Raw genomic sequence first — 71,522 nt, 5'->3', positions numbered from 1 at the left:
AATTCTCCCTCTTCAAAGAAACCTTGCAAAATAAGAGAGAAAAGGCATAAATATGGTACCACATGTAATATAACAGCCCAAAAAGCAATAAATATCAACATGAAAGCATGATGCAAAATGGACGTATCACCTCTCCCTCTCCCTCCATATCAGTTTCTCCTCTAGTTCCTCGCAGCAGCGCTTGGCGAAGCCATGCTCAGACAGCTCCACCACCACCGCCACCACGTCATTGTGTTGCTGGAGAACTCATCTACCTATCCGCCCTTGCTTGTTGTACCAAGGAGGTGGAGACATCATCGAGTTGTATGTGTGCTGAACTCGGAGGTGCCCTCCATTCGGCGCTACATCGGGACAGGTCGTGATTGGATCGCAGAACGGATCGTGATTGGATCGCGAAGACGTTCGACTACATCAACTGTGTTTCTTAATGCTTCCCGCTTAGCGATCTACAAGGGTATGTGGATACACTCTCCTTCTTGTAGCAACATTCCCCAACAGTGGCATCATGAGCTAGGTCTATGCGTAGATAACATGCACGAGTAGAACACAGAAGAGTTTGTGGGCGTTGATGTTCAGATTGCTTACTTCCTTAGTATTATCTTGATTCAGCGGTATTGTGGGATGTAGCGGCATGGACCAACCTTACTCGTCCACGAATGAGAGACCGGTTCCATCGACTAACATGCAACTTGTTGCATAAAGATGCTTGGCGGGTGTGTGTCTCTCCCACTTTAGTTGAATCAGATTCGACAAAGGCAGTCCTTGTAGAAGGTTAAATAGCAACTTGAATATCACTGTTGTGGCTATGCGTAGGTAAGAACGGTTCTTGCTAGTTGCCCATAGCTGCCACGTAAAATTTGCAACAACAAAGTAGAGGACGTTTAACTTGTTTTTGTAGGGCATGTTGTGATGTGACATGGCCAAGAGGTGATCTCACATGTGATGTATGAGATGATCATGTTTTGTATAGATTATCGCGACTTGCATGTCGATGAGTACAACAACCGGCTGGAGCCATAGGGTTGTCTTTAATTAATTTGTACCATATGCTTTACTTTATCGTTATGAGTTAGCAATAGTTGTAATAGCAATAGTTGGTGCGACAACAACATGGCGACACATTGATGGATAGCAAGATTATGGAGATCATGGTGTCACATCGGTGACGATGCAGATCATGTCGGTGCTTTGGAGATGGAGATCAAAAGCACAAGATGATGATGGCCATACCATGTCACTTATATGATTTTGTATGTGATGTTAATCCTTTTATGCATCTTATTTTGCTTAGGACGACGGTAACATTATAAGATGATCTCTCAATAAAATTTCAAGATAAAATTATGTTCTCCCCAAGTGTGCACTGTTGCGAAGGATCGTTGCTTCAAGCTATGAACATCTAGAAAACTCGAGCTAATGACTACTCGAAATTTTAGTGCGCCATGTTGTATGGCTTAGAATCGGGACTTCAAAAGCATTTTGAACGCCATGGAGCATATGAGATGTTCCATGAGTTGAAGTTAATATTTCAAGAAAATGCCTACATCGAGAGGTATGAGACCTCCGCTAAGTTCTTTGCCTGCAAGATGGAAGAGAATAGTTCTGTTAGTGAACACTTACTCAGAATATCTGGGTACAACAATCGTTTGCCTGATTTGGGAGTTGAGCTTCCACTCGAAACAGTCATTGATAGAATTCTCCAGTCACTGCCACCTAGCTACAAAGGCTTTGTGATGAACTATAATATGCAAGGGATGAATAATTCAATCTCCGAGTTATTTGCGATGTTGAAAGTCGCAGAAGTAGAAATCAAAAAGGAGCATCAAGTCTTGATGGTGAATAAAACCACTAGTTTCAAGAAAGTCAAGGTAAAGAAAGGAAACTTCAAGAAGCATGGCAGGCAAGTTGCCTCTCCCGCGAAGAAATGAAGGCTGGACCCAAACCTGAGACTCAGTGCTTCTATTGCAAGGGGACTAGCCACTAGAAGCGGAATTTCCCCCAAGTACCTAACTGATAAGAAGGCTGGCAACGTCAACAAAGGTATATTTGATATACATGTTATTGATGTGTACCTCACTAGCTCTCGTAGTAGTGCCTGGGTATTTTATAACGGTTCGGTTGCTCATATTTGTTACTCAAAACAGGAACTGCAGAATAAACGGAGGCTCACGAGCGATGAAGTGATGATGCGCATCAGGAATGGTTCCAAGGTTGATGTGATCTCCTTCGACACGCTAGATCTTCAATTTCCATCGGGATTAGTTTTAGACCTAAATAATTGTTATTTGGTTCCTGTGTTGAGCATGAACATTATATCTCGATCTTGTTTACTGCGAGACGGTTACTCATTTCAGATAGAGAATAATGGTTTTTCTATTTAAATGAGTAATATCTTTTATGGCCATGCACCCAGTAAATAGTTTATTCTTGTTGAATCTTGATAGTAGTACACACATTTATAACATTGATGCCAAAAGATGCAAAGTTAATAATGATAGTACCACTTTCTTGTGGCACTACCGCCTAGGTCATACTGGTGTAAATGAAAGCACAATTGCTCCCTAAGGTGGTGTTGATAATTGATCACAACATATGCATCATTGGACTAATGATTTTATTCAAGTATATTTCAGAAAAGTTCAAAGATGCTTTGGCTATAGGATTGTGTGGAGATGGCCCTTTGATGCAAGGAAGGAATAGGATTGGCTCAAGCTTCAAGCAAGAAGACTCAACATTTTATATTTGTGAGAAATCACTTTGAGTCCATAGGAAAACCAATAACATTAAAAGGGGTGAGGTATTATGATGAATTGGTTGCTCAAGTGCTCAGAGATAGCCACCAAAAATACTCAACCATCCTCCCACAAAATATCTCTGTCCAAACCCAAAGCAGCAAAATCGGTGCCACCAAGAATTTCCATTCGGCCCTACTGATTTTACACTTGACACAACCTATACCAAACCCTACCATCTCGGTACAACCAACATTCCTATCGGTGCCACCGAGATTGAGTGACCAACTTTCTGTTGAGAAGATTTCAAGTTTTGGAATTTCCGAGTTTGAAATCGGTCTCACCGAGATTTGGAAACTGGTCTTGGTCATTGTATCGGTACCACCGAGATTCATATACTCACCAAGAATTCAAAAGTTTACACATTTAGTGCAACTCGGCACCACCGAGATTCATTTTCGTGTCAGCGAATTGGGAAATAATGCTGTAACGCTTCGATTTTGGGGGATCCCTATATACCCCTCCACCTGCCTCTCATTCGTAGAGGAAGCACTGAGAACACACTTACACTCGCGAGATCCGTTTTTGTGAGAGACAGCCACTAATTCATGTGTTGAGATCAGGAGATTCCAATCCATCCATTTGGAACTTGATCTCTAGCCTCCCCAAGTGGCTTTCCAGAAAATCAATCTCTCCTACCCATACAAAATATGTGAGAGAGTTATTGAGTGTTGAAGAGACTATCTTTTGAAGCACAAGAGCAAGGAGTTCATTGTTCTACCAGATCTATTACCTTTTGGAGGGCGGTGCCTCCTAGATTGGTTAGGTGTCACTTGGGAGCCTCCTACTTCATGTTGTGGAGTTGAACCAAGAAGTTTGTAAGTGCAAGGAGATTGCCTACTTCGTGAAGATCTATCGTGAGTGAGGCTAGTCCTGTGTGGACGAAAGTCGTGGTGGAATAGACAAGTCCGCTTCTTCATGGACCCCTTGTGGGTGGAGCCGTTCGTGGACTCTCGCACTCATTACCCTCCATGGGTTGAAGTCTCCACTAACCCGGACGTACGATAGCTCCACCTATCGGAACCATGCCAAAAATCGTCGTGTCAACCTTTGCGTTTGATCTCCCTACCTTACACTGTACTTTACATTTGCATGTCTTAATTTCCGCTGCTACACTCCTAGATATGCATGTGTAGGGTGTACTTGACTAGTCGTAATTGCTAAAAGTGACCCGCACTTCAAATTGGGAAAAGGCTAAGTTTTTATCTTGTCAAGGAGTCTAATCACCCCCCCCCCCTATAGACATACTTTCGATCCTAGAAGTGGTATCAAAGCTTTGGTCTCCATTGTATTGGCTTCACAACCTACGAGAGTATGGCGTCTAGTGAGAGAAATTATTACCTTAGAAATCCATACTTCGATGGCACTAATTTTGCTAGTTGGAAGCATAAGATGAAAATGCATATTCTTGGTCATAATCCTCCCGTTTGGGTTGTTGTTCGTGTTGATGTGCAAGTTGATTTCTTCAGAGAAGGAAGAGAACCATATCATGATGCCATGGCAAAAGAGCTGAAGATGTTGTAATACAATGCTCAAGCCTGTGACATCATGTTCAACTGCTTGTGCCTCGAAGAATTCAACAAAAGCAGTCGTCTTGAGAATGCAAAGTAAATTTGGGACACTTTGATTGATATGCACGAAGGTACCGATTCCATCAAAGAATCTAAGTTGGATGTGCTTCAAAGTCAGCTTGACAAGTTCAATGTCAAGGATGGTGAAGGAGTCGCTGAGATGTATTCTAGGCTAGCTCTCATTACAAATGAGATTGTCGGCTTAGGAAGTGAAGACATGACCCGCAAATTCATCATCAAGAAGATACTTAGAGCCTTGGATGGAAGATACGACACCGTGTGCACATTAATCCAAATGATGCCAAACTACAAGGATCATAAGCCAACAAAAGTCATTGGAAGGATTGTTGCTCATGAAATGTCTCTCAAGGACAAAGATAAGTTGCACAACAAATCAAGCGATGCTTACAAAGCTTCAAGCGATGTCCCCGTTACTTCAAGTGACAACCTTGTTACCAATGAAGAGACCAGCCTCATGGTCAGAAAATTCAACAAGTTCTACAAGAATAGAGGCAAAGAAAGAATCTCAATCTGAAGACATGATGAGAAGCGTTTGTCTAGTCGTGACCAAAACTTCTACAGCTCGAGAAAGCCCGTACACTTTTCCAGTGAGTGCTCGGCTCCACACAAACTAAGAGGAGAGTCACCTAGAAGATGAAGCTCAAGAGATGAGTCATCTCGCAGAGAGAGAAGGAGTAGAGAAGATCATTATGAACGAAGACACTCCCGAAGAGGCAAAGAATCAGAGAATAAGGACAAGTACACCAAGAGCAGTTGAAAAAGAAGACATCAAGCTCATGTTGGTGAATGGGTTTCCGGCTCCGAGTCTCACAACCAATCCAAGAGAAGTTATCACTCCAACTCTGACTACAGTCAAGAAGGTGTTGCAAGCATTGCACTCATTTCCTCCAACTCCTACGACTTATTTGATTCACTAAATGAAGGGATTGGAAACTGCTTCATGGCTAAAGGCCCCAAGGTATCACACCCCGAGTACTTTGACTTGATAACTTGTTAGGGGAAGATGACTTGCTCTTTAATAAGACTAGTGATAACATTGAAAATGAACTTAAAAATAATCATGCTAGTTAAGAGAAATTGAATGATGATGATAATAAAACACAGAATGACTAACTAAAGAATTAAAAACTCTTAAGTTAGCTCATGAAACTACTCTAGAAGATCATAGAGAGCTTGCAAGAACTCATGAGAAGCTACGGTTCGAGAAGCTAAATTTAGAGCAAGAGCATGAGTTCCTAAAAGCAATCAATGATGATCTTCAAAAGAAGAGTTCTCATTATCTATCCAAATGATTACTCTTGTCTACTTTTGTTCCACAAGTTAAACCTAAGAACACTAGTAACAAAGGCAAGAAAGTTCATTCATCTAGTAACAACAATGTTAAAGCTAGATCAAATGATGTTATTGCTAGTAGCTCTCTTGATTCCACTAATGATTCTCTTAGCCAAGTTACACTTGAGCAAGAAAACAATTTATTTAAAGGAATTATAGAGAGAGGTTTCTTCAAGAGTCTTGCTGGAAGTAAGCAATTCGAACAAATTGTGCGCAAGCAAGGAGGACATCGAAATAAGCAAGGTGTTGGCTACTTCAACGTCAACGGAGATGTTTGGGAATAAGGTCCATATCCCATTCCCAAGTCTGTTCCTTAAAAGGAGAAGTATGATCCTACTCTCCCCAAGGGAACAAGCTTTCAAGGTGACCTTCTACCACAAGACCACAAGGGCAAGGGCAAGATTCAAGAGGAGATCAACTAATTTGAGTAACAACCCCAAGCCAAGGTCAAGTGGATTTCCAAGGACACTTCTAGCACTACCTCATCTAGTGCTACCTTAACTCCAAGAATCCCCATCAAGTTGATGTGGATCCCCAAGAGGAAGAACAAGAAAGTTCTTGAGGGGTGACTCCGCCAATCAAATTCACTCTTATTCGTTTTGGCAAAGAACTATATGCAATCAACCTCAACCATATCCATTAGTTCAACGAGTCACGCATTCCTTCAATGGTGAGCAAGGGACAAGGTAATTAATGCATCTTAGGACATCACCTCCCACATGTGTTTCATTCCATGTCCATAGATATTCTTGCGTATGTTCCTTGTGCTTTGAGACTAACCCATGTAGGTGAGAAGAGTAAGAAACAACAAGGATTTATCCCAACTCAAGATGATCTTCATCAACAATGAGCATCCACCACTACTTCACCTACTTGAAGTCTTCTACGACAAAACCCAAGGTTAGTTTATCCCTCTTAGGGGGGTGTCATATGAAGGAGGAGCTTCACCCTAAATCTTTAGTACAAGCATCTCCTAAAGATATGAACACATTAATGCTTTATGTAAAAGTGGTAACCCCACTTGTGCTTAAACGATGAGTATGACCTATGATCAAGTATTCTTACTTGGCTCCAATGTTAATATACTCATATATAGATGACTTCATCGTCGCCAAAGTGCTTGATAGATGCTAGAATATCTGTGCATGATCACCATATTTTATTCGACATCTTATCGTGTGAGCATGTTGGTATGCATGATTTGCTCATTCGATGATATCCAATTGTTGTTATTTGGCTTTCTATTTTATTTGGCCAATTGGATATACAAGAATGCCTAAGTACCCTTCTCTAGCTATCTATGTTTTCTCGTCTCAAATTATATTCATGCTACATCACAAAATTTGAGCAAACACTTTAGAGACACTCTGTGTGTGGAGCACTTGGAGATCCGTCTCGACAAGGGCTGAATTCCAAAACCTCCCAAAGTGCATCTCCGTGTGACAAACCTCCAAATTTCGGTCGCATCAAAGCCTAGGGTTGATCAAGTTTTATCATCTCGGTGCAACCGAGTTTGGCTTTTCGGCCTCACCGAGCTTCTTTGTCAGCCGACAGTTGTGAAACTCGGTGGCACCGAAAATCTCAACTCGGGTGTCACCGACAGTGAAGGGATATATATATCAGCGGACCCGACGGTTGGAAATTTCTTGAAACATCGACCTTCCATACCCCTTTGCTGTCGCGCCCTAGTCCCCGGACATTCACCCGTTTTCTCCCGTGCGCCTTCGCCAGGATTCCTCGCCGCCGATGGGATGTTCACCGCCGTTGCTGCTATAGAAGATCCATGCCAAGTTAGGGTATGGATTCGAATTCCCTTTGTGCTCCAATCTGATTCTTGTGCAAAACGTCATGCCATATCTGTCCACAATTACTACAAGTTCCATCGAGCAGAAAATTTTCTTTAGATTAGCAAGCAAAGAATAATTTAGGTTTAGCAGTCCTACAGATTAAATCTCAGTGTCACCGAGTTGCAAAAGTCGGTAGTACCGATTTTGGTTTTAGGTTTCTCACAATGTTCTTGGTGGAACCGAGTTCTCCTTTTTGGTGAAATCGAGAAGGGTGCCAAGTTTCTGTTAAAGAGAACATGTGTCTCGGTGGCTCCAAAAATTTCTGACTCGATGGAACCAAAATCCAATTTTGTTGACAGTTAAAACTAAATTTTTCAGAGTTCAAATTTGAAAAAACTTCTGCAATTTTGTGAGGCTTACCTTTTCAAGCTCTTCTATATATTTTCACAGGGTCAGGCAGTCTACCAGTCTGCTTGTGTGCTTGGTATTGCAAGATGTCAGGTTTTGAGATAGTCAGAACAACTTAAGTCAGCCCCATGCTGAAACTGACTCATGCACTAGTCCTGAGAGGACCCCTTCTCACCCAGGTACTCCCAGCTCTCATAGCTTATCAAGGGCAGCTACCAGGACCAGGAGGAAGATCAATTCAGATGAAGAGGATGCTGATTTTGTTCATGAGGAATCCGCTCCCCACAAGCAGAAGGAGAAGATTGTTGTGAGGAAGGCTTTGAGGAAGGAGTATGCGAAACCTTCTGACATAAAAGCTCCAGAGGCTAGGCTTACTAAGAAGCCAGGTGTGAAGAGAGCCAGGAAGATACCTATTCATGTTGTTGGAAGACCAACCTCGATGTATGAAGATCCAGCATAAGCTGCTGATGATGAGGAGGAAGAAATACCACCTGAGATTCCTCCTACTAAGAAGAAAAAGCTTATGCTTGATGCCATGCCCAAGAAATATGCACCAAAGCCTTCATCTCCTAAGGCTAATAAGCATGTAGCTCCCAAGAGGACTACAAAGGACATACCTACAGCTGAGAAAAACAAAGGTTGTGCATCCAGAGATGTTGCTACAGAGGAAGATGAGGATGCCCTAGTGCTCATGAAGCTGAGAGCTCATGTGCCAATTCACAATGAGGCTCATCCTATTGTTGAAGACATGAAGAAGAGGAGAGATGCATGTCTGAGTAAGTGGAGATCTTCTGATCCATATGTTGTGAGGAGAAGAACTGTTGTTGGTCCCCGCTTTCACACAAGCGAACAACAAGATTTTTATGAGACAGTTTTGCTCGACAAGAGCCCTGCAGTCAGCGACATGATATATGTCTACTAGGAATACATCAAATCCAATGAAGACTATTTTCCTCATGTGAGAGAAAATTTTAGGATGGTTGATATCGAAGATTTTGTTGGCAAAGAGATGACAACATGGAATGACAAACTGGTTATGAAATTCTATTCCACTGCTCACATCTATTCTGATGGAAGAATTGTTTGGATGACTGAGGGTCACTGGTATGAAGCTACTATTGATGAGTGGGTCACTATCATTGGTGCTCCAAAAGCACGCGAAGAAGACTTCGGTGTGTATTCAGATCCTAAGATGAATCACAACTCCATGGATAACATGTACAAGCCACTGTCCCATGATTTTATATCATCTCACAAACTTGCCCCTCTACTTTTTGCAAGCAAGGGTTATTCCATCAACATGTTGCATCATCTAGACACCCATACCTGGTTTAGAGTGATGGATTTGATTTTTGAGACTCTCACGAGGACTGTTGCTATCGGTGAATGCTCACAACATATGCCATAGGTAGGCTAAAGTCAGTGAGAACCGAAGGAACAACGGTGGACGCTGGCAACGAGGTTGGTACACGCATGGGACGCACGATGTACCCAGGTTTAGGGCTCTCCGTAAAGATAATACCCCTAATCCTGCCGGAGTGTTTGATGTGTATGAACAGAGTACAATGTTGCTCCTGGAGCTGTGTTGGGAGGAGGAAGAGGGGAGCAGCCGGCTCGTCTCTACCTCTCTCTCTCTGTGGTTGGTGAGTGTGTTGTGTTGTATGACTCGTAAATGATCGGGCCCCTGCATGGAGGGCGACCGGGGGGTTTTATAGACGAACCCGCTGGCCTACAATATGGATAAAGGGTACAAGTGTGGGACCCGGCTGGCAGCCTTGCCGGCTGGCCAGGGGCCCACAAGAGTCTTGTCTTGTCGCTTGAGGGGCCCGCCGGCTCAATGGTCTCGATTGTCCGTGGGACCCGCCGGCTGGCCAATGAGGCTCTCGCGTAAGGTTGACGTTGTGCACGCGCTGTACATCAAGCGTCGCCCCGCGAGATTCGTCATGGGCAGGTAGTACGGGCGCCTCCACTGTTCCCCACGCCGAGTGCAGTAATGGAGTGGGAGTGTGATGGTCCGACACTATGCTAGGTGATGGATCAGAGCTGGGGTAGGTCAGCGGCGTGGCCGCCGATGCTCATACCTGTCGGGCGCCCCGATCCAGTACCTTTGCTGACGCATAGCTACCTTTAATCGTGAGGTCTTATCCTGACCTACGATCTGATGTGACTTGTTCTCTTCGGTCGGCTAGCCTGCTTGGCTAGCCGGCTTATGTGCAGCCGCCTCCTCCCTAGCCCGGCTGGCGGGGCCAGGACGGCTCGGAAGAGGAGGCCGCCTCGGCTCTAGCCGGCAGGGGTTGCCTGGCCGGCCAGAGGGCTGGCCACCTCGTCCTCTAGCCGGTAGGTGCTGCCTAGCCGGCTAGAAGACTTGGGCCTTGGGAATCTGTATACGTTCATGTCCATTGGGCCGGAAATGAAGGAACAGGCTTGATGAGCCTACCCCGGGGTTATCCCCCCGACAGTAGTCCCCAATGCTAGCAAGGCCTGCCGCCTGCGGGCGGGCGGCCTCACCGGCTTGTCGATTTGTCTTGATATTCTGGCCGCTATTCGCGACGAAGGACGACGGCTTCGAAACCGGGTGGCTTCGAAGCGATGCCTCGGTCTCATCGTAACTCGCTCGGAGAACGCCACGTGTCAGGCCCCGCCTGGCATAATGATGGTGATTACTGATTACGGAACCGGGCCTGGGCCCTGGGTCCCGCCACGGCGCCCCCTCGGCCTCCGCGTGGGAGATCCTGTGCGGATTTACTCCGCGACGGTTGGGCTTAGGGAAGCGCTACCGCCTGTAATACACGGGGTTAATGGGGCCCGATGCACACCGGATCCCCTCCCCACGATGCTTCATGGGGGTTTAAATGGGATGCGAGGGTTCCGAGGAGGCCATTCGCCCCCCCTTCTTGCCCCGCATTCGCGCTCTCTTCCTCCCTGCGCTCTGAGAAGAAGAGTCTGCGCCCATCGTCTTCTTCGTCTTCGTCGTCGCGACATCGCCGACCACTTCAGGCTCTCGTCACCCGCAGCCATGGCCGGCGGTTCTTTCTCGAAGAAAACCTCGGCGCAGAAGGCGTCCTCGCAGGGAGCCTGGTTGGGCAGTGACGTCGACGAGGGGCACATCGAGGCGCTTCGTGACCACCGACTGTTGCCCCCGGCCTCCCAAGTGTTGGTGCGCCTCCCTGGCGCCAAGACCGCTCCCGCACCCGCCGCGGGAGAGGTCGTGGTCTTCGTCGAGCATTTCTACCGGGGCTTCGGGCTCCCGGCTACCTCTTTCTTCACCGAATGGCTCCACTTCTTCGGCCTGCAGCCGCATCATCTGGCGCCGAACGCCATACTACAGCTGGCTGCCTTCATGGTCCTGTGTGAGGGCTTCGTGGGGATCGAACCTCGCGTCGATCTGTGGCGTAGCCTGTTCTTCTTCAAACAGCAATCCATCACCATGGAGAAATCAGAGGTAGAGAAGCTCACGGGGCCACGCCCAATGACTTCGTGCCGGGCCGCGTTGGTGCATCATCGCTCGAAGTCTGGCTTCCCCCAGATGCCTCTGCAAGAATCCATCAAGCATTGGAAGAAGGGTTTCTTCTATGTGAAGAGCGCCGACCCAGCCCAGGATGCCCTCAACATGCCCCCGTTCATCATCGCCCCGCCGACGCGGCGGAACTGGGACGCGAAGACCCCCAAGCCGATTCTTGAGGTGGCGCCTATCTGTGCCCACCTCGACATTTTGGAGAAGAGCGGCCTCCTCGGCCGCGACCTTCTCACCACCATGGTGGTTCGCCAGATCCTGCTCCTGCAGAGGCGGCCGCATCTGGTCTATCAGATGGGCGGCCGGCATTATCCATGCCGGCTATCCACCAAGAGGTTTACCCCCGGCGCTGTAGCGCGAAGGGTGAACCTGATCTCCATCGCCTGCATGGATGAGAGCGGGGAATGGACGTGGGGGATGTCCCCGTTCAACAGGGCTCATCCGCCTCCGATGGTAGGTGGCTTCTTTCTTCTCTGTTGTTTGCCTTCAAGACGGTTGTGTTGCTGAGCCGTTGGTTGAATCCTTTTCCGTAGCTGTTCGAGAGCCTGCAGGGGTCCCTCTGTCCGCCTGCTCCCGATGTGGAGGTGTCCGACTCCTCGGAGATTGAGGATGAGGGTGTGATGGAATCCCGCTCAGACTCCTCCACCGGCTCGGAGAATCCCTTGGAGTTGGAAGGGTCAGAGCCGTCTGGTGAGTACGCACGGCCCGCCGTTGCAGACTGGACGGACGACGACGAGATAGCCTCATTCTGTCTGGTGCAGCCTTCGAGGAGGACTCTGATGAGGTGGAGGAGGTCACCAGCCCGCCACTGACGTGCGGCAGGCGTCAAAGGGACGGAGCGACCACCGCTGACGAGGCAGCCGGGAAGAAGGGCAAGGGTGCCACAGCTTCCCGGCCGGTTTCTAAGCGGTCGGTGCCGGGTCCTCCAGCCGGACAGGGAGCAGGCGGCATCAAGAGACGCCGCGGTGCTGGTCGAAGGCAGGTCCCTATGGTAGCGGGGTAAGATTTCCTCCTCTTTTCCTTCATCCATCTTATGAGGGGTCTCGTTCCTTAGGAGTTTTGCTTGACAGGGAGGCGGAGGATGTGGATGAAGACACTGCCTCCGGAGCCGAGCAGGCTGGCTGGGCAGCAGTTGATGCTGCCCAGAGGGAGCTTGAGACGGAGTCCAAGCGCCGATGGGACACGGCTGCAGGGAAGGCAGCCGTGGGCCAGCCTCGCCCCAGCCGGGTCGAGAGGCCGGTGGAGAAGCGTGCGAAGGCTAGACATGACCCCTCCGCACACGCTCGTGCGGAGGAACCCGCTAGCGAGGCCGCCTCCAGGCTGACCCCAAGGGCTGAGGGGGCCCAGCCATGAGGGCCGGAAGCCTCAGCGCAGGTGGACCTGGAAACGGCCCCTGACTCTCCCAGGGCCGAGGCGGCACCCGACGCGCCGGAGTTGGACCTAGCTGCGCCGGACATGGCCCCTGACGCCCGAGGGGCGACCATGGATGCGTCGGACGCGGCCCATCCGCCTCCCGCGGAGGAGGTAGCGCGAGCCGGGATGGCGCCCGAGCCGGTGCCATCGTCATCCCCGAGCACGGCCCAGTTGCGCCAGGAGCTGAGGGCCGGGCTGGAGGCCGGCCCATGAGAATGTGGCGGGCGCAAACCTGGACCGCCTACGACTACCCGCTGGCACCGTGCTTTCCGGCGTACCGGAGCTGGTGACGTTGTTTGCCAGCAGCCGGTCCAAGGTGGAGCAGTCGGCCCGCGTGGTGTGCCGTGACATGGAGCGCCTGGAGGCCCGCACCCAGGTAGGTCTTTCCTTCTTGGCTTTTTGAACTTTTTCTCTTCCTTTGGCGTTAGTGGGGGCACGATAGCGCACCCACTGGGTGTAGCCCCCGAGAATTGGGCCGGTCGATCATCGACCGGTCCGAATCTCTTGGAGGCTCTTTTCCTGTATGACTTCTTCAGTGGGGGCACGCTAGCGCACCCACTGGGTGTAGCCCCCGAGAATCAGGCTGGTTAATTCTTAACCAGGCCGAATCTTAATCTTGTTTCCTTTTTTGCTCTTCTGGCAGGAGCTTTATGATGCTCAGGCGCAGGCTTATAATGAGCTGCGTACCCAACACCTGGGGGCTGATAGCCGGATCACCGAGCTCGAAGCCCGGCTGGGCGAGGCTGCCACGGAGCGGGATGTCCTGCACAACACCGGCAACCGGCTCCAGGAGCAACTGGACCTTCTTCAGACGGAGAAGAAGGAGCTTGAGGCGGCCGGCCAGGTCGAGCTGGAGCGGTTGAGTGCCACGTTGCAGGAGAAGGAGGCCTCCTATTCCGCTGACGTGGATCGCCTCGCGTCGCTTCATCTCAAGGAGATGGACCTCAAGGACGCCACCTTGAGGGAGAAGGAGGAGGCCCTTGTCCAGAAGCAGACGTAGCTGGCCAAGGCCTTGGAGTCTGCAGCGACTCTCCAGGAGGAGGTTGCCCGCCTTACTCATGCGAGTAAGGTACGGGAGCGCGAGTTCCTCGAGGTCTCCCATGAGACTGATGGCGCTTTCCATCGTGGGTCTCCCTTCCTTGTCTTGTTTTTGGTCTTTTTGGTCGTCTCCTCTTTTTGTTGTGCTCTTACGCCCTGGCTGCCATCATTCTAGGTCTCTTCCCTGAGACCCAGATCGCGGCCGACACCGCCCTCGAGGTGAGCCGCGAGGAGCGCCGCGCGGCCGGGCAAGAGGTAGATACTACCTCCGGCTGGAGCGTGGAGGAGATCGGGGTGGGCCTTCGGGCCCGCCTGCGTGCCCTGGCGAGTCTGTGGCTCAGCTCCAGGTCGCAGGCTCTTCGATGGTGGCGGCCTTGTGGACGGGCGGCGTGGAGCCAGCGTCCATGAGTCGGCTCGCCCGCTGGCTTGCAGCAGGCGGAGAACGCCTGGATGCCTGGCGCGCCTCTGCCGCCCGGGCTGGTGCTTACATGGCCCTACGCTTGGCCAAGTCCTGGTATCGGAACCTGAACTTGGTAAAGCTTGCCGCTCAGCGCGACGGCTCGGAGGCGGAGCTGCAAGGCATGGAGGAGGTGCTTCGTGTGAGGGCCAGCGCCGTCACCGAGTACGCAGCCTGGGACGACTTCGTTTTGGAGAGGGGTGAAGATGGCGGTGTGATCGCTGAAGATCTGCACGGCCTTCAGCCCTATGACGCTGACGGCAGCTCCGACGAGGCGGCCCGGGCTACGGACTCTGTTGCCGCCTCCAGCGGTGCGGCGTATGCCGACTCCGATGCGGACGGAGCCAGGAGCCCTCGCTAGGGAGACGGCGCAACTGCCTCGGGAGCAGCCGGAGATGGTGATGCTACCACATCAGGAGCAGCGGCCGGGGCGACCGATGAGGCCGTAGACCCGTAGTCGGTGTCCTTTTGTGTTTGTTCTACCCCCGGAGGGATGTAATGAACGTGGGCCGTGGGCCAATGCTTTTGTGAATGTATGTATTCAGCATTATATTCGTATGCCAAGCGTGTTGTCTTATGATCTTGTCTTTTTATTCCTGATTGACTCCTTTTTCGAAGCCATCAAGACTTAAAGAACAAGACATAAGCCAATCAGAGGCCAACTTGAATGAGATCGTATATATGATCGAGCCAGCCCAAGCCAGCAACCCTTTGTAGCCGAACTTTGCATGTATCCGACCTGACCTGGCGTCACCTTGCAAACCAGGCGGCCGGAGCTAGCCCACAGGCTCGTACGAGGTGACTAAGGATCAACCAGTTACACTATGTGTTCATTTACAATAGGGAAGGCGTCCGAGCGGCTAGCGAGCCCCCGAGCTTGTTAAAGCCAGCAAGGGGCGTGCGCTGCGTAGCCTCCGAGCTTGATAAAGCCAGCAAGAGGTGTACGCGGTGTAGCCCCCGAGCTTATTGAAGCGAGTCACAGGGCGTACACTGAGTGAAAACTCTCAATAAAAAGAAACATGAAGCATGCTCTTTTTATTGCATTTGTTGTTGTTCCCTGAAGAGGGAGAAAGATACATGGGCATGCTCTTTCCTTTGCTTGATTCTTGCCTTTTAGCAATAGAACGGGCGAAGCGACGCCACGTTCCATGGATGTTCCGTTTCTTGGCCGGAGTCGTCCCTCTTGTGCTTCCTTGGCTTTTGGGCGTCGATCAGGTAGTAAGCATTGTTGTGCAACGCCCTACTAATGATGAAGGGTCCCTCCCATGGGGATGAGAGCTCGTGCTGGCCGGCAGTGCGCTGGATTCTTCTGAGGACCAAGTCTCCCTCCCCGAAAGAGAGAGGCTTGATCTTTTTGCTGTGGTAGTTTCTCAGCTTTTGTTGGTAGATAGTCGTCCGGCTCAAGGCCAAGTCCCTTGCTTCTTTGAGGAGATCCACACCGTCTTCTCTTGCCTCCTTCGCCTCCGTTTCTGTGTACAGGGTGACCCGAGGCGAGTCGAACTCGATATCCGTGGGAATAAAAGCCTCGGACCCATATACCAGAAAGAATGGAGTGAAGCCGGCCGACCGGTTGGGCCAGGTGCGGAGGCTCCATAGCACAACCGGCAGTTCTTCAATCCAGCAGCCGGCTGACCTGACCAGTGGTGCCACCAGCCTTGGCTTGATGCCGGCCAGAATCAGGCCGTTGGCCCTCTGTGCTTGGCCGTTTGACTGAGGATGTGCCACTGAAGCCAAGTCGAGCCGGATGCCTACCTTGGAACAGTAGAGTGCCAGAGCAACCTTGGCGAAGTTGGTGCCATTGTCGGTGATGATGCTGTGGGGAACGCCATATCGGATAGAGATGTCTGTGATGAACCTGACAGCAGTGGGGTCGTCAAGCTTTTTGATAGGTCTGGCTTCGATCCACTTGGTGAACTTGTAGACGGCCACCAAAAGATGTGTCATCCCTCCGCGAGCCGTCTTGAAGGGCCCTACCATGTCCAGTGCCCAGACGGCGAATGGCCATGATAGGGGAATGGTTTTGAGGGCCGAAGGCGGCATGTGGCTCAGCGCGTTGAAGCGTTGGTAACCTTCGCACTTGTCAACCAGATCTACGGCCTCCTTGAGGGTCGTGCGCCAGTAGAATCCATGACGGAATGCTTTGGCCACCAGGGTTCTGGAGGCGGCATGATGCCCACACTCCCCCTGGTGGATGTCTCTGAGGATCTCCTGCCCTTTTTCTGATTCGACGCAGCGTTGGAACACGCCGGTCACGTTGCGTCGTACCAGTTCGCGATTGATGATGGCGTAGGCGGCGGATCTGCGCTGGATCTGTCTCGCCTCCGCCTCGTTCTGAGGAAGTTCGCCGCGAAGAAGGAAGGCCAGAATAGTTTGAGCCCATGATGGAGCTGACATAAGGGTCGCCTCCGCTTCGTCTTGACTGTTGGGGGCTTCTACAGCCCCTGAGCTTGATGGTGTCTCTGGTGCTGCCACGGCAGCCGGCTCACTGTCTACCTCCATGACGTCCACCCACTGGGAGGATTCGAGCCCGGGCAGAGCCAGGGTTGTTGTCGTAGCCGGCGCCGCCATTGGAGTCGGTGGGACCAATGGAGTCGGCATAGGAACCGCAGCCGGCGTAGTTGGTGGAGCCGACGCGCTTGCACCGTGGATTCAGTCGGTGCCGCATTTGGAGTCGGCGCCGTCAGCGCAGCCGACGTGGGGTCCGCAGCTGGCATAGCTGACGGAGCCGACGGCGCTTGCATCGTAGAGTCGGCCGGCACAAAGATCGATGCCGACTCGGGAGACGGCTTAATAGACGGATTATGGAGTTGCTCGAGGGAGATGCCGGCTGGAATGGCCCGTCTCGTGGAGCCGATCTTGGCCAGTGTATCGGCCGCCTCATTTTCCGCCCTGGGAACGTGGTGAAACTCACAGCCCTCGAAAGGACCGCTGAGCTATTGGATGAGGAAGCGGTAGCTCGCCATGTTGGCGTCCCTGGCGTCCCATTCGCCAGAGACCTGTTGCACCACTAAGTCTGAATCGCTGAAGCATATGAGCCGCCGGATGCCGATCTCCTTGGCAAGCCGGAGGCCATGAGCTAGTGCTTCGTACTCGGCGACGTTGTTGGAGGCGGCGAAATGGATCTGGAGAGCGTACTTGAGCTGGTCCCCTTTTGGAGACGTCAGGACGATGCCGACTCCCAGTCCTGTCCGCATCTTCGAGACGTTGAAGTGCATTCACCAATGCGTGGAGTCTGGAGGCGGTGGCTCAAACTGGGTCTCCGCCCAGTCGACTAAGAAGTCCGCCACCACCTGCAATTTGATGGCGGTGCGAGGCTCGTACCGAATATCATGGCCCGCCATGGCGATGGACCATTTGGCAATTCTGCCCGTGGCATCACGGTTGCCCATGATCTCTGAAAGCGGAGCAGTGCTCACCACAGTGATGGCATGGTCTTGGAAGTATTTCTTCAATTTCTTTGCAGCAAGGTAAACACCATAACACATTTTTTGATAATGTGGATAGTTCTGCTTAGAGGCGGACAAGACCTCGCTAAGGTAATAGACAGGGCGCTGCACTCGCAGGGCCTTGCCTTCCTCTTTATGCTAAACTACCAACACTACGCTAGCCATGCGAGTGGTCGCCACGATGTATATGAGTATGGGTTCCCTTTCAGATGGTGCTACCAAGATCGGCAGACTCGAGATTACCCGCTTGAGGTCGCGGAAGGCTTCGTCCGCCTGGTCATTCCACTTGAACTTCGTTGTCTTCTTCATGAGCTGGTAGAGTGGAAGGGCCTTCTCGCCAAGCCGGCTGACGAACCGGCTGAGGGACGCCAAGCAGCCGGCGAACTTCTGGACGTCAAGGATTCGAGCCGGCCGCACCATTCGCTCGATGGTGCCGATCTTCTCGGGGTTCGCCTCGATGCCGCGGGTGGACACGAAGAACCCCAAGAGTTTGCCGCCTGGAACCCCGAAGACACACTTCTCAGGGTTGAGCCGGATCTTGTACTCGCGCAGATTGGCGAACGTCTCCCGCTGGTCATCGAGGAGGCTGAAGTGCTGCTTCGTCTTGACGACGATGTCATCCACATAGACGTGGATGTTTCTCCCAATCTGTGGCAGTAGGCACTGCTGCATGCAGCGTTGGAATGTCGCACCTGCGTTCTTCAGACCGAACGTCATGGTGGTGTAGCAGTAGGCCCCAAAGGGCGTGATGAAGGAGGTCTTCAAGCGATCAGCGGGATCCAGCTTGATTTGATGGTAGCCTGAATAAGCATCCAGAAATGACAACAGTTCGCAGCCTGCAGTGGAGTCGATCACTTGATTTATCCTAGGCAACGCGAAAGGGTCTTTCGGACAGGCCTTATTCAGGCTAGTGTAGTCAATACACATTCGCCATGTGTTGTTCTTCTTCAGCACCAGGACTGGGTTAGCCAGCCAGTCCGGGTGGAAAACCTCCATGATGAAGCCGGCTGCAAGGAGCCGGGTGATTTTTTCTCCGATCGTGCGCCGCTTCCCCTCGGCGAAGCGGCGCAGGGGTTGTTTCACCGGCTTCGCATCCGGTCGCACGTGAAGTTTGTGCTCGGCGTACTTCCTCGGAACACCCGGCATGTCCTTGGCGGACCATGCAAAGATGTCCCGATTCTTACGGAGGAAGTCGACGAGCTCGCCTTCCTACTTGGGGTTGAGGCCAGCCCCGATGGTGACGCACTGCTTCGGGTTGGCAGGGTCGAGTGGGACCTCTTGGTCTCTTTAGCCGGCTTGAAAGAGCCCTTGCTGGCCGATTGGGACGGAGGAGAAGGAATCGCCGGCTGCTCAGTAGCTTGGGCCACGAGCCGGTCGATCTGCCGCTTCTCTTCAGCAATCACCAAGGTGTCAGTGAGGCGGCTGCTATCTTGGGCACACTCGAGCGACTTCTTGTAGTCGCCAACAACAGTGATGATGCCCTTCGGACCAGGCATCTTCATCTTCAGGTAGGCGTGATGCGGAATAGCCATAAACTTGGCCATGAAGTCCTGGATGGCTTGTACCTCATGCACTCCCTCGCAAGAATTACGGAGCCTAGTCCACCGGGTGACATAGTTGCGAAGGGGTTCGTCGGCCTTCTCGACGCACATGGCCAGCTCGCGGGGCCGGCCAGGGCGCTTGTAGGTGCCAGTGAAGTTGCGGACGAACGCCTCCTCGAAGTCCACCCAGGAGTTGACACTGCCGCTCGGGAGGCTGTTAAGCCAAGTCCGGGCCGAGCTGGTCAACATGAGTGGCACGTAGCGGACTGCTACGCACTTGTTGCCCCTAGTAATGCCGACAGCCGTGGTGTAGTCAATCAGCCAGTCCTCTGGCTTGGCCATGCCATTGTACTTTGGCGTGTCCCGAGGTAGGGTGAAACCTCGGGAGAACGGCTCCCCTCGGATCCGGGGGCCGAAGCATGCCGGACCGAAGGGTCCGTCTTCCTCTAGGAGGGCTGACTGGGCTAGGATGATGAGACGCCGGCGGGCTTCCCGCTCATCCTGGGTGGCGTGAGCGCCAGCCCTGCTGGCGAGAGGGGAGGCGCCTCGTGAGCCAGAGACGTGAGTTCTTCGCGGGGGAAGAATCTCACACTCCGAATCGCCCTCGTCGCCTCCGCGACGCAAGCCCGAAGTGTGCTCGCTCTGACGCTGAGAGCACCGGTCGTGGCTTCCCTCGCCCCTCCGGCCGGAAGGGCGATGCGAGGAAGATCCTTCTGCATGATGCTGACCGCTAGGGTTGCGGCGTGCCCCTGAGTTGGGACCCGGGGACTCCGATTGAGCCTGACTGGGGTCAAGCTGAGCGTGTTGCTGGTTGGCAGCGTCAAGGAGGTCCTTGACCCGCTTCTCCTGGAAAGCACGCTCCTCGCCTTCCAGGCTTGCCATCTCCTCCATGGATGCCTGCGCCGCTCGCATGTTGGCTGCAGGAGTCTCATAGGTGGGCAGATCGCCGCCTAGGACCTCGGCGATGAACCGGCCACAGCTACGGACCGATCCAAGCCGGCTAGGGGCCTCGGAAATCGGAGTGAGGCCGTATGCGGAGTTATACTCGCGCTAAGTAGCCTCTAATCGATGTTTTGCCAAAGCTACGGCAACGCCCTCCTCCAAGATACGCATGTGAGCCTCCTCCAGCGAGGCCCGAGCGTCATCAGGGTTTGTGGAAGTGGTGACAGGTGTCTTCAGGCCGGCGATGGCATCCCGAAGAGTATCGGCGGCGGCGGCAGCGGGCTCACCAGTGCATGCGGAGGCCTTGCCGGGAGCCGTGCCGGCGCCGATAACCATCACCTCCATGGTGTTGGAGACGGCAGCAACGTGGTATGGGGTGAAGAACCCCACCGACGGCGGAGGGCCGTCGAAGATGAGGACGTTGCTGGGATATACGTCGTGGGCAGGCATCTCAGCAATAGAGAGCCTGCTGAAGCTAGTGCAGAGCGCCTCAACATTGAAGTCCTCGCCGATGTAGCGCGGACCGTCGTTGAGACGAAGGTCGCTGAAGAGAACGCTGAGGTTCTCCATAGCAGTGACGACGACGCTAGGAGTGCCTCATCATCGGAATCTTCGTCTGAATCCGCATGGCGGACGGGTACGTCGATCATCATGGGTGTTGCCTCGTCAAAAGCGGGCTCCACGGGCGTGCAAACTGATCTGGACGCGATGCATACGGTGGTGTAGGTGCGGGGCCCCGCCCAGCGCGTAAAGCCAGCCGATGTCGCGATCGGCCCCACGGTGGGCGCCAAATGCCGGTGAATGCTCACAACATATGCCATAGGTAGGCTAAAGTCGGTGAGAACCGAAGGGACAACGGTGGACACTGGGAACGAGGTTGGTACACGCATGGGACGCACGATGTACCCAGGTTCAGGGCTCTCCATAGAGATAATACCCTTAATCCCGCCGGAGTGTTTGATGTGTATGAACAGAGTACAATGTTGCTCCTGGAGCTGTGTTGGGAGGAGGAAGAGGGGAGCAGCCGGCTCGTCTCTACCTCTCTCTCTCTCTGTGGTTGGTGAGTGTGTTGTGTTGTATGACTGGTGAATGATCGGCCCCCTGCATGGAGGTCGACCGGGGGGTTTTATAGACGAACCCGCCGGCCTACAATATGGATAAAGGGTACAAGTGTGGGACCCGGCTGGCAGCCTCGCCGGCTGGCAAGGGGGGCACAAGAGTCTTGTCTTGTCGCTTGAGGGGCCCGCCGGCTGCATGGTCTCGACTGTCCGTGGGACCTGCCGGCTGGCCAATGAGGCTCTCGCGTAAGGTTGATGCCGTGCACGCGCTGTACGTCAAGCGTCACCCCGCGAGGTTCATCATAGGCAGGTAGTACGACCGCCTCCACTGTTCCCCACGCCGAGTGCAGTAATGGAGTGAGAGTGTGACGGTCCGACACTATGCTAGGTGATGGATCAGAGCTGGGGTAGGTCAGTGGCGTTGCCGCCGACGCTCGTTCCTACCGGGCGCCCCGATCCAGTACCTTTGCTCACGCGTAGCTACCTTTAATCATGAGGTCTTATCCTGAACTATGATCTGATGTGACTTGTGCTCTTCGGCCGGCTAGCCTGCTCGGCTAGCCGGCTTATGTGCAGCCGCCTCCTCCCTAGCCCGGCTGGCGGGGCCAGGCCGGCTCGGAAGAGGAGGCCGCCTCGGCTCTAGCCGGCAGGGGTTGCCTGGCCGGCCAGAGGGATGGCCGCCTCGTCATCTAGCCTGTAGGTGCTGCCTAGCCGGCCAGAAGACTTGGGCCTTGGGAATCTGTATACGTTCATGTCCATTGGGCCGGAAATGAAGGAACATGCTTGATGAGCCTACCCCGGGGTTATCCCCCCTACAGTTGTAGACCAGAAGAGGTCATGTGGATATGCTCCATACATTCGGATGCTCAGCAATGCCAAGATTGGCAAGCATGCATATCAACTTGATCAGTTCCACCTACCACTACAGCCTAAATTTGAAGACAATGTAGTTGTGATGGACGATACCCATCCCAGCCCAGCTACTGCTAGAGAGGCGGCAGAGGCACTGTAGGATAATAGAAAGTTTCCCTAAAGTGGATGACCTAAGGTTTATCAATCCGTGGGAGGCATAGGATGAAGATGGTCTCTCTCAAGCAACCCTGCAATCAAATAAAAATGAGTCTCTTGTGTCCCCAACACACCCAATACAATGGTAAATTGTATAGGTGCACTAGTTCGGCGAAGAGATGGTGATACAAGTGTAATATGGATGGTAGATATAGGTTTTTGTAATCTGAAAATATAAAAACAACAAGGTAACAAATAGTAAACAACGAGCAAAATGTTGTATAAATGCTTGGAAACAAGGCCTAGGGTCCATACTTTCACTAGTGCATGTTCTCCCAACAATACTAACATAGTTGAATCATATATAAATCCCTCGCGTGCGACAAAGAGTTCACTCCAAAGTCACAAATAGCTGAGAACAAACGAAGAAATTATTGTAGGATACGAAACCACCTCAAAGTTATCTTTTCCGATCAATCTTATGAGCTATCCCTATAAGTGTCACGAACAGCCCTAGAGTTCGTACTAAAATAACACCTTAAGATACACATCAACCAAAACCCTAATGTCACCTAGATACTCCAATGTCACCACAAGTACCCATGGGCTTGATTATATGATATGCATCACACAATTTCAGATTCATCATGTTTAATCCAACACAAAGAACTTCAAAGAGTGCCCCAAAGTTTCTACTGGAGAGTCAAGAGGACAACATGTGCCAACCCCTATGCATAGAATCCCAAGGTCACAAAACCCGCAAGTTGACCACGAAAACATACATCAAGTGGATCAATAGAACACCCCATTGTCACCACGGATATCCCATCGCAAGACATACATCAAGTGTTCTCAAATCCTTAAAGACTCAATCCGATAAGAAAACTTCAAAGGGAAAACTCAATTCATCACAAGAACATAGAGAGGGGAAAACTCCATATGATTCATCTATATTAATAAAGCTCGCGATACATCAAGATCGTGCCATCTCAAGAACACGAGAGAGACATCAAACACATAGCTACTGGTACATACCCTCAGCCCCGAGGGTGAACTACTCCCACCTCATCATCGAGACCGCCGGAATGATGAAGATGGCCTTCAGTGATGGTTTCCCCCTCCGACAGGGTGCCGGAACGGGCTCCTGATTGGTTTTTCGTGGCTCTGGAGGCTTGCGGCGGCGGAACTCCCGATCTAGGTTCCTTTCTGGGGTTTTTGATATTTATAGGATTTTTTGTCGTCGGTCTCACATCAAGGCGGTGCCCGATGGGCCCACAAGACAAGGGGCGCGCCTTGGCTTTTGGCCAGGTGCTGGACCCCCTCCGGTTGATTCTTTCGCCACTATTTTTTATATTTTCCAAAAATATTCTCCGTAAATTTTTAGCTCATTCCGAGAACTTTTATTTCTGCACAAAAACAACACCACGGTAGTTCTTCTCAAAACAGTGTCAGTCCGGGTTAGTTCTAATCAAATCATATCAAAATCATATAAAATTATTGTAAACATGGCATGAATACTTCATAAATTATAGATACGTTGGAGACGTATCAGGCACCAGTTGCAGAGGCTGGTGGAGATGTTCCAGCTCAACCCCCATAGATCAGAACCAGAGAAGAGCAGATATCTTTCTTGGTCAGCACCATCCAAGGGATGGAGAAGAAAGTTTCAGAGATTTTGCTGAACCAGAAGATTCTAGAGAGGATCATGGAGACAAACTTCCATGACTTGGACGTGAAGGTAATGGAGTTGACCACTACAGTTCAACAACTTTATCATGAAGTTGATTCAGTTAAGATTCCACGCTCTAGTGATGATGATGATGATGATGATGATGATGATGATGAAGAGTCACCCCTTCCCACAACCACTCAGTTCAGGACCCAGAACAGCTCAGCAGCTGTGCCAGTTCTGGAAGCAAGACCATCTTCATCAACTCAAGCTTCAGCTCGTGCTCCAGCACCTCTAGTGTCTACACCTCCATCTCCAGCGACATCTGTAGAAGCCTTCGTCGATGCACTCTTGTCTACTCCAACTTCAACTACCGGAGGAGATCATGCCCAGAGAGACGCTTAGTCCTAGACCTTTGAACTTTTTGGTACTTGTTGCCAAAGGGGGAGAAGTGTATAGGTCAAATAGGGCTTCGAGAGAGAGAGCTTTTGCACTTTATTTGCTCTCGTTTGGTTTTTCAAAAAATTTGGTCTTTTGGATGACTTTATCCGTTTGGAGATGTGTTTGATCATACGCTTTGATTGTTTGATGCTACCACGTTATTACCGTTGAGCTATCTACATGATGATCATTCACTTACTTGTTTGGTGCTATGTGCATTACTATTCATTCATATCTTTTATGCGCACCACCAAGTTGTATGTGACATGGAAGAGTAATTCATGATCCTAATCGATTGTGCATTTGCATTCAAACACAAATAATAAATAATGCAGAAATTTAGGGGGAGCTCTTGCTTTTCACATACTTCTCAAAACGTCGATGTTAGTCATTGATTATATCTGTTGTCAAATCTTTTATCAATATGTTGTCATCAATTACCAAAAAGGGGGAGATTGAAAGCACAATTTCTCCCTAAGGAGGTTTTGATAATTGATCACAACATATGCATCATTGGACTAATGAATTTATTCAAGTATATTTCAGAAAATTTCAAAGAGGCTTTGGCTATAGGATTGTGTGGAGATTCCCCTTTGATGCAAGGAAGGAATAGGATTGGATCAAGCTTCAAGCAAGAAGACGCTACATTTTATATTTGTGAGAAATCACTTTGAGTCCATAGGAAAGTCAATACTATTAAAAGGGGGTGAGGTATTATGATGAATTGGTTGCTCAAGTGCTTAGATATAGACACCAAAAATACTCAACCATCCTCCCACAAAATATCTGTGGCCAAACCCAAACCAGCAAAATTGGTGCCACCAAGAATTTCCATTCGGCCCTACTGAATTTACACTTGACAAAACCTATGCCAAACCCTACCATCTCGGTACAACCAACATTCCTATCGGTGCCACCGAGATTGAGTGACCAACTTTCTGTTGAGAAGATTTCAAGTTTAGGAATTTTCGAGTTTGAAATCGGTCTCAACGAGATTTGGAAACTGGTCTTGGTCATCGTATCGGTACCACTGAGATTCATATATCAGTCTCGCCAAGAATTCAAAAGTTGCCACATTTAGTGCAACTCGGCACCATCGAGATTCATTTTGGTGTCACCGAGTTGGGCAATAATGTTGTAATGGTTGGATTTTGGGGGATGCCTATATATACCCCTCCACCTACCTCTCATTCGCACAGGAAACACTCAGGACACACTTACATTTGCGAGATCCATTTTTCTAAGAGAGCCACCTACTCATGTGTTGAGATCAAGGGATTCGAATCCATCCATTTGAAACTTGATATCTAGCCTCCCCAAGTTGCTTTCCACAAAATCAATCTCTCCTACCCATACCAAATCTATGAGAGAGTGATTGAGTGTTGAGGAGACTATCTTTCGAACCACAAGAGCAAGGAGTTCATTGTTCTACCGCATCTATTACCTTTTGGAGGGTTGTGCCTACTAGATTGGTTAGGTGTCGCTTGGGAGCCTCCTACTTCATGTTGTGGAGTTGAACCAAGAAGTTTGTAAGGGCAAGGAGATCGCCTACTTCGTGAAGATCTACTGTCAGTGAGGCTAGTCCTGTGTGGACGGAAACCATGGTGGAATAGACAAGCCCGCTTCATCGTGGACCCTTGTGGGTGGAGCCCTCCGTGGACTCTTGCATCCATTACCCTCCATGGGTTGTAGTCTCCACTAACATTGACGTACGATAGCGCCACCTATCGGAACCATGCCAAAAATCGTCGTGTCAACTTTTGCGTTTAATCTCCCTACCTTATCCTCTACTTTACATTTGCATGTCTTACTTTCAGCTGCTACACTCTTAGATATGGATGTGTAGGGTGTACTTGAATAGTCATAATTGTTAAAAGTGGCCCACACTTAAAATTTGGAAAAGGCTAAGTTTTTATCTTGTCAAGTAGTCTAATGATGAGGACTTCAATACCATTGTTACACCCACAGCCCCAACTGCTATACATACTGGACCAGTTACTAGAGCTCGTGCACGCCAATTGAATTACCAGGTACTTTCGTTTCTTGGAAATCCTTCTAATGTTCATGAACATATGATGTTGCGTGAGTTAGATACTTTTGTTGTACTTCTGAATGGAGGACCTAGCATGGACAAGAAGGATATCCATTGGAGCGAGATCAAGCATGAAGAAGAAGGTGCACGCGCGGGAAAGAACAGTGGAGCTTCCACTGGTGATTTTCACACTTTTAAGCCACCATAAGGAGAGCATGAAGGCTTGGACGAAATATTCAAGACGTCGCTTTATAAATTTCGTCCAGAGGCTATTATAGGTGTTGCACCACCTTATTTTGGACCAGGCCCATGTAATTTCGAAATACCATATTATAGGTTGTTTTTAGAGTCCGTACATGTGGGGAAACCGAGTTTAGGGTCGTTTTCGAACCCCTCCTCCAAGGGTCACGAAAATCCCTCTCTATTCCCTCATATATACAGCCCTTAGGGCACCATTTAGACTTGGGTTTTGTTTATATTACAAGTTCTCCATAGCTGCAACTTCGCGTTCTTCGTTTGTGTTCCACAACCAGACAAAGGCGTCACAGAACCCACCTTCATCAATAAAGCTTTCCTCTTATATTCGCAATATCCAGATTGCAATCTTAGTTTCTTGCTTATTCTTCGTTTGCGTGCAGGAAACAGACCCTCGTGGTCAGGTTGATCGTGCTCCGGCGTAGTCAATAACCTCTCGGAGTTGGCTTAGCGATGGCTAAGGCGCGACGTCCTCACACGTTCGTAGTCCGATCGTCAAAGTCTACTCCACCAAAAATGATAACCACCATCTCATCGAAAGACACGGACAACTTTGCCTCTATCATCTAATAACCCCCCTCTAGATATACTTTCGATCCTACAGTAAAGTGCATGAGGAAGCTCCATGGTGATGGACTTCTGGAATCACTCGATTTGAATCGCTTGATACATGCGAACCATGCCTTATGGGCAAGATGACTAAAACTCTGTTTTCTCGTGCAATGGAGCAGGCAAGTGACTTCTTGGAAATCATACATACTAATGTGTGCAGTCCGATGAGTGTTGAGGCGCGCGGTGGATACCGTTATTTTCTTACTTTCACTGATGATTTAAGTATATATGGGTATATTTACTTGATGAAACACAAGTCTGAAACGTTTGAAAAGTTCAAGCAATTTCAGAGTGAAGTAGAGAATCATCGTAACAAGAAGATCAAATTTCTACGATCTTATCATGGTGGTGAATGTCCGACTTATGAGTTTGGCATGCATTTGAGACAGTGTGGAATTGTTTCACAACTTACGCCACCTGGAACACCACAGCGTAATGGTGTGTCTGAGCGTCGTGGTCGTACTCTATTAGATATGGTGAGATCTATGATGACTCTCACTGATCTGCCACTATCATTTTGGGTTATGCATTGGAGACAATTGCATTCACTTTAAATAGGGCACCATCAAAATCCGTTGAGATGACACCGTATGAATTATGGTTTGGCAAGAAACCTAAGCTATCATTTCTTAAAGTTTGGGGTTTCTACAGTTATGTGAAAAGACTTCAACCTGATAAGCTCGGACCCAAAGAGGACAATACGTCTTCATAGGATACCAGAGGACAATACGTCTTCATAGGATACCCTAATAAAACAGTTGGGTATACCTTCTATCTAAGATCCGAGGGTAAAGTGTTTGTTGCTAAAAACGGATCCTTTCTCGAGAAAGAGTTTCCCTCAAAAGAATTGAATGGGAGGAAAGTAGAACTTGATGAGGTTATTGAACCTTCACTTCAGTTGGATGGTAGCACGACGCAGAAAGATGTTTCTACGGCACCTACACCAAATGAAGATGAAGTTAATGATGATGATCATGATAGTTCGGATCAAGTTGTTGTCGAACCTCATAAGTCAACAAGGAATCGTACCACCCGTGAGTGGTACGACAATCATGTCTTGGAGGTCATGTTGTTAGACAACAGTGAAGCTACGAGCTATGAAGAAACGATGGTGGGACCGGATTCCAACAAATAGCTTGAAGCCATGAAATCCGAGATAGGATCCATGCATGAGAACAAACTATGGACTTTGAAGGACTTACCATTTGATTGTAAGGCCATACAAAATAAATGGATCTTTAAAAAAAGACGGATGCGGACGGTAATGTCACCGTCTATAAAGCTCGACTTGTTGCAAAAGGGTTTTTACAAGTTCAAGGAGTTGACTATGATGAGACTTTCTCTCCCGTAGCGATGCTTAAGTCTGTCAGGATTATGTTAGCAATAGCTGCATTTTTCGATTATGAAATTTGGCAGATGGATGTCGAAACAACATTCCTTAATGGTTTCCTTAAGGAAGAGTTGTATATGATTCAACCAGAAAGTTTTGTCGATCCTAAAAATGCCGACAAAGTGTGCAAGCTCCAGCGATCCATTTATGGACTAGTGCAAGCATCTCGGAGTTGGAATCATCGCTTTGATGAGGTGATCAAAGCGTTTTTGTTTATACAAGTTTATGGAGAAGCTTGTATTTACAAGAAAGTGGGTGGGATCTCTATAGCGTTTCTAATATTATATGTGGATGACATATTGATGATTGGAAACAATATAAAACTTTTAGAAAGCATGAAGATATATTTGAACAAGAGTTAAGACCATGGAGAAGCTGCTTACATATTAGGCATCAAGATCTATAGAGATAGACCGAGACGCTTGATAGGACTTTCACAAAGCACATACCTTGATAAGGTTTTGAAGAAGTCCAAAATGGATCAGTCCAAGAAGGGGTTCTTGCCTGTCTTGCAAGGTGTGAAGTTGAGTAAGACTCAATGCCTGGCAACTACAAAGGATGGAGAAAAGATGAGTGGAATCCCCTATGCTTTAGCCATAGGCTCTATAATGTATGTGATGATGTGCACAAGACCATATGTCAGCCTTGCCATAAGTATGGGTGGAAGGTTTCAAAGTGATCCAAGAGTGGAACAATGGAAAGCAGTCAAGAATATCCATAAGTACCTGAAAAGGACTAAGGAGATGTTTCTCGTTTATGGAGGTGATCAAGGGCTTGTCGTAAAGGGTTACGTCGATGCAAGCTTTGACACAGATCCGGATGACTCTAAGTCTCAAACCAGATACGTACTATTCTGAATGGTGGAGCGGTAGACTGGTGCAATTCCAAGCAAAGCATGATAGCAGATTCTACATGTGAAGCGGGGTACATAGCTACTTCGAAGCAGCGAAGGAAGGTGTTCTGATGAAGGAGTTCATGATGGATCTTGGAGTTGTGCCTAGTGCACTGAACCCAATGACCCTCTTCTATGAGAACACTGGCACCATTGCTCTAGCCAAGCAGCCCACGTTTCACAAATGGACCACACACATAAAGCGTTGTTTCAATTCCATCCACGATTACATCAAGGAGGAGGACATAAATATTTGCAAAGTGCATGCGGAACTGAATGCTGCAGACCCGTTGACTAAACCTCTTCCACGGGCAAGACATGACCAGCACTAGAACTCTATGGGTGTTAGATTCATTACAATGTAAATCACATTCTGATGTGAGCTAGATTATTGACTAGTGCAAGTGGGAGACTGTTAGAAATATGCCCTATAGGAAATAATAAAGTGGTTGTTATTATATTTCCTTGTTCATGATAATCGTTTATTATCCATGCTAGAATTGTATTGATCGGAAACTCAGATACATGTGTGGATACATAGACAAACACTATGTCCCTGGTGAACTTCTAGTAGGCTAGCTCGTTGATGAAAGATGGTCAAGGTTTCCTGACCATAGACATGAGTTGTCATTTGATAACGGGATCATATCATTAGGAGAATGATGTGATGGACAAGACCCAACTATAAGCAAAGCATTTGATCGTGTCAGTTTATTGCTACTGCTTTATCCATGTCAAGTATCTGTTCCTACGACCATGAGATCATGCAACTCACTAACACCAGAGGAATGCCTTGTGTGCATCAAACGTCACAACCTAACTGGGTGACTATAAATGTGCTCTATAGGTATCTCCGAGGGTGTCTATTGAGTTGGCATGGTTCGAGACTGGGATTTGTCACTCCGTATGACGGAGAGGTATCTCTAGGCCCACTCAGTAATACGACATCACAAGAAGCTTGCAAGCAATGTGACAAAGAGTTAGTCACGGGATCTTGTATTATGGAATGAGTAAAGAGACTTGCCCGTAACGAGATTGGACCAGGTATGGAGATACCGACGATCGAATCTCGGGCAAGTAACATACCGATGGACAAAGGGAACTGCATACGGGATTGATTGAATCCTTGACATCGTGGTTCGACGGATAAAGATCTTCGTAGAATATGTAGGAGCCAATATGGGCATCCAGGTCCCGCTATTGGTTATTGACCGGAGAGTGTCTTGGTCATGTCTGCATAGTTCTCGAACCCGCAGGGTCTGCACACTTAATGTTCGGTGATGATTTGTATTGTTGAGTTATGTATGTTGGTGACCAAAGGTTGTTCGGAGTCCCGGATGAGATCCAGGACGTCACGAGGAGCTCTGAAATGGTCCAGAGGTAAAGATTGATATATGGGAAGTTGGTATTTGAAAGTGCGTTATATCGACTAGAGGGGGTGAATAGGAGATTTTTAGAATTTCATCGTTGAGGAAATTCCTCACTGATGAATAACTTGCAGCGGAAACAACAAAGGATCAGGGGTACAAAGTATCACTACAATAGTTTTCTAGATGAGGAATATGAAAAACAGTTTGCACAGTATGCAGGCACTGAGTAAGCAGGTGAGGATTAACTCACGTGAAGAATTTGAGGTTGAGAAAATTAAGAGAAAGTCTTCAACAAATTCTTCAAACAGAGACAATGATAATCTTCAACATACAATATTGAGGAATTGAAAGAGTTGAAGAAATAGAACCCGTATCACAGTGAAGACAGTGGTTGATGACCCAGTTCCAACTGTTGTGACAGTTGTACGTCTGGTTTGGAGCGGCTTGGTATTGAAACCAAAATACACACAATCCCAGGACACACAGTCCCTACCGTATTCTCCTTAAGCTAAGGACACACAGTCCTCGTCCAACACTCGTGGTAAGTCTTCAGGGCAGACTTCCAAACCCTCACAAACTTGGTCACCCAGCGATCCACAATTGACTGCTGGATTGCTCTAGACCATGACGCCTAACCGTCTCGAGGATGCACAGTCCTCAAAGGTAAAAGGCTTCGGTTCCACACAGGAACAAATTCTTCAATGATGCTCAATCACTTGGTTTTTGGTTTGTGGTTTGGTGTTTGGGGTATTTCCTCACTAATGATTTACTCTCGAAGACTCTGAGGAATTTGGGTTGCTCTAAATGACAAGTGTCAGTTTCTCGCGGAGCAGCCAACCAACTAATGGTTGGGGGGCTATTTATAGCCTGGGAGCATCCCGACATGATTTGAAATAAATGCCCTTAAATATTATGACCGTTGGTGTGGATAAGATCGGTGATGTGGCGCGAATTGCGGCAACGGTCGGGACCCTCAACTGTGAGAGTCCTCATGTCTCTCATATTCCTCACGTGAGGCTTTTGTAGGATTAGGCTTGGGTTGAGCATCACGAGGAGATTCATTCTGTAGTGTTACCTCGGCCCCCTTTAACAGTACGGTGTTCCTATGACTCAAGAATGAAGAAAATGAAACAGAAAGAATAAATCTTCACGCTTCAAAGTCTTCGGATCATTTTTCTTCAGGACACACCGAATTTCTCATCTTCAATATCTTCATGAGGAATATCAATTTCATCGCAATTTCTTCGCGATCAAAGTCTTCAGCAGAAGTCCAATTTCTTTAGCCGAAGATATACATTTTTAGGGGTCGATATTCATCGTATAACTCAAACTCCTCAGCGACTTATAGATCCTGTGTACACTCATGAACACATTAGATACTTAAACCTATAAGTCTTCAAACCACCAAAATCACTAAGGGAACTAGATGCACTTACAGTATTCGAGTTCCATACAAGTTTCGTGACTTACCGGTTTTGTGATGGGAATGTCGGAAGTGTTCCGGGGGTCCACCGGGAGGGTCCCCTGCCCCAGAGGGCCCCATGGGCTGTGAGAGGGGGCGCACCAGCCCCTGGTGGGCTAGACACCCCTCCCACCTAGGCCCATGCAGCAGGATGTGGAGGGCTAAGCCCAAAAGGGGCCGGCCACCCTTTGCCTTGGGTGGCAAGGCACCCCAAGGGTCATCGCCCCTCCTCTTGGCCGCCGCCCCTCCTAGGGAGGGGAACCCTAGGGCCGCTAGCCCCCTCCTCTCTTCATATATATATATATATATGTGAGGGGAGGGAGGGTTGTGGCACCACAAGCCACGGTGCAGCCTCTCCCTCTCCCTCCATATCAGTTTCTCCTCTAGTTCGTGACTGCAGCGCTTGGCGAAACCCTGCCGGTACAGCTCCACCACCGCCGCCACCACGCCGTCGTGCTACCGGAGAACTCATCTACCTCTCCGTCCTTGCTTGCTGGATCAAGGAGGCGGAGACACCATCAAGTTGTATGTGTGCAGAATGCGGAGGTGCCGTCCGTTCGGCGCCAGATCGTGATTGGATCATGGGACCGATCGGATTGGATCACGAAGACGTTCGACTACATCAACCGCGTTTCTTAATGCTTCCCTCTTAGCGATCTACAAGGGTATGTGGATCCACTCTTCTTCTCATAGCTTGTTGATCTCCGTAGATGTATCTTGGGTGTTCGTAGGAAAAAAAATTTGTTTCCCATGCAATGTTCCCAACACTTCAAAGCTAAGAAGCTGGTTGTAGAGCTCGACGACGGAGACGGGCTCGACACGAGCGGATAGAGACAAGACCTTCGAGTTATACTCGATGTCATGGCCCTTCAGCACAAAGGAGACGACCTCCTCATCAGAAAGAGGAGACCCGGTGCAGGCGATCTCATCCATCAAGGTCTTGATCTTGGCGAGATACTCATGCATCCCCATGTTGCCCTTCTGGAGGTTTGCAAGGGCGGTGCGAGTGTTTACGAGCTGCGATTGTGTTTACGCAGCGAAGAAGGCGTGGATGGCGCTCCACACCTCGGCCGATGTATGGAGAGTTACGACATGTGTAAGAACCTCATGTTAAAGAGATCCCATAAGGTATCCTTGTACTTGTTGTTGTTGGGCATACCAGATTGTCCGAGCATAGTTCAGGACCTGCTCTTCCTTCCCATCCTTTATGATGGTGATGGTGGCAGGGGGCGCCGGGGTTGCGGCGTCGAGATAATGTTCCATCTGCGCCCCTTTGATTTGAGGCAACACAATGGCCTTCCAGAGAAGGAAGTTTGTCCTTGTCAGCTTCTTTGACATAGGTGGCCCGAGGGAGCTAGCGACAATGCTCGAGGAGGAAGACGATGAGTATGTGGAGCTGGAGAATTGGGTGGTCAGGGAACTCATGGTGGATGTGGCGAGGGTAGAGGGAGTGAAGGCAATGGTGGAAGCGGCGGTGTCGGTCATGGTTCTGGTTTCTCTCAACGATGGCTAGACCGATTTCCTCTCGAGGCTTTGAAAAGCTTTCTCTCGATTAGCTAGATGCGTGAGGATAAGTTCTGATGACCATGTAAAGATTGGAGAAACGTTGAACCTTTTGGTCTCGGGCCGTGGCATATATTGAGAGGTTAACATGGATTACAAGTATAGGAGTATCGCTAGGATTCCTTCAAAGATCGTACACGAGAGGGAAAGCGGTTTACAAGAGAGGGAGAGTCGGATAGAAGAACAGATAGAGTTTAAAAGGAATACAATAACTCTATTAATCTATCTTAACATTACGGACTGTCGTGTATGATCTTATCAAGTTGGTGTTCCGTATCAAGATCACTAGAAAATGGCAACTCCGTTTACGCCAAGGTGGTGGACGAGTGCGAGCGCGACTCCGTGCATGACTGTGACGATGATCACAACTATGAGCCGCTATGCGCCAACAACATAGTCGACGCCTCTCCAGCGGTGTGGGACGCGTTGTGGCTCGACCAGAACGTCGACATGGAGGGCATCACCTGATCTGACGAGTGAACACCTTAGTTTTCTAAACAATGGTGACAACAGGTTGCAGCCTGCTGGTACCACTTTGTCAGTGGAGTGTCATGCATATAGTGTTTTCATTGTCAGAGAGAAGCCCGGTTAAACAGGTACCATAGGGAGGTCAGATTATGTACTATGATTGCGTGATTTTATAAAATAAACAGCGCAGCCTATGGTTTAGCACCATGAGTTCTTGTGTGTGATCTTCAAGCAGTGTGATGCATAAAGAATTTGGAAACACTAAACATTCGAGACGCTTGAGAAAGCTATACACTCATTTTCAAGGGCAGCTGAACAAGTACAGCAAACACATCATTCACATTTGTAGGAGTAACTTAAAGTGTTCACAGACATTGCCAGTTAACACCATAGAAAACATTTAGTCGAATTTCTCTTGCACGGTTGCATCTAAGTTACAGCATTCAGCAAATGGTAAGAAAGAAGAGTTCAATGCTACATGATGCAAATTCAACTCACGTTACAACTCAGTTCAATTCCAGCATTAAGCATAAAATCAACAAATGGAGCAGCTAAATCAGGGGCCAGGCAAAAGCATGAAGAATTTATCCGCGCTTGTTGATGCTTAGTATTTCAGTAAAGCACTAGATGTGCAATCCAGATGATTCCACGCTGGTCAAATCCCGAGAAATCAGTACATACAGCTTTAGGTTCTTCGGCTTTGCACAGATTGTCTCATCTCAAATGACTTCTGTGAGTCTTTCCCGAACTGACTTCTGATCTGATATTTGCTTGAAGCTGCCATGGGTACAAAACGGTGTCAATACCTCATGCCTTTCCTACAATATTTATAGCTACAGAACACGTAAAATTATGCTAATAAACAAAACATCAGACGGGACTTGCCTGTAAAGAATTTCTCCACCACGTAGCTCCTTAGATATCCAATCAGGAGACAGATCCTCTAAGATATGCAACTGCTCTTCTATCTCTCCTGTTAGGTGACAGGCCAGATATGGGAAAGAGAAAGGACAATAAGTACAAACTTTGAGAAAGATTAAGTACAGAAAGGTTGGAACAGATAGATCAACTATGTACCTGTCTCTTCTATCTCCAAGTTATTAGCAAGAATATTGTGAAAGAGTTCCTGTTTAGTGATTAGTGAATTCTTGGTAGATCCAGAGATACCACAGACTACGTCGAATGTGACACGTAAAGAATCTAGCTTTTCCTGGGAATTCGTTGAGGATACTTGAACGGTTTTGTTATCATTTTCCTGCAAGTAATGTGCTAAAAATCACTACAGTGAAACATAGAAAATGAAGACAATAATCAACAATGACTAGACAAGTATGTTCTTTCTTATACAGTACATTTTTACCCTGCAGCAAAACCAAGAATTTGTCCTAACAAACCATCAGTGTCCCTCAGCTCAGGTTATGATGTCACAAGATAATTGGCATTTTACTGTACTCTAATGCTGCCTAATTTCAAAGCATAAATTATTAAAGCAAATGAATATAACTTTTGGCATCACTTCAACAACAAAAAAAGTCACTGCAGAATTATTTAGTACACTGCCAACCTTCTTAGTCGCTAAGAGGTCTATTCGATGCAACTTATACAACAATCATGCTTATGAGAACAAAATGACATATATGATGCATTGCACAGTCAAAATTTTAAATGAATGAGAATGCAGCAAACATATCTGCTATGTAGTTATGCAATTCCTGATGGCATTTAAGAAATTCATCTTCCAGTGTGCATTAACCCATATGCAAAAATACATATCCAAGCATAAGAATCAAGTCACATACCAACAATAGGTCAGTAAAAGTAACTGTTTCTTCTGGGAAAAGGCATTTTCCAGTTGTAACCTCAGGTTCTGTGATAGAGGACACCCCATCCTTGTCAAGTTTTGATGTGTCAGCATCAGTGGCAGAAGGGCTTTCATTAAACTTTGATGGTGAGAACATTATTAGTGATCTGCGAGCTGAATTGTTAGATCGTGCTTCAGAGCCATGTCTACTTGAGGTTTCATGTTTCGCAACTGGAGTGGGCAATGGCCTTTTTGGTGTCTGCATTGCCGGCGTTTCGGCCATCGAAGGTGAATTTGAGATGCCTTGCTTTGGTGTACTGTTTTCACAGAAAGAGATCGAATGGCGGTTTGGAGTATCAGAAATATTGGTATTGAGTGGAACCGAGACATGCTTGTTAGAGCTTCTATCTGGACCTCCTGTATCATCAGCACCCAGGGAGGTCACTTCTACTGGATCAGAAAGTAGTCGAGTCTTCTCAGTAACTTTAGCAATACTCTTCTGGGACATGAGTTTTTGAAAAGATTGTGGGAAGTGAGAAGCATTTGAAAATCCATTTTCAGAGGAAAATTCAAGAACTCCATCAACAGAGTTGTCATTATGCAGTGCATCAAGATATAGCTCCTCCCTTGAATTAAAGGGTTCTGGTAATGTGGCCTCAGGAACATCTATACCCTGCATACATAAAAAATCCAACAAGAATGCTAAGATAATTATCATGACCATAAAAAAAGGGTTATTAGAGATGGAAAATAAGGAACTAGAGTTGAGAGGCATGGGGGGTGGGTGCTCCAACATGACATGTCATACAGCGAAAACTATTAAAGATGGAAAATAAGGAACTGTGTTCAGAGGTGCTTCAAGCAAGTTACAGGACATGTCATACAGCGAAACTATTAAAGATGGAAAATAAGGAACTGTGTTCAGAGGTGCTCCAAGCAAGTTACAGGACATGTCATACAGAAAAACAAAGGAAAACTAGCAGTTGAACTAAGTTTAGTACCTTATGATGAGATCCCAAGAAGCACAAAAGCTTTGAGCGAAAAGCCTCACAAATTGCCATCGCTGGAGACTCTTGAGGATTATTACATTCCACAACGTCGTTTAGAAGTGTAATTTCCATGTCAGCATACATGCATAGGCTTTTCTGATCATGCAAGAGTATCCTATTTATCTGGATTGCTTCTGGGAATAAATGCTTCATCTGGGCCAAATGAGAGTACAAGAACTTTCTGCAATGAATGAAAATCGTCATCAGACTCCAATATATGGATAATGATTTTACAGACATACATTTGTCATTGTCATTAATACCTCTTCGTTAGTACTTCCACCTGGGTTGCAATGTTCGTAAATGTAGGCATCTTCTTCCTCAGGCACAGCAACCTTATAGAACTCTCCATCCGGTTGAAAAGATTAAGCAAATTCTTGTGCCTGACATTGTTAGAAGAAAGAACGATGGACAATCAAGGCTAGGCAGCAAAAGGATACATGATACATGAGATGAAAAATGAAAAATGCTCACTTCTCAAGAAGTTCATTTGAAGCTGGAGATTGGCTGCCATCAGGCAAAGCAATGTCATTATCATCTTCATCGTCTGTTTCATCCTCATTTCCCAACAGCTTCTCAGCTAATCTGTCCTTGTACCTCTCCGAAAGTAAATTAGTTGCCAATGAGCTGACAACAATCTCCTCCCTTCCAGACTCAAGCTTCTCCAGAGTTGGTGATTCAATTTTGCTCCCAGAATCTTCCATATCAGGTTTCATCTTCTGAATGGTTGCAGGGCTAGTTGGATTACTATCATTAGGCATTTGATTAAGTCCTTTCTCAAGGTCAACTTGAACACTTTTCCCCTCAACCATTCTCAGCTCCAAGCACTACAATAATAAGCTAATCATGTGTCAGACATCTTTCTTACAGTAATGTGTTCGAAATCAAATAGGGCACAAATGGGGCTTGCATACAAGTACATCGGTAAGCTGCAGGCAAAAAGTACAGCCTGGCACTAAGAAAGCATAGCAAAATAGCCATATCAACCTCTTTAGTCATAGTATCTCCCAGGTTTACTAAATACTGGTCACATACCAATCTAGTCCTCATGGCTCCAAAACAAACCATCTTTTACAATCAAAAATACAGAATTGCAGATGCAAAGTCTCTGCTTGTGTAAATATATCTGAAATGTAAACTACCACCAAATTATGCTAGCCCCAACTGCAGCAAGGATGGGAGAGGAGGGACTTGGGGTTTGGTATAAGTTCTAACAGAAACTTCAGTTTTTTTTAATGAGCTTGGGTTTGGTTTTGCTGTCAGCTTAACAGGGAACTCTGAAGAAGAGAGGATATGAAAGAAGAGAGATGAGACTATGGAGTGACAGAGAACAGAGGCGGCGGCTGCGGAAAGAAATAAAAGGAGGGGAACCCTAAACTTCCCCTTCTGTGGTCTGTGGGGTGAGCCAAACCTTGCACGCATTTTGGCAAGTAGTTCTAGCCTGAGAGGTTCCAAACTCGTGGTTAACACCCACCAAATATGATAATTGCAGGTAGAAGTTCTATTGGTGCCAAATTTGGGGATGGTTTACGAAGTTAACCACAGGACAGAAAATCTGTGCATATCCACTACGAAATATCAGAGAAATACATCACCAGACGAACGACCAGAGCTGAATCAAGAGAAAATAATAATATCAACAACTACCTGTCGCTCCCCCAAAGTAAGATTCAAAAGTTAGACAGGGAAAATTAGCATAGCATTCCAATTTTAAAAGGAATCTGACAAATACCACAAACCCTAGGCGCTTCTCCACGGCTCGTCACAGCATAGCCTGACCAGTGGCCGGACGAATCACCCGCGCGACTCCGGCCACCACAAGGCATGGGCGCTCGGATGCAAAACACACCACCCCGCAGAACGCGAGAAACAGAAACGACGGGACACACGGAATCGACGAGACGAAGCACACATCGATAGTGGCGGCACCAAATCGGCATGTGCGAGACCAAGGAGAGGGTGTAGATCTAGAGAAACGTACCGGCGAACCGAGGTCCGGAAGCCCGTGCGGTCTCGGATCTGGCGAGGTACGGCAATTCGGGCGGGCTAGCTCGCCGTGGGAGCGGCCGGCGGCGGCGGGAGTTCGTCGTTTGGGGGTGGGAAATTGGAGAAGAGAAGGGGGAGGCGGCCGAAAGAGACCAAATGCCACGGTGCGGTTCAAAATGACCCGAGCCCAACGGTTACATTTCTGGCCTTCTTATACGCCAGAACGGACGCCTCTTTTGGGCCGGTCGGCAACTAGGTCCAAGGACTTCCCCGCAACTGGGCCGGCACACCTCGACCCACGCCTGGTTCTTCCCCACGAATCTGGCCGGCTCCTGCTTCATGGAGCAGAGCAGAGCGGCGACAATGGCCGAGCCTCCCGCCGCCGCCTGCCACACCGAGCTGGAGCTCGCGCGGGCGCAGTGCCGCGCGCTTCACGACCGCCTCGCCGCGTCGCCGTCCCTTCCGCGCCACCCCGCACTCCGCTCCCTCCTCCGCCTCGTCGCCGCCGAGCTGCGCTTCCTCGCCTCGTGTAACCACCCTGACCCCGCCAGGCCACTCTCCTCCAACCTGCCACACCTCGGGGCGCTCCACCTCCTCCTCACCCACCCCGCTGTGCGCTCGCCATCTCGCCTCTCGCCCCTCCCGGGCGTGGACTTTGCCTGCGCCTTCCGCTCCCGCCCCGCGTGGGTGCTCCTCTCCGCGCGCAACCCTTCGGGATTCCAGTGGGTCCCGTGCAAGGGCCTCAGCTCCCGCGTCGCGGCCGTGCTGGATGCCGCGCGCTCCGCTCCGCCAGCAACCCGCCCGGAGAAGCTGCTGCTCGCCTTCTCCCGTGGCGTCGGCGCGGACATCGTGTTGGGGCTCGCCGACGGGTTCGGGGCCGTCGAGGTCGACTTGCTAGCGGAATTTGTTGTCGATTCCGAGGACGACAAGGAGGAGGACGGCTGGGTTAGCGTCAGCTTCCGCCCCAATGAGGAGATGAGGGGCTTTAGGGCGTTCGAGATTGAAGTGGTGGATGGTGGCGGTGAAGTGTTGTTACCGCCACCGCACCGGGACGTGGAGGAGGGGATCGGTGACCAATTGGAGGGTTGGTTTGCTGACTTCTTAGGGAAGATGAGGATGAACTCCATGGAGATGGTGAATCTAGACACGACGGCCCTCATTGCGATAGTATCAGGTATCAGCAATGGTGGGGTGGGGAGGCTGATGGGTGCACCGGAGACGGAGACCAGGGCCAGGTTCAAGTGCAACTACAAGTTCGTCATGGATCAGGTGCTTTGGAAATATTTCATATTCAACCTACAAGAGTGTGTTCATAAATAATCTAGTTCATCTAGTTAATTGACTTCCAGGTTTCTAATGTTGTTTGATAAATCTTGACTGTAAATGTCGACAATATTTACATGTTGCCAAAGTTCTACAAAAAATGTTTATATAGTCCACAAAACATGATAAATCAAAATTCAGAAGAACATATTATCCATTACCATCAGTGAAACCTGTTTTCTAGAAAACAAAGTAGAGGACTATGTTGCCAACAAGAGCTGTAAATCTTGTGTCAAACTTAATGCCATGTATTGTACTCATACTTTTTGTAGGCGCAATCCGAGCTCCAATCTCCAATATTTGTTGAGCTGGGGAAAGCAGTGGACGGAAAGAAATGTATCATATGTGAAGCGGTTAACTCAGAGTTCAACGAAATTGTTTCAATGTGTGGCGGGCCAGAGGAGAAAACCAGAGCAAATCAATTACTGAAACAACTTATGTGAGTTTTCTTATACGACTTTGTTTCTATGAGTTACGCAAGCATAAAATATTTATGTTTCCTAATTCTAATGGACCTTTGATTCAAATGTATCATACCCTAGTTTTTAATGTTATCTGGTCAAGTTTATGTAATGACCTACACATTTGCGATCAGAGTGATCAGACAACACTGATGGCCCTTTATCTGTCTAGTATCAACTCTAGTTTTCTGTTTTGATTCCATAGCCTGTCTCGTTTTTGCAGCAGATTTCTTTCTATGAGTTAAGCAAGCATAGAACCTTTATACTTCGTAATTCTAATGGGCCTTTGATTCAAACGTATCAACTCTACTTTTCAACGTTATCTGGTCAAGTTTATGTAACGGCCTACATTTGCGATCAGAGTGATCAGATAACACTAATGGCCCTTTATCTGTCTAGTATCAACTCTAGTTTTCAGTTTTTATTCCATAGCCTGCCTTTGTATTCACAGCAAATTTACTCGGTAGTTTCTTTCTGCTTCTAATTTTCTAGTCATTTTTCCTTCTTATTTTAAAGGAAAAACTTGTAGTGCGGACTAAGAGAAAAAATTCAGAGAGAGATATTTGCCATCAGAGCATACAGAAAGTTTGATCTGAGCTCTAATTCACTAATTTGTTATCAACTTCCAGTTTCATGACAAATTCACTTTTAGTCTTTGGTCTATTACAATTACTTAGTCAACAACAACAACAAAGCCGTGTTCAAAAAAAAAAAAAAAACTTTGTCCCAAACAAGTTGGTCTAGGCTAGAATTGAAACCCGTAAGATCTCGAAACCAAGTCATGGACAAGCTTCTCTTCCATCGATACTACCCCAACTCTATCATGTACATCATCATTCCGGACCGGATCCTTTCTTGTGTGGCCATGTATCCATCTCAACATGCACATATGTGCTACATCTAACTGTTGGAGATGTCGCCTTTTAGTTGGCCAACATTTAGTGCCATGCAACATCACAAGTTGAATCGCAGTCCTGTAGAACCCGACTTTAAGCTTTTGTGGCACTCTCTTGTCACAGCAGAAGCTTGGCGCCACTTCATCCATCCAACTTTGATTTGATGGCTCAAGTCTGTTAGGAAAGCAACTTATCTATATTGAAGGCCCAAGGGGCATATATATATTACACATGACTTGAGGTGCAAGGAAAGTAAACATAGACTAATAAGGACTCCTAGACTAATACTAATAGACTAATAAGGACTCCTAGACTAATACTAATACTTCCTAACACCCCCCTCAAATGCAAAGCGTATGCAATAGCATTGCATTTGAAGAAGTGTAATACTAAAAATGATAATCCAAATCCGCGTCTTGAGAGTGTCGTCGTAGCATGAAGAGTCTTCAAAACTTGTCGAGTCGCCGAAGGAGAGAACGAAGAGATGGCACATCAGAGGTAGACACCGCATCACTTGAAAATACAAGATAAGTATAATTCTAAAAATGATAAGTATCAAGAGAAGATGGATTGTCAAAAGAAGATTGCACATCAAGAGGAAGACACCGAAGAGATGGCACATCAGAGGAAGACACCGCATCACTTGAAGATACAACATAAGTATCAAGAGAAGATGGGTTGTCAAAAGAAGATGGCACATCAAGAGAATAAAGCATTGCGCGGAAAATCATAGTCCACGACAACCGTCGGCGAAAGAAGCTCGGCGGATAAGGCACGATGGACGTAGATCGACAATGCAAAAGAAGTCCAGACAATCCTATAGAAAACAACAAGGGCAAGTAGGCCACAAAAGTTGCATAGAAAGGATCAGGACCGGAGAAAGGCTGACGGACTAAGGTATGGTGGACTCGCATGGCATGAGAAAACACAAAATATCAACGGATTTGGTGGACGCTGCGGAAAACAAAAAAAAAACTAGAAAACACACACTAGATTAGGGATGATGGCAGCGGAAGAGAAAAAAAAATAAGATCATGGTGGCGAAGGCCAATTCCAACCAGAGTGTGCATGAGACGGTCCTGACTGTGTAGAAGATGGTTGCTCAGTGCGGGAAGCCTGAGTCAGAATACCAGCAGTACCCGTCGAGGAAGAACCTGAAGCAGCGAGCAGACGCTTAAGTCGCAGAATATCCTGCTCAGTCAAAGCGATGGTTGAAGCTGTCGAGGTAGATGACGAAGTCTCTGTAGATGATGATTGCGCCTGGCGCAAGTGTTTCTTCTTCGTGTAGCAGTGGGACTCAATATGACCATCATTGTTGCAGTAGTCACAATGTGGACGGGGGCGACCTGAGCCTCCAGAAGGACTGGGCAAGAGCGGCGGAGCACTCGAGTGAGAAGGGGTCGGTGCAGCAGGGGGCGTAGAAGTAGCCCGAGCAGCGAGCACCAAGGGAACCTCCAGCAAACCAGCACCACGTAAGTGAGTCTCCTCAGCACGAATCTCAGAAAGCGCCTCCATGAGAGAAATACGGCCACGAGCAAACAACTGAGCACGCCGAGGCTCAAACTCCTTACGGAGCCGAGACAGGAACTCGTAGACGCGATGAAACTCCAAGTTGGCCTGGACAGCCTCGCAACAGCGGCAAGTACGACAACCAGCAGTGCGGAGAGAATCGAGCTGGCGCCAGATAGCAGAACTCTGTGCATAGAAGTCATCAACGGTAGAGTCATCCTGCTGAAGAGCATGCTCCTGACGGACCACAGAGAGGTATAAGGCATCACCAGAGGGCTCATAGCGATGACGAAGGCGGGTCCACATCTCAAATACAGTAGGAAGGCTCAGAAACTCAGAAGCAAACTGAGGCAGAATACTAGCAGTGAGAACAGCGGCAGCACGAGCATCGTCATCAAGCCACTTGGTGTAAACGGACAGAGCACCATGATACACCTGAAGAGCCTCCTCATAAGCCAAAACCTGCTCATCGTAAGCACGGATAGCAGTCTCATCAGCACCCTTAGCTGCATCCTTCGCAGTCTGAGGGGCATCCGCAGAAAGAGCCGGAGGGATCGGCAGAGTGGGAGCCACAGGAGGAACCGGACGTGGCGGACAACAAACCTCGCCAGAAAGAATACCCCATAGACGGATGCCATGCATGTGGATGCGCATGAAGCCAATGAACTCGGTGTAGTTAGTGCCATCAAAGATCACCGGACAACGAGGAACAACAACGTAACCGGATGCAGGCATTTTTTATTATTATTATTATTATTATTATTATTATTTTTAGGAATCAGCAGTAGCAAGCCGGATCCAATTGAGATCAGGACGGGATCGGGGCGGCGGCTGGCGGTTGCTGCAACAGGAGGCGGATCCGAGTCCGATCGCGAGAAACAACAGTAGGTAGCCGAGCCTCGATCTGGTGCGGTGGCTGCAAGGGAGACAGCTCCTCCCGATGGGACCCTGGAGCTGCTTCGATCCGGTGCAGGGGAGACAGCTCCTGCCGATGGGACCGTGGAGCCCCTGTCCCGCGACTGGATGACTCGGCGACTGGATCAAGGATGCCCTCGAGACAGCAAGGCACGGCTTCTGGCGACGCCGTGCGTGGAACGAGCACGGCTTCTGGCTTCTGGTGGTCAACTGAAGCGGGGTGGGGCAACGCCTCGGCCTGGAGCCTCGTGGGACTGGAGGGAACCAGCAGCCGATCTGCCGATCTGGAGCAGACCCGCAGTGAGCGAAGGAGATCCGGCCAGAGGTGGGTGGGTCGCGGGAGTCGCGGGAGATGGGCCCAGCGGGAGAGCAGAGACGAGATCCTGCGACGGGAACGGCGGCTGGAGCAGAAGGAGATCGGGAGCAGCAGCTAGACGAACAACGGCTGCGTGGAGAAGATCGGAGCACGAGTTGCGCGTGCGAAAAAAAAAACTTAGGCTCTAATACCATGTTAGGAAAGCAACTTATCTATATTGAAGGCCCAAGGGGCATATATATATTACACATGACTTGAGGTGCAAGGAAAGTAAACATAGACTAATAAGGACTCCTAGACTAATACTAATAGACTAATAAGGACTCCTAGACTAATACTAATACTTCCTAACACCCCCCCTCAAATGCAAAGCGTATGCAATAGCATTGCATTTGAAGAAGTGTAATACTAAAAATGATAATCCAAATCCGCGTCTTGAGAGTGTCGTCGTAGCATGAAGAGTCTTCAAAACTTGTCGAGTCGCCGAAGGAGAGAACAAAGAGATGGCACATCAGCGGTAGACACCGCATCACTTGAAAATACAAGATAAGTATAATACTAAAAATGATAAGTATCAAGAGAAAATGGGTTGTCAAAAGAAGATTGCACATCAAGAGGAAGACACCGAAGAGATGGCACATCAGAGGAAGACACCGCATCACTTGAAGATACAACATAAGCATCAAGAGAAGATGGGTTGTCAAAAGAAGATGGCACATCAAGAGAATAAAGCATTGCGCGGAAAATCATAGTCCACGACAACCGTCGGCGAAAGAAGCTCGGCGGATAAGGCACGATGGACGTAGATCGACAATGCAAAAGAAGTCCAGACAATCCTATAGAAAACAACAAGGGCAAGTAGGCCACAAAAGTTGCATAGAAAGGATCAGGACCGGAGAAAGGCTGACGGACTAAGGTATGGTGGACTCGCATGGCATGAGAAAACACAAAATATCAACGGATTTGGTGGACGCTGCGGAAAACAAAAAAAAACTAGAAAACACACACTAGATTAGGGATGATGGCAGCGGAAGAGAAAAAAAAATAAGATCATGGTGGCGAAGGCCAATTCCAACCAGAGTGTGCATGAGACGGTCCTGACTGTGTAGAAGATGGTTGCTCAGTGCGGGAAGCCTGAGTCAGAATACCAGCAGTACCCGTCGAGGAAGAACCTGAAGCAGCGAGCAGACGCTTAAGTCGTAGAATATCCTGCTCAGTCAAAGCGATGGGTGAAGCTGTCGAGGTAGATGACGAAGTCTCTGTAGATGATGATTGCGCCTGGCGCAAGTGTTTCTTCTTCGTGTAGCAGTGGGACTCAATATGACCATCATTGTTGCAGTAGTCACAATGTGGACGGGGGCGACCTGAGCCTCTAGAAGGACTGGGCAAGAGCGGCGGAGCACTCGAGTGAGAAGGGGTCGGTGCAGCAGGGGGCGTAGAAGTAGCCCGAGCAGCGAGCACCAAGGGAACCTCCAGCAAACCAGCACCACGTAAGTGAGTCTCCTCAGCACGAATCTCAGAAAGCGCCTCCATGAGAGAAATACGGCCACGAGCAAACAACTGAGCACGCCGAGGCTCAAACTCCTTACGGAGCCGAGACAGGAACTCGTAGACGCGATGAAACTCCAAGTTGGCCTGGACAGCCTCGCAACAGCGGCAAGTACGACAACCAGCAGTGCGGAGAGAATCGAGCTGGCGCCAGATAGCAGAACTCTGTGCATAGAAGTCATCAACGGTAGAGTCATCCTGCTGAAGAGCATGCTCCTGACGGACCACAGAGAGGTATAAGGCATCACCAGAGGGCTCATAGCGATGACGAAGGCGGGTCCACATCTCAAATACAGTAGGAAGGCTCAGAAACTTAGAAGCAAACTGAGGCAGAATACTAGCAGTGAGAACAGCGGCAGCACGAGCATCGTCATCAAGCCACTTGGTGTAAACGGACAGAGCACCATGATACACCTGAAGAGCCTCCTCATAAGCCAAAACCTGCTCATCGTAAGCACGGATAGCAGTCTCATCAGCACCCTTAGCTGCATCCTTCGCAGTCTGAGGGGCATCCGCAGAAAGAGCCGGAGGGATCGGCAGAGTGGGAGCCACAGGAGGAACCGGACGTGGCGGACAACAAACCTCGCCAGAAAGAATACCCCATAGACGGATGCCATGCATGTGGATGCGCATGAAGCCAATGAACTCGGTGTAGTTAGTGCCATCAAAGATCACCGGACAACGAGGAACAACAACGTAACCGGATGCAGACTTTTTTTTAATTATTATTATTATTATTTTATTTTTTTTAGGAATCAGCAGTAGCAAGCCGGATCCAATCGAGATCAGGACGGGATTGGGGCGGTGGCTGGCGGTTGCTGCAACAGGAGGCGGATCCGAGTCGGATCGCGAGAAACAACAGTAGGTAGCCGAGCCTCGATCTGATGCGGTGGCTGTAGGGGAGACAGCTCCTCCCGATGGGACCCTGGGGCTGCTTCGATCCGGTGCAGGGGAGACAGCTCCTCCCGATGGGACCGTGGAGCCCCTGTCCCGCGACTGGATCGGGGCGGGAACGGCAGGAACAGGGACTCGACGACTGGATCAACGATGCCCTCGAGACAGCAAGGCACGGCTTCTGGCGGCGCCGTGCGTGGAACGAGCACGGCTTCTGGCTTCTGGCGGTCAACTGGAGCGGGGTGGGGCAACCCCTCGGCCTGGAGCCTCGCGGGACTGGAGGGAACCAGCAGCCGATCTGCCGATCTGGAGCAGACCCGCAGTGAGCGAAGGAGATCCGGCCAGAGGTGGGTGGGTCGTGGGAGTCGCGGGAGATGGGCCCAGCGGGAGAGCAGAGACGAGATCCTGCGACGGGAACGGCGGCTGGAGCAGAAGGAGATCGGGAGCAGCAGCTAGACGAACAGCGGCTGCGTGGAGAAGATCGGAGCACGAGTTTCGCGTGCGAAAAAAAAAACCTAAGGCTCTAATACCATGTTAGGAAAGCAACTTATCTATATTGAAGGCCCAAGGGGCATATATATATTACACATGACTTGAGGTGCAAGGAAAGTAAACATAGACTAATAAAGACTCCTAGACTAATACTAATAGACTAATAAGGACTCCTAGACTAATACTAATACTTCCTAACAAAGTGTTCTGATCTTCATCAATATCACCATCCTTATGCAGCATTGACCCTAAATATCCAAAGGTGTCCTTCTGATGTACCACATGTCCATCAAGGCTAACCTCCTCCTCCTCGTGTCTAGTAGTACTAGAACCGCACTTCATGTACTCAGTTGTAGTTCTACTACCTTTAGATTCCAAAGTCTGTCTCTCCTGCTACTTTTTATTAACTCTTGTCCGACTATCGTCGACTAGCACCACATCATCCGCAAAGAGCATACACCATGGGATATGTCCTCGTTTATATCCCTTGTGACCTTTTCCATCGCAAAAGCAAAAGATAAGGGCTCAAAGCTGACCCTTGTTGCAGTCCTGTTTTAATTGGAAACTCATTAGTGTCGCCATCACTTGTTCGGGCACTTGTCACAACATTATCGTACATGTTCCTGTTAAGGGTAATGTACTTTTTGGGGACTTTGTGTTTCTCCAAGGCCCACATGACATTTCGCGGTATCTTAACGTGGGCCTTCTCCATGTCAATGAACAACATATGTATGTCCACCTTTTGCTCCTTGTATCTCTCCATAAGTTGTTGTACCATGTGGTGCTCAATGACTCTCCCATAGCTTCATTGTATGGATCAGCTTAATTCCATAGTAATTAGTACTCCCTCTGTCCCAAATTTTTTGTCTTAGATTTGTTTAGATATGAATGTGTCTAGTCAAGTTTTAGTATTTAGATACATTCATTTCTAGACAAAGTTAAGACAAGAATTATGGGACGGAGGGAGTACAACTTTGGGTTTCATCTCCATAAGAGTGGCCGAGTTTTGACATTGGCTGGCCAAGCCTATATCACAACCCTCCTCCTTCACCCGGGCTTGGGACAAGTTATGTTGAGACAACATAGGTGGATTTTACAGTGTTAACTTCATTACCTCACTTCATGTAAAGGGGGCCTATTCCGATCTATTTATATCAAATATTTTGGTGTCGGCAAGCTAGCTTCTTAAATTGTTTTCTTGGTTGCTGACTGTGCCCTTTCTTTTGCCTAGCTTTAGAGCATCTCCAACAGCCGCGCTTTGCACCGCGCCCAAAAAATTTATTTGCCGCGTGCGCTTCCGCTGGTTTGGCGCGTCGCGCAGCGCTGGCTCCAGCAGCAGCGCTAAAATGCAGCGCGCGCGCGCAGCTCCAGCAGTGCAAAAATGCAGCGCGCGCAAAAATGAAAACATGTGAATTTGACACAAACCAGTTGAGATGCATAAAAGTTCATGCCCACAAGTTCATCCAACCAAGTTCAAAATGCAAACAAGTTCAAGACATACACATCATTCATCATCTTCCTCGTCTTCGTCCTCATCTTCCGAAGACGATTCTTCCGCCTCCGTAGATGAATCTTCCTCCCTAACCTCATCACGCACTGCATCACGTGAAGCTCCGACGGTGTTGGCAAGATCTTCAACGGCGGCCGGAGGTGCACCCATGCCTCCCATGGCGGCCGGAGGTGCACCCATGCCTCCCATGAGAGAAGCAAAACTCATGCCTCGGCGGAGCTCCGGCGGTGGCGCGAGGCCGACGGTCGGCGGAGCTTCGGCGGTGGCGGCACCAACGCTCGCCGCGCTAGGGTTTTCGGCGGCGGCGGCGGCGGGGGGCTCGCGGCTGTACAGCGGGGTGAGCGGGGTGCCGGTCTGCGCGTCCATGGTGGCAGGGGCGCTGGCGCCGGCGCGCGCGGTGCGAAGGAGGAAGAAAGAGAGAAAGTTCGCTCGCGCGCTCGAGTCTGCCGCGCGCAGAAGTGTGCGCTCCAAATTACCAGCGCGGGCTCCAAATTACCAGCGCGGGATGAGGCTATGGACAGCGCGCCCAACTTGTTTTAGCGCGCGCGCGGTTTTTGCGCGCCCGCTGGAGCATCCCGCCGCGTCGCGCGCGCGCTGAAAAGGGATATTTTTGGGCGCGGCGCTTGTTTTGCGCTGCTGTTGGAGATGCTCTTATTTGTATTTTCGTGTCACTATATGTAAGCTAGAGAGCAATGTATTGGGAGATAAATAGCATTGTGAGACCCTACATTATCAGAGTGGTATTTCCATTCTCCATTTCGATCCGGTCATTGTATTGTGGTACTCGAAGAAGGCCATGTTCAGTGTGACCCTTTTATCTCACTGATGGTCATTTCACTCTTCTTACTGTTGTTATTCATGTAGCCTTGGTTGGTATTCTTGTCTCGTTGTTGGCTTGTCGATTAACTAAGCTTTCTCTTTGGTCACACAAATATGCGGCCATCCATATAGCATTATCTTGCTAAACTAGGAAACTGTATTTGTCTCTGTTTACTTTTTTTTTCATGATTTTATCCATGCGAATGGTCTTCAGTTCCTTTTGCTCCAGTCGGTCATTCACTGCGTACTTAGCAAGTGCTTTTCAACCTGCAGAATTGTCCCAGACAGTCCTTCACCACGTATGATGGATCTTCCAACAACAAGGAAGCTTGCCATGAAGAACAAGGTTGTTTTTGGTACAGGTGACCACTGGCGTGCTCCCACTTTGACTGCTAACATGGGGTTCGTAAGAGCTGTTTCACAGTCTGGTATGCCTTTGTTGACCATCGAGCACAGACCGCGTGCCCTTATCGGCTTGTGAAGGCAGACAACACGACAGATAATAAGTCATAATGGATATCTCATGTCTCTGTACATAACATTGTACTCCCTCCGTAAACTAATATAAGAGCATTTAGAACACTCTTATATTAGTTTACGGAGGGAGTACTCACTAGCTAGTAAAATCGATAGTACTGAAACAGCGATGTGTATGTATTACTTTAGTTTGCTGGTTCATCAAAACGTCATGTGACATAACTCGGTAATTGATTCGGTTTAGCGTCAAGGGGGATTAAATGGCTCAAGAAAAGATCCCCCTCACCCCTTTGGAACACATTTGGAAGAGGATTACTTCAGTTTGCTGGTTCAATCAAAATGACCTGTGACATAACTCTCGTTAAGGCCCGGTTTGGTTTGGAGTGGTTTGAAGGTGAAGGGATTCTCCTACTTGGAACATGCTATGGACGCCCAATCCATGCAGGCGTCGCACAAGGCGAGCATTGTGTCCAAGAAATAAATGGAGTTGCACAATTAAGTTATGCAGAGAAAATGTCTTGAGGTGTGGCATAGACACCCTCCTGATCTTGTGGTAGACAATCTGTTTACTGCCTCCGTCTAGAGATTCCACTACAAATTGCGTGCGTGCGTGTATTTATATTAAAATGTAGATTCACTTATTTTGATTTGTATGTATAATCGGAAACGGAATCTGCATTTAGCAAACAGAGGGAGTATAATGATGTAAAGTGCCAAAGTCCAAAATAAAATAAAATACAAGGCCTAAGGATGAGGGAGATTGTACCAAATGCCATCTAGAGACAGCCACCGCTGAAAGCACGATTATACACATTCAACTGGTCTCTCTCAAAACTGTTGTCTGTATTTAATAGGAGTACATGACGTACACGATATTAACAAGAGGCCAGCTGCCCCTCGCCCCGGTCAATGTCGGGAGAAAATGGTCTATTTCTTTTACTGATGAGAATGACATATGACTTCAATACAACAAAACGTTTTCTCTCATGAATCCTGCTTTCACCACCTACCTCTCATACAGATGACGAAAGATTTTATTTCCACATCAACAGTAAGGCAAACATATCAAAAGCTAGGACCGAGTAAATAGTAGCAGAACTCCAATGTTCCTTAAAGATCAAACAAATGCTTTACGCAGACAATCCTTTAAAACCTAATAAAAGCAGGGGTGACTTGACGCGAGTTAGTAATTTTTCCCGCAGTGTATCAAGCTTCCAGCTCCGAGGAAAAGCCCGAATACTGCAGCGCTGCCGACAGTGGCTTGTCCGATGTGTCTGATCTTCAGCAACCCAGGGACCTGAAACAAAATTAGATAACACTGCTGAGCACTCAGAAATTCTATGACATGTTTGCTTGTAGATTCAATTAAATCAGCTAAAACAAATGCAGGCGAAGTGATGTCTTTCATACAGGAAATTATAACCTGCTAAATTTAATACTCTATCCGTCCCAAAATTCTTGTCTTAGATTTGTCTAAATATGAATGTATCTAGCCATGTTATAGTATTTAGATACATCTATTTCTAGACAAACCTAAGACAAGAATTTTGAGACGGAGGGAGTACTATAAGATACTTTGCCTTTTTCCAGGAGTATGATGTAAGATTTGCTTTCAGTGTTTTATGTGTTGAATGGTAGCATGTTTAGTTAAAGAACACTAACTGTTGATGTGTCCAGACAGTTTGAAGTTAATCAACAAAAAGAAGATATGGCATGGATGAGGTGGAAAGATAAGAGTTATGCTTTATAAAAGATACGAAGTACTCCCTCCGTCCCAAAATAAGTGTCTTAAGCTTAATACAATTTTATACTAGAGCTAGTACAAAGTTGAGACAGTTATTTTGGGACGGAGGGAGTAATAAAGAGCAGAACAGTCACTATACTTCTAATTTACTGATTTTGAGCATCATAAGCTAGTAATTTCTGAACTTTAACACATCAAGTATGCCATGAAAATACACAGAAACTAAAAAACCAAGTGGTGGCGTGCTACCGCAAAGTAGCTCAGGTACTAAAAAGATTAGAAAATTACCCTCAATCTGATAGCGGCATAAGTCCCATAAACAGCACCTGCAAAAAGGGGCAAAACATGCCCATTAATTACATGATATTCATTGCATATCCTATGTCAGCATCTGAAGTTCCAGAAACTGAGAGTAACAAGAAGCACAAATCAAAAAACAACAATAAGCAGCTCCCTCAGAGTTGCATCAAGAGATTACTAGTAGGCAAGTAGCTCTAGATTTGTTAAGCTAAAGGAGCAAACTGATTAAGGATACTGAATACCAATGTCTAAAAGCACTAAATGTTTAGCAGAAGCTGCCAGTTATGCCTCCAATGTCTAAAAGTATGACTAAAGCATTATGTTTTGAGGAAAAAGTATGACTAAAGTAAGATTAACCTACAGATGTCATGTTTCGACGACCATTGTTAAACACCAGGGGTAGAGCTACTACTTGTCAACGTCAGTTACCAAGATACACCATACAAACCACATCAAAAGTCTTTTAACTTGTTATATCCCTTATCAAGCACAGAACTGTAACTAAGACCAGAAACTGAATATTCTAATCTGTCACGCATTTCACATTAGCATTAATGACTATAATATTACTCGTGAACAGCCGAAGGTAACTAGAAGATCTAGTCATCTTCTCTCACCACTGGTCCGAATTCCTAACCACCACCAGCAGTCGAACACCTACTACGACGCAAACCAGACAGGGGTCGACCATAAAAGCCCAGCACTTGAGCAAGCAACCATCAGATGTTCAGCATCAAGTCGTCACAGACGTACCGTCTGCTCCCACCGCGAGAAAAAAACTCCTACCTTAGCATACAACAAGATTTCCTACCAAACGAAACCAAACAATAACTACAGCTCATGCGCCCACATCACAGCACGAACCTACTTAGGCGGAAGTCACAGATCAGCAACTAACCCCCCGAATCAACCCTGGCCCTGAACGGATTTTGACCAAAGCCTAGAAGCGAAATCGAACCAGCACCGGGCGGATTGGAACAGGGCCAGCTAGGGTTTAGGGTTTTAGGTAGGGAGGGAAGAGGTTACCGACGGCTCCGCCGACCGCGCCGCCGATTGCGACTCCGGCGCCGATGCGCGCCAAGCAGCTATCGCCCCTCGCCATCGCTTCTCCCTTGCCGCCGCCGCCGCGCTCCTCCGTTCCCCACGGCCCCTTCTGTTTCTTGCTCGGTATAATCTGACTCGACGCAGCGTCTGCTTATGGGCTGCTTGCCTTGCGCGTCTGTTCGGGGCTTCGGGCTTGCCTCTGGCCCTGGTTTTATTTTCGTAATATTGGCCCGTGTTGGATACGGACGGTCCGATTACTATTTTTTTGTAACGTACGGACGGTACACGGACGCAAGTTAAGTTTTCTTGGACCGAAACTAGACCCAAAATCTCTTCTTGGAGGAGATAAAAGTATATTTTCTTGGAGTATAAGTTTTCTTGGAACCGAAGTATATGTTCACTAGTAATGTGTAGCACAATGAATTCAAACTTGCCTTTCTTTTTTTTCCCAATCATTATGGGTTTGGGTTTATAATTTTTGAGATACCGAGGAAAATATATTTTTCCTATTAGAAACTGAAAAGAAAGTCGTCCAAATACTTATTGGATCTCATATGACAAACGTCATTTTAGTATCCTATATACTAGCAAAAGAGTCCATGGGTTGCAACGAAAGCAAACCATACAACACGTCCTAACCTAATATTCATGATTTGAGACTTTTATTTAAACTTCTCTTTTTTAGTGAATATATCTATGCTCTCTCTCTCTAACTCTCTCAACTTTTTTGTTTTCATGCGGATTTTACCGAGGCATGCATGTGAGATTATTGATAGATCATTTTGTCTTCAATCTCATTTTAATGAGGTGTTCATTTGCAACACGGATCGGCTTCAGTACGAAAAAATGGATTGTGCGCTATTGATTAAAATTACAACATAAATAGAATTTGAAAATTGTTAAATAGATAAAATAACATCATATTTAGATAATACGCATCACTATAGATTCAAGATATATTATAAATAGAAATTTAACAAATAAAATAGGTAAACTAACATTATATTTCGATTCAACTCATTTTTTGAATCAAAGTTCATATATAATGATTTAAAATTAGAGTTACAGTTTAAAAGATATATTTTTTAAAGTATTTGTCAATTATAATTGAACCGCGGATTAATTAACAAGATGGATCGGCCTCGGTATGAAAAAATGAAATGTGCGCTATTGATTAAAATTACAGTAGAAATATAATTTTAAAATTGTTAAATAGGTAAAATAACATCACATTTAGCTTGTGCGCATCACTATTGATTAAAATTACATTATAAACAGAATTTTAAAAAATAAAATAGATAAACTAACATTATATTCACATTCTACATATGTTTTTAATAAAATTTCATATATAATAATTTAAAATTCGAGTTGCCGTTTAAAAGATATGATTTTTTTAAAATTGTCACTTATAATTGAACTGCGGATCAATGTTTCTGGAAACATATGGAAAAGATTCGTTTTTTACATAAGTATGTACTGCGGATTTATTTTGTGAAAACTCAAGGAATTTTCTAAAAAATACAAAAAAGATTCGTTTTCTCGCTTAAATCGTGACCAAGGGTTGATTTCGGAAAACTATACGGGGTTTCTACTCCCTCCGTCCGGAAATACTTGTCCTAGAAATGAATGAATCTAGACTTATTTTAGTTATAGATACATCCATTATATTCATTTTTAGGACAAGTATTTCCGGACGGAGGGAGTATAAAATTACACAAAACGATTCGTTTTCTCACTTAAATCCGGACTGCGGGTTGATTCCGGGAAACGACAGGGGGTTTTCAGTAAAAATGCCATGATGTACAACCAGAAACAGTATTTGCTATATTATTAGGTAGAGATTTATCATTAAGAAAAATAAGGGATCTAATACACATATGTCCTTTCCTCATGGGTAAACCAAGTGAACGGTTGTTCCCCCACCTAGGTATAAACGAACAAATTGTTTTAGTTCGCTCAAAAAAATCACTATCAGCAGACGCTCCAGATTTTTCATGCTACAGGTTAATTTACCATGTTGTTGCATAAATATTTACAATGTTCTAAGTAAAAAAAGACATGATGTAGATTTGTCATGATTGCAACATGGAGAATTCCGAGCCTAAACAAATAAAATAATAAAATTATTATGATCAGGATATGCCATACTGGCTACATCAACGAAAAAGGTGAAAATTAGCAAGCTCTAAAACAAAAAATCATCATCATGAATGTGTTCAATCAGATTGTCATCATAAGCGAACCACTCTTATGTTGTCGACTCATAATTGAGTCCGAAGGGTGTGGGGATGAACGCTCTAGGATTCGCTTGCGTGCTCCGACGTGCATGGGAGCGTTTGCTCGGAATTACTAAAAATATGATGCCAATTTGTTACATTATGGCACATGTTTCTTTGTTTAAGCAGCTATCTTATTATTCTTGCTCATTGGTGTCTTTGTATTGCCACATGTTGATTGATACTATTCTTTATTATTATTAAAAAGGTTTGGTGATTATATGTTGTTGTCGTCCAATTCCCTTTTTAGTCCCCGCATTTAGTTTTAAAAAATACCAATCATGTGTTGGGGAACGTTGCATGGGAAATAAAAAAGTTCCTACGCACACGCAAGACCTATCATGGTGATGATCATCTATGAGAGGGGAGATCGGATCCACATACCCTTGTAGATCGCTAAGCGGGAAGCGCTAAGAAACGGAGTTGATGTAGTCGAACGTCTTCGCGATCCGATCACGATCCGTCCCACGAACTCCGTTCCGATCTAGTACCGAACGGACGGCACCTCCGCATTCAGCACACATACATCTTGGTGAAGATCTCCGCCTTCTTGATCCAGCAAGAGGGGCGGAGAGGTAGCTGAATTCTTTGACAGCGCGACGGCATGACAGTGATGGTGGTGGAGCTTACTCCGGCAGGGCTTCGCCGTGCCGGACGAATCTAGCTACGAGGTGTCGAAGTTGTGGAGGGGAGGAGGGCTACACTTTGGCTTGAGTGCCAAAAACCTCTCCCCCTCCACTATATATATGAGGGAGGGAGGGGGTAGCGCCCTAGGGAAACCCTAGGGTTTCGGACGACGCGAGAGGGAGGAGGGAGGAGTCCTCCTCCAATTTCACTTGGAAGGAGGAGTCATTCCTTCCCCAATTCGGATTGGCCGCTCTCCTTGCCTTTTCTTCAACTTCAGCCGACCTAGGCCTTCTTGGGCTGGCCACCAGTCCACTAGGGGATGGTTCATCGCCCTTGGGCCCCTTTTGGTCTTCTCTCGGGTGAGTGGACCCTCCCGGTAGAACTCCGGAACCCATTCATCATTCCCGGTACTTTACCGGCAAATGCCTATAAACCTTCCGGAAGCCAAATGGATACTTCCTATATATCAGTCTTCCTCTTCGGACCATTCTGGAAACCCTTGTGACGTCTGGGATCTCATCCGGGACTCCGAACAAAATTCGGTTACCAACATCAATAATTCAACTATACCGAAAACGTCACCGAACCTTAAGTGTGCAGACCCTGCGGGTTCGAGAACTATGTAGACATGATGAGACACTCTCCGGTCCATATCCAATAGCGGGACCTGGATGACCATATTGGATTCTACATATTCTACGAAGATCTTATCGGTTGAACCTATATGTCAAGGATTCACACAATCCCGTATATCATTCCCTTTGTCCTTCGGTATGTTACTTGCTCGAGATTTGATCGCCGGTATCCCCATTATTTCAATCTCGTTACCGGCAAGTCTCTTTACTCGTTCCGTAATACAAGATCTCGTGGCTAACTCTTTAGTCACATTGCTTGCAAGGCTTGTTTGTGATGTTGTATTACCGAGTGGGCCCCGAGATACCTCTCCGTCACACGGAGTGACAAATCCCGGTCTTGATCCATGCCAACTCAACGGACACCTTCGGAGATACCTGTAGAGCACCTTTATAGTCACTCAGTAACATTGCGACGTTTGATACACAAAGGGCATTCCTCCGGTGTCAGTGAGTTACATGATCTCATGGTCATAGGAATGTATACTTGACATGAAAAAACAATAACAACAAAATAACATGATCACATGCTACGTTTATAGTTTGGGTCTTGTCCATGACATCATTCTCCTAATGATGTGATCCCGCTATCAAGCGACAACGCTTGTCTATGGCCAGCAAACCTTAACCATCTTTCATCAACGAGCCAGTTAACTAGAGTCTTACTAGGGACAGTATTTTGTCTATGTATCCACACATGTATTTATGTTTCCATTCAATACAATTATAGCATGGATAATAAACGATTATCTTGAAACAGGAAATATAATAATAACTATTTTATTATTGCCTCTAGGGCATATTTCCAACATCATCTCCCTCACCCTCTCCTAGCATGGTGAAAAGGCCAAGACAAACTAGCTCAAGCCTATGGACATCAACACGCAAGTAAAACCCTTGAAAGCTACACACCTCAATTTTCGTCATCTTTCTTTTTGTCCTGGTGCAATCCCATGTGCTATGACAAATAAAAAACATGCTCGCCTGCTCCTGCATTGCCGCCTATGACCGGATAATCCACGCTCCTTCTCTTGTGCTCCCATCCACACCCCCTCCCCGCCCATGTACCTTCCTTGGCATGTTCCCTGTATAAGATCCTCCTCCATGTGGCCCCTATCAATTGTGATGGCAAAAATGTCAACTAGGTGCATCTGCCTTCAATAGCCACCATGACCGATCGAGTAAATATATTATCATCGTGGTTTCATGTCATTTTAACCAACATAGTCATACTCTTTTCGCAGTCATAACAGCGCTGGTACAAACAATGATTACCATCATCGTCATAATTATTACTAACACGTCATCACTGTTCATATCCTTTTACCAAATGGTATGGTAAATATCGTTACTATTGTGGTAAAACCTTATTTGTAAAGGCAAAAAACAAGTTAATGTGTGTATGTTGTAGCACCTTCATATAGCTTGTTACTTAGAAAAAAATCCAGCAGAGTCATCATAAGTGTGCTCGTCATATGAGATATGGAGTGTGCTCCATATGGATACGGAGTCCGCGGCGGTTGTGCGCAAACATAAAGTCGCCAAAAAGACAACCTCCGTATTTTTATTACTTGTGTGTTTCACTTGTCATCGGCTACAACGGTTCTTCTTCAAAACTCCAGTTTAGTTTCATTTCCCACCTCAAAAAATGTGAGTTTTTCGGTACAAGATGAAATATCATTTTCAACACAGAATTACAAAATGGGTTTCAAGAAGGATTACAATGATTATATGCTAATCTATGGATTCTTCCTCCTATTCGAAGTGACCTCACACGCGGGGAGGCTTGCTATTGCGAATCATGCGACCATGCATTTGACAAACGCATGTGTGTCCTAGATGCGGGATAAGGCCAAGTGCGACAGCCATATTTTTGTGGCATCCTAGAAATTTGGTAAAAGTACTGAAGGGCGGCAATAAAGCAGACGTGGTCGATGACTGATTCATATGGTGTGCCTCGTCTTCGACCCACTCTGACTACAATCATGCCTTCTCCCACAACTCTTTATCAACACAATACTCAGCAAGAGCATATTTCTCCATGTGTGGTTTTGGTAATCGATGAGAATTCCTATGGACTAATGGTTGCTTTGAGTTATATTCAAAGGATTTTTCCATAGGCACTTCTTGAAGTCCATCTGTTGGTTTCAAGGAGTTTATATGGTGACCAATGTGGTATTCAATGTTCTATACAAAGATTAGTCATGTGAGAGTTGAACTTATTGCAAGCATATGCCTTGAAGAAGAAGATTGTGTGAGCATTCATGTTTACCTTCAAGACATCATCTTTATGAAGAGAGAAGATAAGATACAAGGTTTATGAAGACTAAGTCAAAGAGTGAATCAAGTTGATCAACACACAAAGCGTATAAGATGTACCGAGAGGTATCAAGTGATCCCATGATTTGGTAAACATTGTCCATTACACTTTGTATACTGATACGTCTCCAACGTATCTATAATTTTTGATGGTTCCATGCTATTATCTTGTCAACTTTGGATGTTTTGTATGCATTTTATATCTTTTTTGGGACTAACCTATTAACTCAGTGCCAAGTGCCAGTTCCTGTTTTCTTCCGTGTTTTTTACCCTTTTTAGAGAAGAATATTAAACGGAGTCCAAACGGAATAAAATCTTCAGAATGATTTGTTCCGGAACACAAGATACGCAGGGAACTTGAAAACCAAGGCAAAGGCTCCCGGGGGAGGCCACAAGCCCCCTAGCCGTGGCCTGGGGGGCGCCTAGAAGGCTTGTGGGCCCCCCGTGGCTCCTTTGCCCTACTTCTTCCGCCTATAAATCCCCGAAAAATCTGAAACCACAAGAGAGAGCCACTAAAATACTTTTCCGTCGCCGCAAACTTCTGTCTCCGCAAGATCACATCTGGGGCACGTTCTGGTGCCCTGCCGGAGGGGGGATTCGGACACGGAGGGCTTCTTCACCAACACCATTGCCTCTCCGATGATGCGTGAGTAGTTCACCACAGACCTTCAGGTCCATAGCTAGTAGCTAGATGGCTTCTTCTCTCTCTTGGATCTTCAATACAAAGTTCTCCATGATCTTCATGGAGATCTATCCGATGTAATCTTCTTTTGCGGTGTGTTTGTCGAGATCCGATGAATTGTGGATTTATGATCACATTATCTATGAATGTTATTTGAGTTTCCTGTGATCTCTTATATGCATGATTTCGTATCCTTGTAATTCTCTTCGAGTTGTGGGTTTCGTTTGGCCAACTTGATCTTCAATTCTTGCAATGGGAGAAGTGCTTGGTTTTGGGTTCATACCGTGCGGTGTCCTTACCCAGTGACAGAAGGGGTAGCGAGGCACGTATCGTGTTGTTGCCATCAAGGGTAAAAATATGGGGTTTATATCTATTGCATGAATTTATCCCTCTACATCATGTCATCTTGCTTAAGGCGTTACTCTGTTCTTTATGAACTCAATACACTAGATGCATGCTGGATAGCGGTCGATGTGTGGAGTAATAGTAGTAGATGCAGACGGTATCGGTCTAGTTGTCTCGGACGTGATGCCTATATGTATGATCATTGCCTTAGATATCATCATGACTTTGCGTGGTTCTATCAATTGCTCGACAGTAATTTGTTCACCCACCATAATACTTGCTATCATGAGAGAAGCCTCTAGTGAACACTATGCCCCCCGGGTCTACTTCACATCATATTTTCAGCTCTACACTTTTACTTTGTTGCACTTTCCACCTTCAGATCTCACCTTGCAATTAATCGTGAAGGGATTGACAACCCCTTTATAGCGTTGGGTGCAAGTTTGTTTGTTTTTGCGTAGGTACTTTGGAGACTTGTTTTGATACTCCTACTGGATTGATACCTTGGTTCTCAAACTGAGGGAAATACTTACTGCTACCGTGCTGCATCACCCTTTCCTCTTCGAGGGAAAAACCAACGCAAGCTCAAGAGGTAGCATATACCAACCCATGGTATACATGATGTTCTATGTGGGGTTAGGTATGTTTCCATGGGCTTGCATCATGAGGAAGATCTCATAAACCCATGTAGTGTGACATCAAGTGATGGTCGTCATCAAGATTGCGGTGTGCAATTTCAAGTGGAGCATCACGAAGAGATCATGCTTGAAGCTTGTCATCCATTGTGGTGACAATAGACTTGTGAAGATGTGCCGAAGAGTGGCTCACCCACAGTGGAGTATGGGGGATCAATCAACTAGTCTTCATCGAGCCAACGCAAACAAGAAAGGTGGTCCACCTTGAGGAAGTTAAGATCGTCATTATCTAGCTGATGTGGACTAGATGCAAGGTATATGTTTGCCCTTGATAGTTGTTCTATTTTACCGGTCTCATGATAGTAGTTGGTAGACCGGGTTATAGGATCGATAGTCGTACTATCAAGGAGGGCCTCTCAAGTGAGTAGCTTGAATGTATCGTTCATTGAGAGCTCAAACCATTTGCATCCTTGCATGATATTTCTTGGTTCTTGTTTGGTGTTTCTCTTTGTGAGTTCTAGATCTTATGGTCATCTTCATGACAAGCTCGAGTTCATCGAAAACGGACTCCATATGCATCTTCTATGATGTTTTTTATGTTGGAGTTTTGTCGGTTCTTCATTCATAAAGGTTTCACATCTCTATATCATTGGCATTTTTATACTTCCTATTCTTATTATAACCAAGCAGTCAATGTTGGATAGATCTTGTCATCTTGAATCCAACAAGCTTGATCTTGCTCAATTCGGAGCTCATTTACACAAGTTATGGCAATTCTGGTGTTCTTCCATTCATACGTTGCATTTGTTCTGTTCTGGAAGGAACCAAGCGGAAGTACCGCGCAAAGCAGCAGTACTACCTCTTATCTACGGTAGTACCGCTCTGGGCAGCAGTAATACCGCTTACGAGCGGTAGTGCCATTGTCTAGTTCCACGCTTGTACCGCTCGCTTCGGTATCTCGACTTTTTGTGTCAGACTCAGCGGTTTCTGGTCGGTAGTACAGTGCAATAGAACCACCCTAACTGGTTGTACCGCGTGTTACTACCGTGCCACTACCGTTCTTCTTTATGGGCCTAGAACCCTGAGCAAACTACGAGCGGTAGTAGGGCGCGGTACTACCTCTTATCTGCGGTAGTACCGCTTAGGCAGAACTACCTCCGTTCCTACTTCATCTTCGGGTTTGTAGAGATGTTGCACTGCAACCCAAGCGGTAGTATAGCTCCGGTGGCACTACCGCCTCGTGGCCTCATGCCATTGCCCTGTGCGGCTGGCTCTGCCGCCCAAACAGTAGTACCACTCCCATGAGCGGTAGTATCGCTTGCATGCGGGCTGAGGGGGTGATGACACACAAGTATAGGGGATCAATCGTAGTCCTTTCGATAAGTAAGAGTGTCGAACCCAACGAGGAGCAGAAGGATCTGACAAGTGGTTTTCACCAAGGAAATATCTGCAAGCACTGAAATTATCGGTAACAAGTGATTGTGTGGTGAGATGATTCGTAGCAAGCAACAAGTAACAAAAGTAGCAATGGTGCAGCAAAGTGTCCCAATCCCTTTTGTAGCAAGGGACAAGCCTGCACAAAGTCTTGTAGGAGGAAAAACGCTCCCGAGGACACACGGGAATTTCTGTCATGCTAGTTTCATCATGTTCATATGATTCGTGTTTGTTACTTTGATAGTTTGATATGTGGGTGGACCGGCGCTTGGGTACTGCCCTTACTTGGACAAGCATCCTACTTATGATTAACCCCTCTCGCAAGCATCCGCAACTATGAAAGAAGAATTAAGACAAAGTCTAACCATAGCATTAAACTAGTGGATCCAAATCATCCCCTTACGAAGCAACGCATAAACTAGGGTTTAAGCTTCTGTCACTCTAGCAACCCATCATCTACTTACTACTTCCCAATGCCTTCCTCTAGGCCCAAATAATGGTGAAGTGTTATGTAGTAGACGTTCACATAACACCACTAGAGGAAAAACAACATACAACACATCAAAATATCGAACGAATACCAAATTCACATGACTACTATTAGCATGACTTATCCCGTGTCCTCGGGAACAAAAGTAACTACTCACAAAGCATAATCATATTCATGACCAGAGAGGTAATGAGTAACATCAAGGATCTGAACATAAAATCTTCCACCAAGTAATCCAACTAGCATCAACTACAAAGAGTAATCAACACTACTAGCAACCTTACAAGTACCAATCGGAGTCGCGAGATGGAGATTGGTTACAAGAGATGAACTAGGGTTTGGAGATGAGATGGTGCTGATGAAGATGTTGATGGTGACGAGTCCCCTCCGATGAGAGGAGTGTTGGTGATGACGATGGCGACAATTTCCCCCTCCGAGAGGGAAGTTTCCCCGGCAGGATCCTCCTGCCGGAGCTCTAGATTGGTACTGCTCAAGTTCCGCCTCGTGGCGGCGGAGAATCCACGAAAAAGCTCCTCCCTGATTTTTTTCCTGGACGAAACCCTTCATATAGCAGAAGAGGGGGGCCCAGTGGGCCAGCAAGCTGCCCACAAGCCCTCATGGCGTGGCCTGGGGGTTGGCCGCGCCGTGCAGGCTTGTGGCCACCTACTGGCGCCCCTCTGGCGCTTCTTCGGCCCAGTATTTTTTATAAATCCGGAAAAAATCCTAGTTGATTTTTACGGCGTTTGGATTTGCGCAGAATAGGTATCTCAACTTTGCTCCACTTTCAAGCCAGAATTCCAGTTGCCGACATTCTCCCTCTTCATGTAAACCTTGCAAAATAAGAGAGAAAAGGCATAAGTATTGTACCGTGAAGTGAAATAACAGCCCAAGAAGCGATAAATATCAACATGAAAACATGATGCAAAATGGACGTATCAGGGGGTAACGGTTGGATTTTCCCCTCCTATAAAAGGGGTTCTTATTCCATTGAACCTTATCCTTTGAGCTTGTGTTTTCCCCCCATTGTTAACCTTCTTCGAGCTTGGTATCTTTCAATCCCTCCAATGATTCTTGCTAGTTCTTGAGGGAAAGAGAGAGGAGATCCAGATCCACATTTCCACCGATCACTTTCTCCTATATGTGAGGGGAGCCCCTTGGATCTAGATTTTGGAGTTCTTTGTGAGCTCCTTGTTCTTCCTCCCGTATTCCTCCATAGCATTTGTTGTTGTGGCGGAATTTGAGTGTGAGGGACTTGACCACTTCGTGTGTTCTTGACATTGCATTAGTTGCATCGGTTTGAGTTCTCCATGGTGATAGGTGGAAGTGAAAACTTGATAAGCTTATTACTCTTGGGTGCTTGGTACCCTAGAGCTTATTTCTCTTTGGTCCTTTGGCGTCCTAGACGATTGGTCGTGCGTCGGAGCTCAATCATTGGTGTGTAAAGCTCTGGGCAAGCGTCAGGGTCTCCAATTAGGTTGTGGAGATTGCCCCGAGCAATTTGTACGTGTTCTGGTGACCACCCCCCGAGGGTTGCCAAAGTGTATGGGTTCGGTGAACGCCCCAAGGGTTGCCATTTGTATGGGTTCGGTGACCGTCCTCAGGGCTCCCTTAGTGGAACCACGACATCCTGCATTGTGCGAGAGCATGAGGAGATCATGGTGGCCCTAGTGGCTTCTTGGGGAGCATTGTGCCTCCACACTGCTCCAAACGGAGATTAGCATCCTCAAGGGTGTGAACTTCTGATACATCATCGTTTCCTCATGCCTCGGTTATCTCTTACCCGAGCCCTTTACTTATGCACTTTACTTTGTGATAGCCATATTGTTTCATGCTATATACTTTGCTATCACTTAGTTGTTTATCTTGCTTAGCATAAGTTGTTAGTGCACATAGGTGAGACTAGTAAATTTAGGTTTTGTGCTTGACAAAATAAATGCTAATTTTATTCCACATTTGTTCAAGCCTAAAACGTAATTATTTTGAAACACCTATTGACCCCCTTCCCTAGGCGACATCCATGTCCTTTCAATTGGTATCAGAGCTAGGTCTCTCACTATGAGGATTTATAATCTAGAGATTAAGGATGTTGACTAGGGGATTAGGATTAACCCCCGCGGACGCACTGATACTCGTGATCTGCGTTGGGTTTTCTGTGAAGAGGAACGGGCAATGGCAGCACAAAGTGGGTAAGCATTTCCCTCGGTAATGAAACCAAGGTTTATCGAACCAATAGGAATATCAATCCACAACCGTCTTCAGCGACTGCACACAAAAGAACAATCAGCTTGCGCCCAACGCGGGCAAGAGGGTTGCCAATCCCCTTGGTCTCGTTATTTGCAAGTGAATGAGGTGTGTAGATAACTGTAAAATGAAAAATAAAAGTAAATTAAATAAATGGCAGCAAGATTTTGGAGGTTTTAGCAATATGTTATGAATAGACCCGGGGGGCATAGCTTTCCCTAGTGGCATCTCTCGTAAAAATAAGCATATAGTGGATAAACAAATTACTGTTGGGCAATTGATAGAAGAGTGGATAGTTATGCAATTTTCATGGTAATGATTATGTAAATATAGGCATCATGTCCATAAACAAATAGGTCGACTCATGCCTGCACCTATTACTATTACTTCACTTCAAGAGCGCTTCTATGCTTGCCTCTCTACGTATCAAGTTCATGACAAACGAAGTAATGCTTGGAGTAAGATGACATGATGTAGACAAAGTAAACTCAACCAATATGAATAAACCCCATCGTTTTACCCTTAATAGCAGCAACACAAAGACGCGACTTGTCCCCTTATATCACTGGGATATAGAAACTCGCCAAGTTGAACCTACTACAATGCACCTCTCTCACTGAAGAAATACCAATCTAATTGGCCATACTATTTCAATACATCAGAGAGAATTACAAATCTATGATAATCATGAACATAAGAATCATATTATATATCAAAGGAGACTCAAATATTTATCATGAATAATCTGAACATAAACCCACAATTCATCGGATCCCAACAAACGCACCACACAAAAGAGTTACATCATATGGATCAAAGGGAAGATACGATGATCATTATATTGAAGATCAAAGAGAGAGATATGCCATCTAGGTACTACTATGGACCCCTAGGTGTGTGGTGAACTACACACACATCATCATTAAGGCAAGGTTGATGAAGAAGCCCTCCGTGAACGACCCCCTTCCAGCAGAGAGCCGGAACGGAGCTCTAGATGGCATCCCGTCGAAATGGAGACTTGTAGCAATGTAAAAAGTGTTTCGGGGCCTTCTATGATGTTTTTAGAGTAAATGGGAATTTATAGGCCAGAGAATGGGGTCAGGAGAGAAACGAGGGGGCCACAAGCTATCAGCCCCCAGGCCACGGCCTGATGGCTTGTGGGAGCCTCGTGTGCCTCCCAGCCTTCTTTCTATGCTCAATGGTGTTCTTTTGGTCCAGAAAAAATTCAAAAAAAATCAGGTCCGTTGGGCTTCGTTTGGTACTGGAACGTGAAAAGTGGAAAAACATGCAGAAAACGGCAACTAGCACTAGGCACTCGTTCAATAGGTTAGTGCTCAAAAATAATGTAAATTGGTAGATAAGTGCCTATAAAGTGTTCTAAAATGATAACATAATAGCATGGACCAATAAAAAATTATAGATACGTTGGAGACGTATCAAGGATCCCCAAGCTTAATTCCTGCTCGTCCTCGAGTAGGTAAATTATAAAAACATAATTTTTATGTGACATGCTATCCATGATGTATTCTTTTGCATGGATGATCATTGGGAAACGATGAATTAACAAGTATTAACACAACATACGTATAAGTAGAAAAACAATTATTCTTTCAAAGTGTACGGTCCTCAAAGATTGTTTCAACCCTTTCATCTTTATTATATTAGCAAGGCATGGCTCCCTCTTCATCACAAAAGTACAAATGTTAAGCACCACAGTACCCAAGTCAGGCAATTGGGTCGCACTTTTTCAATATGCATCAACTTTTTATTCTTCACGCAATACATGAGCGTGAACCATTAGACATAGCATATAGGTGGAATAGAGTAAGTGGTAGGTTTCAAAGGGGTTGAAAAGTGAAGAAGATAGTGTCGTATCAACTAGGCTACCAACGGGTTATGGAGATACCCATTGATAAATATTGATACAAGGAGTAGGGATTGCCATGCAAATGATGCACTAGAGCTATAAGTGTATGAAAGCTCCACTGAAACTAAGTGAGGTGTGCATCCAACTTGCTTGCTCATGAAGACCTCGGGCATTTGAGGACGCCGTCATCGGAATATACAAGCCAAGTTTATAATTTTTTTTAATTCCCACTAGCATATGAATGATATAATATGAGACTCTCTACATGATGTACATGGTGCCACTTTGAGGCACAAGTGTGGTAAAGGATTGTAGCAAAGTCCCTTCTCTCTTTTTGTCTCATTCATTTTATTTATATGGTGGGATAATTTGTCCCCCCATCTTTATTTCCTCATTGGGACAATGCTCTAACAATGATCATCATCACACTTTTATTTACTTACAACTCATGGATAACTCGATATGATGAATGAAGCAACATGATTCCAATATTAATGCCTCTGGCAGTGTACCAGGATGTGCAATGATCTAGCTTGACATGTATTCAACATGTGAATTTTTGTGGCTATACCACAAATGCTATTATGAATGATGGCTTTGCCACAAATACTATGTCAGCTCTATATGATCATGCAAAGCAATATGATGATGAACGAACTAGTCATGTGAAGTGATGATGGAATTTGCATGGCAATATATCTCGAAATGGCTATGGAAATGCCATAATAGGTAGGTATGGTGGCTGCTTTGAGGAGGATATAATAGGGCTTATGTGCAACAGAGCATATCATGTCGCTGGGTTTGGATGCACCGGCGAAAGTCGCACCAATCCCCGAGGTGAGAATGGGCTATGCACGGTACTAGATATGCTAGCAAATATGAGGAGATTGCGCATGTCCATGGTGTCATATTAGTCATAAATAACTCATATAATTATTGAAAAGTTTTATTAGTCTGATCAAAAATCAAAGTACTACTCGCATGCCCCTAGGGAGAGGGTTGGTAGGAGTTAACCATCACGCGACTTCGACTCGAAACAACACTAGGTTTTCAACGAGGAATGGAAATGCTCCCACATCATCACCATGCCCTTTTAATTTTTCAGATGTTCAAAAAGTTTGAACATCTCTTAATATCAATGCCTCTCTGGATTACTAGTTATGCACTCACACCTTTTTCATATCACCATATCAATATTCATTAACCACAATTTTTCTATATGTGCCACATGATGGTTTTAATTATCACTTATTGAACACTCACTATTTTTGATCTAGTCTTATGACCCATGAAAATTACCATCACTATTTGTCTAGCTCTCAAACAAGTATAAGTGAAGAATGAGAGGAAATTATTTCTATAAACTCTGCACGCCATCATGCTCAAAAAAAACTGAAGTACTAGAGCAATCGACATTTCTAGTTAGCTTTGTCCAAGGTATGGAGAAGAACATCTCGAAGATTCTGCAAAATCAGATGAGCCTAGAGCGGATCGTGGAAACAAAGTTTCATGACATGGATGTGAAGGTTACGGAATTGACAACTATAGTCAAACAACTTCAACATGAAGTTGACTCGGTGAAGATTCCATGCCGAGATGATGATGATGATGATGACGATCATGATGATGATGAAGAGTCACCTCCTCGCACTACCACTCAGTTCAGCACGAGGCTTAGGTCAGCAGTTGTACTTGTTCCAGAGACAAGAAAGACTACATCAGCTCAAGCATCTGCACCTCTAGCTCCAGTTCCATCTCAAGCACCTCTAGTATCCACTCCTCCAACTCGAGGACATTCAGCAGAAGCCTTCGTGAACACACTTTTGTCGACTCCGTCATCAGGTACCTAGAGAGACGATTAGCTCTATACTTTTGAACTTTTTGGTAACTTGTTCCCAAAGGGGGGTAAATGTATAGATCATAGGGCTCTCATTTTATTTTACAAAAATTTGATCTTTTGGATTACTTCATCTAGTTGCCTATGTTTGATCATACACTTTGCTTGGTTGCTGCTACATTATTATCTTTAAGCTATCTATGTGATGATCATTCACTTATCTTGTTGGTGTCATGTGCATTACTATTCATTCTTATCTTGTATGCGCACCACCAAGATGTATGTGACACGGAAGAGTGACCCATGATCCTAATTGATTGTGCATTTGCATTCAAACGTAAATTTTAGATAATGCACAAATTTAGGGGGAGCTCTTGCTTTTCACATACTTCTCAAAGCGTCAATGCTAATCATTGATTGTATCTTTTGTCGAAGCTTTGATCTATATGTTGTCATCAATTACCAAAATTGGGAGATTGAAAGCACAATTGCTTCCTAGGGTGGTTTTGATAATTGATCACAACATAAGCATCATTGGACTACTATGTTTATCCAAGTATATTTTAGAAAAGTTCAAAAGATGCTTTGGATAAAGGCTTATGTGGAGATGCCCCTTGATGTAAGGAAGGAATAGGATTGGCCCAAGCTTGAAGCAGACTCTTCATTTTATAGTTGTGAGAAATCAATTTTGAGTCCATAGAAAAGCCAATACTACTAAAAGGGGTGAGGTATTAAAATTAACTGGTTGCTCAAGTGCTCAAAGTTAGCCACCAAAATACTGAGTCATTTTTCCCACATAACCATTCTGTCCAAAACCACACACTCAAAATCGGTGCCACCAACTTTCCCATTTCGGCATCATCTAGTTTGATCTCACACAGAACCCTAGCTATTCCCACCAAATCGGTGCAACCGAAACCATGTCGGTGCTACCGAGTTTGGATGACCAACTTTTTTTGCCTCAGTACAAAAAATCGGTATTTCTGAGTTTGAGTATCGGTGTTACCGAGCTGTGTCATCTGACCGTTAGCCACCTTTTCGGTGCCACCGAGTTTCGTATATCGGTTCCACCGAGATTCAGAAGTTGATGCCTTTAGTGAAAGTAGGTACCACCGAGTTGATGATTTTGGTCTCACCGAGTTTGCCACTTTAGGTGTAATAGTTGGATTTTGTGTGCTGCCTATATATACCCCTTCACCCGCCTCTCATTCGTGGGAGAAACACTCAGAACACACACTTCATTGACAGATCCACTTTTCTGAGAGAGAGCCACCTACTCATGTTTTGAGACCAAGATATTCCATTCCAATCATTTCAAACTTGATCTCTAGCCTCCCAAATTCCTTTCCACCAAATCAATCTCTCCTACCCATGCCTATTCTGTGAGAGAGTGATTTTGTGTTGAGGAGACTATCTTTAGAAGCACAAGAGCAAGGAGTTCATCGTTCAACCACATCTATTACCTTTTGGAGGGTGGTGCCTCCTAGATTGGTTAGGTGTCGCTTGGGAGCCTTGCTACCTCTTGAGCTTGTGTTGGTTTTTCCCTTGAAGAGGAAAGGGTGATGCAGCACAGTAGCAGTAAGTATTTCCCTCAGTATGAGAACCAAGGTATCAATCCAGTAGGAGTATCAAACCAAGTATCCAAAGTACCTGCGGAAAACAACAAACTTGCACCCAACGCTACAAAGGGGTTGCCAATTCCTTCACAATTGATTGCAAGGTGAGATCTGAAGGCGGAAAGTGCAACAAAGTAAAAGTGTAGGGCTGAAAATATGATGTGAAGTAGACCCGGGGGCCATAGTGTTCACTAGAGGCTTCTCTTATGATAGAAAATATTACGGTGGGTCAACGAATTACTGTCGAGCAATTGATAGAACCGCGCAAAGTCATGACGATATCTAAGGCAATGATCATACATATAGGCATCACGTCCGAGACAAGTAGACCGATACTTTCTTCATCTACTACTATTACTCCACACATCGACCGCTATCCAGCATGCATCTAGTGTATTGAGTTCATAACAAACAGACTAACGCCTTAAGCAAGATGACATGATGTAGAGTGATAAATTCATGCAATAGATATAAACCCCATCTTTTTACCCTTGATGGCAACAACATGATGCGTGCCTCGCTACCCCTTCTATCACTGGGTGAGGTCACCGCACGGTATGAACCCAAAACCAAGAACTTCTCCCATTGCAAGAATTATAGATCAAGTTGGCCAAACGAAACCCACAACTCGAAGAGAATTACAAGGATATGAAATCATGCATATAAGAGATCAGAAGAAATTCAAATAAGATTCATAGATAATCTGATCATAAATCCACAATTCATCGGATCTCGACAAACACACCACAAAAGAGGATTACATTGGATAGATCTCCATGAAGATCATGGAGAACTTTGTATTGAAGATCCAAGAGAGAGAAGAAGCCATCTAGCTACTAGCTATGGACCCGAAGATCTATGGTGAACTACTCACGCACCATCGGAGAGGCAATGGTGTTGATGCAGAAGCCCTCCGTGTCCGAATCCCCCCTTCAACAGGGCACCAGAACGT

At 46.7% G+C, this 71,522-nt stretch overlaps 3 protein-coding genes across 4 annotated transcripts; 1 reads left to right on the top strand and 2 right to left on the bottom strand.

Moving 5' to 3' along the window:
* Positions 1 to 34,802: 34,802 nt before the first annotated feature.
* Positions 34,803 to 39,571, bottom strand: LOC123432511 (CDT1-like protein a, chloroplastic). Of its 2 annotated transcripts, none has more exons than XM_045115397.1 (8): positions 39,314 to 39,571; positions 37,807 to 38,159; positions 37,596 to 37,715; positions 37,285 to 37,513; positions 36,282 to 36,956; positions 35,560 to 35,737; positions 35,368 to 35,455; positions 34,803 to 35,259 (listed from the first exon to the last, which is right to left on the bottom strand). In XM_045115397.1, the coding sequence occupies exons 2-8, from the start codon at positions 38,142 to 38,144 to the stop codon at positions 35,202 to 35,204; spliced, it is 1,686 nt and encodes a 561-aa protein (XP_044971332.1). In that variant the 5' UTR covers positions 38,145 to 38,159; positions 39,314 to 39,571; the 3' UTR covers positions 34,803 to 35,201. The 2 variants fall into 2 exon arrangements, with proteins under 2 accessions (XP_044971332.1, XP_044971331.1); XM_045115396.1 differs by having other exon boundaries at positions 37,807 to 38,172; positions 39,314 to 39,507.
* Positions 39,572 to 39,681: 110 nt separating this feature from the next.
* Positions 39,682 to 50,833, top strand: LOC123432537 (UPF0415 protein C7orf25 homolog). The gene is made up of 3 exons (XM_045115398.1): positions 39,682 to 40,587; positions 40,914 to 41,080; positions 50,275 to 50,833. The coding sequence occupies exons 1-3, from the start codon at positions 39,682 to 39,684 to the stop codon at positions 50,480 to 50,482; spliced, it is 1,281 nt and encodes a 426-aa protein (XP_044971333.1). The 3' UTR covers positions 50,483 to 50,833.
* A 557-nt stretch (positions 50,834 to 51,390) lies between these two features.
* Positions 51,391 to 53,696, bottom strand: LOC123432553 (reactive oxygen species modulator 1). Its single transcript, XM_045115399.1, has 3 exons — positions 53,549 to 53,696; positions 52,511 to 52,548; positions 51,391 to 51,775 (listed from the first exon to the last, which is right to left on the bottom strand). The coding sequence occupies exons 1-3, from the start codon at positions 53,622 to 53,624 to the stop codon at positions 51,662 to 51,664; spliced, it is 228 nt and encodes a 75-aa protein (XP_044971334.1). The 5' UTR covers positions 53,625 to 53,696; the 3' UTR covers positions 51,391 to 51,661.
* Between the last annotated feature and the right edge of the window lie 17,826 nt (positions 53,697 to 71,522).

This window comes from Hordeum vulgare, chromosome 1H (genome assembly GCF_904849725.1).
Source record: "Hordeum vulgare subsp. vulgare chromosome 1H, MorexV3_pseudomolecules_assembly, whole genome shotgun sequence".
Classification (NCBI taxonomy): domain Eukaryota; kingdom Viridiplantae; phylum Streptophyta; class Magnoliopsida; order Poales; family Poaceae; genus Hordeum; species Hordeum vulgare.
Note: the sequence above shows the minus strand (reverse complement) of the source record. Positions and strands in the feature narration are given on the sequence as shown.

Excerpts from the sequence above, each read along its gene's own strand:
- LOC123432511 (XM_045115397.1), bottom strand. The coding sequence starts at position 38,144 with ATGGTTGAGGGGAAAAGTGTTCAAGTTGACCTTGAGAAAGGACTTAAT. Across the intron at positions 35,738-36,281 it reads CTTTTACTGACCTATTGTTG|GAAAATGATAACAAAACCGT; the intron begins GTATGTGACTTG and ends CATTACTTGCAG. Across the intron at positions 35,456-35,559 it reads CTTGGAGATAGAAGAGACAG|GAGAGATAGAAGAGCAGTTG; the intron begins GTACATAGTTGA and ends GTCACCTAACAG.
- LOC123432537 (XM_045115398.1), top strand. The coding sequence starts at position 39,682 with ATGGCCGAGCCTCCCGCCGCCGCCTGCCACACCGAGCTGGAGCTCGCG. Across the intron at positions 40,588-40,913 it reads ACAAGTTCGTCATGGATCAG|GCGCAATCCGAGCTCCAATC; the intron begins GTGCTTTGGAAA and ends TACTTTTTGTAG. Across the intron at positions 41,081-50,274 it reads CAATTACTGAAACAACTTAT|AATTGTCCCAGACAGTCCTT; the intron begins GTGAGTTTTCTT and ends TTCAACCTGCAG.
- LOC123432553 (XM_045115399.1), bottom strand. The coding sequence starts at position 53,624 with ATGGCGAGGGGCGATAGCTGCTTGGCGCGCATCGGCGCCGGAGTCGCA. Across the intron at positions 52,549-53,548 it reads CGCGGTCGGCGGAGCCGTCG|GTGCTGTTTATGGGACTTAT; the intron begins GTAACCTCTTCC and ends CCCTTTTTGCAG. Across the intron at positions 51,776-52,510 it reads ATGCCGCTATCAGATTGAGG|GTCCCTGGGTTGCTGAAGAT; the intron begins GTAATTTTCTAA and ends ATTTTGTTTCAG.